The 60,948-nt window shown below is 45.8% G+C and overlaps 1 long non-coding RNA gene across 5 annotated transcripts; it reads right to left on the reverse strand.

The window, feature by feature from the left end:
- Nucleotides 1-45,502: 45,502 nt before the first annotated feature.
- LOC138117489 (uncharacterized) lies at nucleotides 45,503-59,369 on the reverse strand. Of its 5 annotated transcripts, none has more exons than XR_011154662.1 (4): nucleotides 59,202-59,369; nucleotides 48,786-48,839; nucleotides 47,773-47,848; nucleotides 45,503-46,359 (listed from the first exon to the last, which is right to left on the reverse strand). It is a non-coding gene; the product is annotated as an uncharacterized lncRNA (long non-coding RNA). The 5 variants fall into 5 exon arrangements; XR_011154663.1 differs by having other exon boundaries at nucleotides 59,151-59,369; XR_011154664.1 differs by lacking the exon at nucleotides 48,786-48,839.
- Nucleotides 59,370-60,948: the final 1,579 nt, after the last annotated feature.

Consider the following 60,948-nt stretch of genomic DNA (forward strand, 5'->3'; position numbering starts at 1 on the left):
TAATGGAATTATTTAAAGCACATTATGTAGCTTTCTGTCTTGGAAGCTTTTCACTAGATCTCAGAGATAAGAAAGTCAGCAGTGCCTCACCCATCTCTTTGAGTGCGCAACCAAGCATTTAATGGTCTGTCATTTCAAATTCATTGCAAAATAGCAATTTTAATCCAACCAGTAAACCACCCCTTGATAATGTGGTCTGGATCCCTTTGTAAAAGGGGAATATTTGGGCTTTACTTCAAGCAAGGCAGCTTTGGGGATATTTTGCTTTCAAAAGGACACATTCCCTAAGAGCTTTTGGAGCCAGCAGTTCAATGATTTTGTTCCTCAGGGGATGGGAAGGTGGATTCTGCACACGCAGCAAGGTGTTGAGGCTCCTCACAGGCACTGAGGGCTCTAAGGGTGAATCTGTTTGAGGCTTGTGAGATGCAGAATGAGCAACTGCAGGTGGGATAACACAGAACAACTCCAAATCCCACCAGCTCCAACTGGATGTTCATCCTCATTGGTCGTGATATCTAAAAGAAAGAAAATTTGAGTGAATAATTTGTCTTCCTGTTGTTCCAGAGGAAATAGCTACAGTCTGGAGCCCTGTAATAGAAGCCTTGGGATAAGAGGATTGGTTGTCTGTACATTGCTGGAGCTGGAAATGCAGTTCTAAGCCCTAAGTAATGAGATAGTCGAAATCCTATTAGAAACCCTATGGTTAAACATTAAACAGGGATCCCATGGTGCCACTGAACAGACAGCTGCTACAAAGCCACCGAGGCAATTTTAGTGGTAAAGCCATCTCCGAGGTCACTGGCAACTGAAACAATCAGGGGCAAAATTGGGAGCTAAACCCACTTAACTCTGAAAGGAAAAGCAGGTGGGGCTGCTCTCAGGGCATCAGACACAGGGTGGTGGACGTTCACCAGAGAGAGGAAAGGAAAAGTTCCTTTAATGTTGCTTTTGTGCCCTTTGTATGGCAGTCAGGGCTGCCCTTGAGCTGCACGTTCCCCCTGTTGGTGAACCAGGTCCAGCCCAGCCACTCTCCTCCTCTGGAGAAGGGAATTCCCATCTGTGCATTCCAGGAACCTCCTGGATTTCTCCTACCCTGCTGCGTGTTCCTCCCAGAGATGCTGGGCTGAAATCCCCCACAAGGACCACGGTTTGAGGTGATACTGCTCCTACAGAGCCTCCCTGGGCAGATGGCCTGGAGCAAACCCCACTGAAATGTCACCTGTCCCTGCCCTCAGTCCTGATCCTTGGTGGCTCCTCATCCCTCCCAGGTGAGCTCTGTGACACAGAGGTGCCACCTGCTCCTTGTGTCCCCTGCCTGTCCTTCCCACAGAGCCCCCATCCTTCCATCCCAACACTGCAGCCATGGGAGCCACAGAAAATATAGAAATACAGAAGATACAGTTTTACTCTGAAATGTCTTGGAACATGGACATGGTTTTCCTTTTCTGCTCTCCTTCACATGAGAGAAAACTCTGCTGTTAGTGGTAGACTGGAAGTGCTTTCCCAAAGCCAACAACTCTCTCCAGATTTGTTTCCTTTCCCAAATGTAGCCTCTTGTTGTCAGTACTGTGCTGTGGCTCTTCAGCAAAATGTACACTCCGATTTTATATGAATAAACCTAATAATCCAATTCCCTTAGATTGTCACAGGTAATGAATAACTTGCTGCCTACCTGAGGTTAATATTAAAATTATTTGATGCTGTATGGCATGAGCAGGAGGAGGTGACAGAAGTAGAGTTGATTTCGTCCCTCATGATTTATTTTGGAATTTGTTTACAGGCAGGGTTAAAATTTAATAGAACACTTGCCTGGATCTCTGGTGAAGGTAGAGAAAAGAGTGTGCAAGGATTTGATGTCTGAGTGTGAGAGGGGCCTGAGCTTGAGCATAAAAAAGGCGCAGGAAGAGCAAAGAGATCTCAACAGAGATCCCTGCCTTGGCTGAGTACAAACCCAGGAAAAAGAAATGTAGATCTTTCCAAAGTATGGACGGCAACTTGACAGAAACTGGGAAGTGCCCTCAGTTTGGGGCTTTTTTTAATGTTCAGTCACAAATTCTCTGCTCATTCTCTGATCAAAGCTGGTGACTGGATTGTGCTCAAAGATATGGAACTCCAAATTCAGCTGGAGATGGCAAAAATTGCCACTTGACCCTTACAATTCCATCTTTCTCAGCCCCATCCTGTTATAGGACCTCAGGCTTTATGTGATGCCTCTGCCGAGTCCGTTTTTATTCTCCTTTCTGACCCTTTTCCAACCAGTTTTGGTTTTTGCCAAATAAAAGTTGTTCTCACCATGTTTTACCAACACTTATGTGTTATTTTGGAACACTGATAATTTCTCCTAAATAGAGTTGTTATTCAGAATAGGAAAGTCTGAGCCTGCTGAAGAAGAGAGTTTGACAAAACCAGGTATCTTTTCTTGAGTGGTGTTGGGATGAAAGAGGTTGAAATGTCATTTTCTTACAGAAATATCCTATTCTTATTTATTGTAGCAGAAGAGGCCTAAACATATGAATAAGGTAAGGCATGCTGGGAGACCTAATATCTTTTATTAGGCCAGATGATCCATCTGGAAAGGAGTCAAAGACTGTTTCTGTTTCAGACCCAAGGCGGGAGCTGCATGCTCCAAACCCTGTTGTTTACCAATAAGAGCAGCTGGTACAATAAAAATTACTGCCGTTTCCTCCTCCTCACCTGCCTTGATGTTTTATTTCACAGGTTTCAACGTGCTCCTTTGAATTCTTTATTATTTTTTGTTGGAACTAGAAGAGAGAACAGGCATTTTAAAGAGCCAGATACAGGATACGATTCAAAAAACTGGAGGATTTTGTTCCATTTAGAAGCAGAGCTGAAGTGTTGAAATCTCACAGTCCTTCAGAGCAGAGAATACAAGTCCTGCTCTTTTCACCTCAAAACCTGATTTCTCAGTGGGACAATCCCTAATATTGCCTTTGCTGCATCTTTACCAATAATTAGGTCCACGCTGATGGTCCAAGCTGGAGGGAGCACTCTTTGTGAGAAGAGCTGAGTCCAAGAACAGGGAGATGGGATAACCCTCATTCTCCTGGAAAGAAAGATCCAGGAGGATCAGAGCAGCCCCAGATGAGCAGAAGGACAGCGAGGTGGGCACTCAGGCCCTGCAGGCTGTTTTCTCCCAAGGTTTTCCCTCCCTTGGTCAAAGTGACCCATCCATGACTTTCCCCATAAAAAGCCAGTCTGGCCCTTTGGAGAGCAGGAAGATGGAGGAAAACTGGGGCAAGTTTCAGAAAAGCAGAGCTCTCAGGGCTGTTTGTTTAGCTCAGCAGTGCTTTCCTCAGCTCTCTTCACAGGAGTGGGACACGTTGTGTAACAGGGGTGCTGGGCTGGGAACGGAGCGGGCTGCAGGGAGATGAGAGGATGCTTTTGCCCTGGTAGGGGGTGTTCATGCAGTGCTGGCATGACAGAAACCCTGTTTGCTTCGAGGCAGGGTGCTGCTTGTGTAGTGAGCCGAGGGCCTGGCCGTGGGGAGCACAGGGTTGGAGCAGCCCCAGCTGCCAGGGGACTTTGTTGTTGTTCCCATTGCCGGCGCTGAGGCATGGAGAGAAGCAGCCTAACCTTTTGTTCCAGCTGCATTTTTTACATTTCGTGGTGGTTTGTGGTATGCTGAAGCAACTCCTGACATCTGGAGTCCCAGCAGTGCCTGGCCCTGGAGCACAGTTTCCATTACAAGCCAGACCCCCCTCTTTGCCTTTTTATTTGCACAATAACACAGCACCCTGGTTCTGTGTCCCTCTGTGCAGGGGCTGCGTCCCAGAAAACCACAGACACTTCATGTTCCACCTGGTTCCCTGCTCCTTTCCTGTATCCTGCCATTTGCAGTATGGATTGACTGTTAATCAGCTATTTTTTGTCCTTTCAAGAATTTAATTTAGAAATTACTCTAATGCATATGGCTGGACAGAAAGCCTCAAGGAAGGGATTTCTATTTTGCCTCCTTTGGTTTGGCTCTATCCCATTCCTTAGGCTTGATCCAGGTAATTTTGTTACCCTGCGCTGCCTAGCTTGGGAAACTGAGGCACTGAGGAGTTTAGGAGACGTGGCAAACTCTGCACCAGAGTTCCTGTCTCTTAGTTGGGGTTCACATTCTGATCCTTAAATCCATTTCTCCTTTCCCAGGGACACAGGTAACAGTAGGGTTCTGCTTTGGCAGGAATGGCAGAATCAGCATATCCTTACAGGAGTTCTCCAGCAAATCTAATATTAATTCCTCCTTGTTATGTTTTTAAACTGTGAGTAAAGCAGTTTTGTCAAGTGAGAAGATGTGAAGTTTTTGATTTGTGGGGTTGTGTCGTCCTCTTTGCTGAAATGGTGGGAGGCAGACAAGGATTTGGCTGTGAAGGGACTGAACTCTTCCTGCCCTGGAGGAGTTCCCCTGATATTCAGAGATCTAGAAAAAAGACCCTGAAAGATAGTTGGCAAAAGCCTGAAGAATATATTTCAAAGCAAACTGTGGATTATCAACAACCTAAGCTTCACCACGAGAAAAATAAGACAGGTGCACCAAAACCTGCCTTTACAAAATGCTTTAACTCCATCGACAACATAAGAAATTTCCAAAGTTCACCTCTCTAAGGAGAATAATTTGCAAAGCACTCTTAGTCCACTGAAGGGTGTCAAATATGAAAAGGAAGGACTCCAGCTGTCCAGAGATTTAAACAAGTGTGATCTTAGTTATGAGCTTCTCACGGAACAACAAGCACCCAGTCTTACATTTAATCTTGTAAGTGATGCTCAAATGGGTGAAATGTTCAAAAGCTTATTGTGAGGTTCTGATCTATTGGAAAAAAACAGTGGCATTATCCCAATTGCCATCCCCAATTCCCCTGGAAGCACCAAGTTTCTGTTCCCTTGGCACTGGCACAGAAGGGTGCCTGATGTGTCCATCCCTGGCAGAGAGCAGAAAGTCAGATTTGAATGATAACCCCACAGGCTGACTGCCCTCAGTGTGAACAGCACGAGCTGCTTGTGGGACTGGGGAATCCACAGGGGCTTTCCAACCCAGGGCGAACGACACCCTCTAATTCCAGGGCAGAAATGCAGAGGTTGGGCAGTGGGATTGCCCCAGATGGGAATGGGAGAGAGGCAGGCAGAGCAAGGCAAGGTCAAATGTGCTCTGAGCACACAGCCCCTGTTCCCAGCCAGGAGCACTGGAGATACAGAGCCCTTCAAAGCATAAACCACTCCATATGTTCCCCCATAAATGCAGCTGATGAAATCTCACTGCTTCTTTCTTTTCCTCCCTTTTTTTCCTCCCCCTACAGCTGCATTTTGTGAATAGTCCCGAATTCTGTTTTGTCACTTGCACCGTGCTCTCCCAATTAGAATCACAGGATCATTTAGGGTGGAAAAGACTCTTAAGATCCTCATGTCCAAATGTTAACCTGGCACTGCCAAGTCCCCGAACCCCTGTCCCCAAGTGCCACATCTACATATCTCTTAAATCCCTCCAGGGATGGTGACTCAAATACTGCCCTGGGCAGCCTCTGCCAGTGCTTGACAACCCTTTCAGTGCAGAAATTATTCCAAATATCCAATTTAAGTTTCCCCTAGGGCCACATGAGGCAGTTTTTTCTTATTCCATCCCTTGCTCCCTGTTCCCAGAGCCCGACCCCCCCGGCTGCCCCCTCCTGTCAGGGACTTGTGCAGAGCCACAAGGTCCCCCCTGAGCCTCCTTTGCTCCAGCCTGAGCCCCTTTCCCAGCTCCCTCAGCCATTCCTGGGGCTCCAGCCCCTTCCCAGCTCCGTTCCCTTCCCTGGACACGCTCCAGCCCCTCAGTGCCCTTCTTGTCCTGAGGGGCCCAGAACTGACCCCAGGATTTGGGGTGGTGCCTCCCCAGTGCCCAGCACAGGGACTGCTATCAAATATTACCCCTGGTAACTCTGAGATTTACTCACTCTGAACACACTTGAGTGATTAAAAAGACCCCAAAACATTTTCCTGTGTGTCAGGCAGCTCAAGGACTGTGACTTCAACAGTTTGACAACAGACTAATTGAGAATTTTCTTTTTTTAAACCCAGCAGACCAAGAAATAGTGAGAATCAACTCAATGAAATCTAAAAGTCCACAGGAGATTGTCATCACAGGCCCTCTGGTCCTGTGAATCTAATAGCATTTTCTGACCAGAGCATAAGTTAATCCAGCAGGATTCCCACATTTGAGTGGTGGAAGAAAAGATGTGAAAAGATGTTCTGGCCTCAGTGTCTGACACACTGCACTCTTCCATGGCTATTCCATAAAAAACAGGGAGATTAAAAGAATGCTTATGTTATTTAACTAAATTTTCAAAATAAGTAATAACTTCTGGGGTTTTCTGTATCTCATTTTTGTTGGTAGAGGAAGAGCTAAACCCAGAAATTACATTCTGTTCCATTGCATTTCTTTTATATTGGGCTTTAGGCTTTTGCCATTCTTTTTCTCTTTGGAAAAATCACCATATTCTCTCTCCCTAGTGCAATTCAGGTGAGCAAAGAGCAGCTCATAATTCTCTGGCAAATAAATAGCTGCCTTTTTTTCCCATGTGCTAAGATTTTATGTACAGAACTTCACTCCCAAATTGGCAGGAAAATGAAACCACAAATGCAGTTGAGAACACTCTTTGCCAACAGAGTGGATATATCATATTCTCAGTCCATTTTGGTTGGTTATGATCTGCTCCTATCACAGATTTTCCAGACAGATGTAGCCACTCGCTTGTGTGTGCAGAAACAAACAGAAAAACCCAAATAAAACAGAAAAACCCAAATAAAACAAAAAAATCCACCTCAGGGCTGGAGTGTTAGCCCTGACTTTACTAACTGAAACAACTTCAAAATGAAAATTTTCCCCTAATTGCACCATTGTAATTATTCTGAAATTGCATCTCCTGGTGATTCGAGGCGGGATCTTGTCTGGGTTTGGGGGCTGACGAGTCACACGCACATTTTTTCTCAAGTAATGACAGATGGCAAGCAAATGAGGGGTAAAGGAACCTGCTCCACAACACGAGGGCAAATGCAGCATTTAAATTCCCATCTGGAGAGCCTTCACAGACCAGTGCTCTGCCGGGATTTGGCCGTGGGTTTGTGTCCCCGAGCCCGCGGTGTCACTTTGGGTCCCTGGGCTCTCCTTGGCTGCTCGGCTTGGGGGGCACAGAAGGCACCAATTACAGCCCCTCCCAGGGGCTCACGGCCTGGGGCTTGGGCACATCATTTTTTTTGTTGCAGAAAGCTGGAAAACAGCACTTTTCCTGAAAGCAGCCCTCGTTCTGTCGCCGCATTTGGATTTGGGTGCTCCCTGGGATTCCGTGGTTTGCTGTTCCCTTCTCCTGCACCGTAAGGGATTTAGGTGTAAGTTAAAATAATTCAAATCCTGGTTGGATTGCTCACAAATCTGTTATCCATATTCGGATTTCAGTGCTCCCTGGGATTCCATGACCTGCTGTTCCCTTCACCAAAAGGAATTTAGGTGCACGTTAAAAATCGTTCAAATCCTGGTTAGATTTCTCACAAATCCATTATCCCCTCTGCTAATCCAATCATCATCTCTATTGGCACTGCACTTTGCTCCAAAGTGCCTCCTGGAAATCCTGGATGGTCCCACATCACCTGCTGAGCAGTTCTGAGATGTGCCAGTGGTAAAGTGGTTAAAAAACCAAAAAAATAACCTCTCTCACACAGTTTTTATAGGAAATGCCAAGTTTTTCTAGACACAGTTTCTCACAGTATTATCCTCTGACAACCCCTCATTAGCACTACCAATATTCAGGGCTTTGTTTCCATAGATTTCCCACTTTAAAATGCTATTTTATATATAAAAACTTATAATTATTACATGAAGTCCATTCCTTTTTGGTCATGCTGTATGGTCAGGCTTCTTCCTCCTGTTTTTTCATAACAATGGTGGCATTCCCTAACATTTATACTGATTTAATCACTGACTGTTTGGGAAAAAACTCCCAGCACCCTGTGTTTTACATGTGGCAGGACTCTCATGTGCACCGAGCACAGCCCAGCTAAGCCTGGCTCAGCCAGATGTTGCTGCACTGAAATAACAAACAATAAGCACAGCAGACCAAATTCCATTTAGCATCACCCACCAGCGAGACTCCCAAATCCACTGGCACCTAGCTTGAAAAAAAAGTGATTAAATACCTGATTTGCTTTAATTAGGTTGGGCTTGGCATCCTCTTTACATTTGGGGTTTACTGGGGGAGATGTTTGCACAGGGGTTGCTTTTTATACTGTTATATTTTGTGCAGAAGAGTGAAAATTACTAAATGATCACCCCAAATAGGTCTGTTAGGAACTTTGTGTCTGCATTAAATCATAAACACAGGAAATTCTCTGAGGTTAATTCTTTTAGCTTTTGAAATGGATTTTAGTGATTTCATAGCTGAGACTTTACTACTCGTATCACATGGTCAGTCAGCATTATATCTGTAAATATAAAAATTGTACTCTTAACTCAGGTTTTGGGCATAGCTGTGCCTTTATTGAGGTATTTGACATGTTTTCATGAAAGATTTTGTGACTTCCAGGCTCTCCTTGGTGTTCCTGCTGCAGTTACCCATGGGATTGTTTTCCCTGGAGTGAGTTGGTGAGGAAAGGTAAGAACACACCTCTGAGAGGTTTAGGATTGTCCCTAAAAGAGCCAATTTACACTCATCTCAAATTAATTCCAGGACTAGCGAAGAACATCAACTCCTCCTGGTTCTGCTGGCTGTTTTTCACCAGTTTAAGGCTGTTTAAAATGATCCCATTTATATTTTTGTCTTATTTTCCTTTCCTTTCCCCCCCAGCTGCTGTTTCCCACACAGCCCCAGTGAGGGACACAGCTGTATTGTCTTTGTGAGGACACAATTCCCTGTGGCCAAATCTTTCCCACATTGCCTGCTAAGGCAGCCCTATCTTTAGTCCTCCAAATCTCATTTGCTGATGAATAAATAAACAGAATATGCCACAAACAGGGATCACTTTCTGGAGGCAGCTGGTGGAAAACAACCTGCTGAACAATTCTCTTTGTCATTTTTCCGGGGAGCTCCTCTGAGGGCAGGCTCAGAACCAGTTCATTGCTGGGTTCCACACTGGGCTGAAGCAGTCCAGCACTGGATAATTCCTTCCCCAGCTTTCAGAGCCCTTGTTTGCTCCCCTGAGGGACAGCTGGGATTTTTATATCCATTTCAAGAGCATAATTTGTGAATATCAAAGCACTGCTAACGACTGTGGTTTAGACTCTCCCCCAGTTCAATTCACTGACTTCAAGGAAACTGTGTCAAGTTAGAGCAGAGGAGCTCTGTGTTCCCTTCAATCAGAAACTTTCTGAGAAACTCTTGCTTGAAGATGAGTGTGTCTCTCTGTGTGGAGACAGCAAAAAAAAACCCTATTCACAAATTTATTTAGACACTGGATGTCCTGGGCTTGAATTCTTCTCTTGTCCCTGGGACCTGAATTTCCAGTCTTGCTCTCTGTCCCATTAAAAGGGGAAGATTTTCCTCCTAAAAATGAACTGAATGGTGAAAACAGGGCATTGACAGTCATTTGTCACTCATCTATATCCTCAGTTTCCTTTCCAGTATTACCACAGGAGATGGTGTGAAACTCTTTTAGGTAATCTCAGCCTGAAAATTTGGAATAACCTTCCAAACAGCCTCTTAAAACATATTCTACCCTTAAATCTAAGTAATGGTCCCTGTTGCTGTGCTCTGAGGAGCAGAGGCAGTGCCAGCTGCTGACAGAGTGCCACGTTCAGGCCTTCCCATGGGCCTCAGAAGGACCTAAAAAGTTAAATGAGGCACATTTGCATTTAAATCACAAGCTCATCCCGCCACAGGAATAAATCTTATGTGAATTTAAGATCAGAGATGTGATGGTTCATTCCTTTGTAGCTGCCAGTGAAGCTTCCTTTGCTGCGTGAGTGCAGAGCCTGCCAGCCGGGGTGACCTCCAAAATATGGAAACGAAGGTGCTGAGTTAACCCTTGCACAGAGAGGGAATGTTTCCATCCACTGCTTCTCCACAGGGCTGCTCCTGGCCCTAAAGCTGTGCCTGCAGTGGGGTGGGGGACACGGGAACAGGACAGGTTTGGCACTAAGTGTTAAATCATCAAGGTGCAGGAGGTGCCAGGCCAGGCAGGAGCGTTCCCGTGGTCACCCCAGGCCTTGCAGTGCCACCCCAGCTCTAAGGAGTCTCCAGGGACAGAGAACAGAGAAGGAAGCACAAATCCTCCTCTTTTTAAAGCTGTGCCTTTGGAACTTGCACCAGCAAGGCCTTTCAAAGTCTAAGTAAGGACTGTGACCCAAAGATATCCTTTTTGGTAGCTCTTCAATCTGCTTGCTGCTGTTTTCCTTGGTTGCCCCTTGCTGGCATTCTGGGGATGCATTTTGCTGCCCCAGCTGGTCTCCACACCCACTGGGATTTTATTGCTGTGCCATCCTTCTCCTTTGTCTTTTTTCCAAGATCTTCCAGGTCTTAGTCTATGACTTATCCTTGCGTGGAAGCCAAGCCATATTTTTTACCATTGTCACACTTTTTTTCAATTGTTGACTTCAGTAATACATGAAATTCAGTAATACATCACCAAATCAGCTTCAATTTTCAGTCACTTGCCTCGAGTTAGAGATGTGCAAATAGTGAGAATCAGGCACAAAACCTAAGCAGACCTTAAACAGTGAGGGCAAGAGTGTGAGAGCCCAGAGAGCTGCCTGTTAACAATGTTCCACAGGTTTTCATCAAACAACAGCCAGGATTAATCCAGCCTGAGGATTTGATCCCTGTATGGGCCACTCACTGAAGAGTTGGACTTGATCCTTGTGGGTCCCTTCCAGCTCAGAATATTCTGTGATTCTCTGTTATGATAAAAAAACCCAACAAATGCCACATTAAAGACTTTCCATGTCCTCTTATTTTTTTTTTCCCCAGCATGTAGGAGCAATAACTTTAAAATCAGCCGTATCAGCATCTCAGCTCATTATTTGTTTAAGAACAGAAAAGAATTCATCCTGGAAATTAAAAACCTCCAGACAATGAGGTTATGAATTAACACGGAAAACAGGCCTGGCTCACCAGGTCCTTCAGGCCTCTGATAACAAAGCCTGTGCTTGGTGAACAGGGTAAGATCAGACCTGGGCATTGACTCCTGCTCCAGGAGATGCCAGGGATCCCAGCAATGAGCTGCTGCATGATCTGCACTGGGGTTTGCTGGCTCCTGGAGCAATTGCAGCTCTATTTTCTGCTTTTGCTTCCAGCTCCAGCAGAATGAAGCTCTTCCTGCCTTTCCTGCACGGGGTGGCAACGATAAGCCAGGCAGTGCTCCTTGAAGCTCCCCTGACTGCAGGAAGGTTTCAGTCCAGCTGCATTTAATCCATTAAAAAGATAACACAGCCATTTCTCTAAAGGAGTTTGAGGCACGAGCAGAATGTGAAATGTTGGGGATGATTTCTCATAAGCAAAGGACGGGTTTGGATGGTGTTGGTGAGAGTCAGTGTGTCAGGGACTGAAGGGAGCAGGGGTTATCTGAGTGCACGTGGTGTCCACGAGAGACCACCCAGCACAAAATGCTTTTCCTTGGTAAGATCCTCACTGGAGGCTGGAGTCCTACTGATCCCCTTCCCTTTGTTTCATTCTCCTCACAGACACAGCTGGGCCTTGGAGCCTCACACTTTGTAAAAGCCACGCGCAGGGAAGGTTTTAAAAAGCAGCAAAATGTGTAAAAATCTGCAAGGGGCTCATTTCCAGTGATATCAGCACTCAGGAGTGGAAAAGCCGTAAGGGCAGCTGGGTGTGTGCTCCTGGAGCCCCTCACACCTGCCCAGAGGGGCAGGACAGCCACGTGTGTGCCCATGCTGGGTGCAGGGAGGGTGGCACACAGTGCCTGGCATCAGCTGGGCAAACCAGGCAGAGAGGGAAGGGGAAAAGTCTTCTGAGAGCAGCAGAGCAGAGCAGAGCAGAGCAGAGAGGTGTCTTGAGGCTGCTCCAGCCTGGCACACACAGCCCATCCCTGCCCTGCTCTCTGTACCCTGGGTTCTGCCACCCCCAGAAAAGACAATCCCCTATAATTTCATTCAGACCCATTTTGTGCAGACCACTGTCCCCTTTCAGCTGGGGGGCACAATTAACAAAAGCCCCTCCAAAGTGAGCCAGGCTGCAGGGAAATAAGCCAGGCTTTGCATTAAGGCTCCTCTAGCTGGGGTCTGACTTAAGCACTTCAGGGAGAACAACTTCTTTCATTTATTTTATTTTGCATTCTTCATCAGGGTTAAATAATTTTCTCTTTTATTTTTTTTTTCTCCCTTCCCCTTCCCTGCCCCCAAATTGACTCATCCATCACTAGAATCAATATGAATGCAAAGATTTTTGGTGGATTTGTTGTCATGGAAACCTCTTCTCCTCTCTGATATTCCCTTACAGGCTTTCCAGACCTTTTCTCGCCTTTAAATTATCATTCTGCCCTACATTCCGAACACACTGGGTTTTAATTCCATGTTGTGAACTCCATCTGGAAACAAACTGTGCACAAGCACAGCAAAACCAATGGCCAAGAGAGAAACCATTCCCTGCTGGAAGAGTGAACACCAAGAATGGTCCCAAAATGGCTGTGGAGGAAAGGGATGCTGCAATCCCCCTGTCAGGAATTCTGTGAGGCAGGATTTCTGTTTAAATTGTCTCTCCAGAGCTGCTTTGGGGCCCAGAGAAAGGCTCATTTTGTGATTAAGGCAGCAAGGCATGAAATGAGGCTCCGGCCCAGTTAGAATTACTCACACAAATAAAGTTTGCAGGGTTTCATCTTGTGAGTCCCTCTCCCTATTCCTGCTTGGCACAAATCACCAGCCAAGGAACCTGGATTTTCTCCTGCTGTGGGTGATCCATGCACATCCTGGCAGCTGTGCTGGGAGCCTGGGATGCTGCAGGAGGCACCAGGATCAGGTAGAAATCTTCATATAAATATCAAATATCGGGGGGTTCAGCCTGTCATTCCTCCTGCACTCACAGCCCACTGTCGTGTTCCAAGCTAACTGCACATTCCATCAGGAGAAAATACAAAACTCTTACATTTTTATGCTAATTTAGAAGTTATGTTGGAGGAAGTTTCCCTAGGAAGCCCAAGAAGTTTAGGGGCACGTGGTTCCTATTTAAAGCAAGCACAATCTGTGCTTTTAAAGTGGATACATATAAAAAACTTAATAAGAAACCACCACCTAAGCAACGTAATTGAAGAGGGAATGAAGAAACAGAACCCCCAAAATGTACATTTTTTATGCATTCCCAAGTTTATTATGGAGAGCTCAGGGCTGGCAGGAAGCCTCAGTGTGGCAGGAGTTGGGGAGGGAATTTGATTTTCGGTTTCCCTTTGCTCTGCTCTCCTCTCCAGGCAGTTGCTCTCACTCAGCAGAATTTGCTGTTGGTTGCCATCCATTTGCATCACCAACATTTTAGTAAAAAGCATTTAGAGTCTTCCAAAAGGGGGCTCTATAAAGGTGCTGCATAAAGCACTGTGAATGTGAAGAGGTCCTGTCTGCTCACAGAGCCTGCAAGGAATTTCTGATTTATTACCTGCCCTACTCAGCAAAGTCTGCTTTGGGTTAAACTGGGTTTTTTTAACTTCTGGGCAGGTCGTTTTGTCTGGGAGGTTTTGGGGTTTATTTGAGCACCCTTTACAAATCCAACTAAAGCTTCTAACTGAAATCTTTTGAAAAGGAGAAGTCCCGATGAAACTTTACGACTTTGACAGAATTCAGTTCCTCTGACGCCTGGAAGAAAGAATAATCTACTTTTGCCAGTTTGATGCCAAGTTTACAATCAAGAAATAAAGTAAGGAGGCCTTAGGTTCAAATTCTGCCTTTCTGTTGGAGGCATTACACTTTCCACATCCACCTGTTGGGGGTTTGCATATTCTTGTTCAGTGCTTCTAAACTCATTTTTGGGTCAGGTCAGGTGCTAAAAGAAAAGGGGTTTGGTTCTTTCACTCTGTAGTGAATGTCAAGAGTGGAAAAAAGTCACCACACTTGTACTTTTACCTGCATTTGTCTGATAATTGAAAGCATAGATCATCCTGAAAAGAAAATAAATTTGAAAAAAAAAAGATCTCCTAGGAAGGAAAAAAAAAAAAAATAAAAGCAGCAAATGCAAAAAGATAATTCTCCAAATAGAAGACAAAGTCTGTTCCAGTTATTTTTGTAAGGGGTTGATTGCAATTTGCATCCTGCTCAACCAGCATCTGCCATCAGCAGTGCTCAGTATCTTTTCTCTCTTTTTTTTTTTTTTTTTTTTTGGTATTTTGCCTGTGAATGTGGCTTGATGACATTTCCTTCCCAAATCCTTGCACAGTGCTCACCCCCCTTCCCCTCAGACCTGCACATCTCTCACCACAAGGCACAGGTGATTTGCAGCTTTCGCTGCTCCCACGTCCCATTTATGGCCAGGGGGGTCCTGTGGAGCCCTCAGGGTGTGCTGGCATTGAAATTTATTGGAAAATTGGATTCCCCAGGGAGCACATTTGGGATGTGGGAGCTGTATGGTGCGGAACAGCATCTTGCACTGAAAGCAAGACAACAGGTGGGGGGTGAGAGGGGAAACGAAATCCCTGTGAATGCCACGCTTTCCTTTTCCACCTTGCATTCCAGAGGCACACCTGGAGCCAGCAGAGAACAAAGCACTGCCGGAGGGAGGACAGGCTGCCAAAAATGCCTCTAAAGCCTCTTGCTGGAGGGGACCCTGCTCCGTGGGGCTGCAGGAAGTCCCCACACGGCTCACAGGGGTCTGGTGGGACTGAAAGCCACGTTTGCATTTTCCATTCCCTGGTGACAGGCGGCATCCATCCCAGAGTGCCTCAAACCGCCGGGAACTGCCTCTGTGCAGGGCAAACAGGGACAGAAAAGCAGCAGATCTGCTGTTCCTCTGTGTGCAGTTTGTTTTTTTAACTCTTCTTTCTTTCACGCAGTAATTAGATACAGATGTTGGTTTTGTTTATCCCTTTTGCCTTTGAGTCTTGCTCAGTGCATTTTGATGACTGACAGAGGGAAATTCATCTTTAAGCAGCCAGAGGAAACCTGCAATTCCTTTCCTCCACAGCTTGGGGGTTCAACCTGCACCTTCCCTTGCTCAAAGGCCAAAGAGTTCTAGTTAAATAGCACTGAGAACCTCCACGGATTTATCTTGAGGATGATATTCCTGGGAATGTCCAGTGCCTGGATATTGCTGGGAGAGAAGAAACCCACCCAGGCTATGGAAGGCAGCAGGTGTTGGATCAGGGAGAGAGAGGAGCAGCTCCCAGCCACTTCTAACACTGGCTGCTGAATTAGAGAGATGGGGATGGATTTAGGGAAATGCTGCTTGCAAGTGGTTATCCAGAGAGCCCACGTGTGGAGAGGCTGCAGGGAAAGGCAGCGAGCACAGCCCTGATAACCAGGACACGGCGCAGAACTGACCACAACCTTTTACTGCCAGCTGATAACTTCACTGCTTGTATTTATTTGAGATGAAAATGTGAACAAACCTGAAATCCTCCCCATTTAAAGGCACTCTGCTGGTGGACAAGAGCTGCTTTATTCGGAAGAGAGAGAAAAAGAGACAAAAGGAGGAGTAAAAGAGTAAAGGAGATAAAAGAGGGGGCAATAATCAGTATTAGAAAGAATGAGCGGTGCTGTGACAGCAGGGATTTTACTCATGTAAGCAGCATAATATGTCAAAAAAACAAAAGATAGCAGAGTTCTCCCTGCAGTTCAGCTAACTACAGGCATGTGCAGCTGTAAATTTGATTTAGCTGTGGCAAGCGAACTGCTCACGTTCAGGTAGCTGGGGTTTGGAATGCTAAATAGCAAAGCAAAGAGGTTATGGGCGGGAGGAACCAAAAGAACAGCACAAATTGCAGCTTTTTGGGAAAGAAAGGACTTGAAGGTGTGAATTTTCTGTTAGCACTGATGGGACTCTCACGCCTCGTTCTGTACACACTGAGCCAGTCCAGCTGGAGAAAGGAATAGTGATTGTAACTGGGTGCTCCCCATGAAGTTAAAAAAGCGAGAAAAAAAAGCTGAAGTAAAAGCGAAGCAGAAAAAGGCAAACAGAATGTTTTCACATTTCCCTCATGACACAGAAGCAATGTTCATCCAAAGGCACAGAAGACAAAGATTCCCAACATAAACACAGCAAATCCATTGTCCCAACGAGCCAGATCTGTGGAGAAACATCCCACAAAACAACCCGAGAAGCTGCTCCAAGAGGCCTTCTAGGAGGATTCATTTTCAACCGCATTTTGGTTCAATTATGTACCCAAAGTATCTCCCACTTGTCAGCTCTTGTTTCAACTCAGCTGCAAACAGGATGGGTAAAGAAATAATTGTGGCAGAGCCGGCGCTGTGCCCTGAGCTTTGTTTGTGCCAGCACAGACATGGGGAGAGCTGCAGTGGCCACTGCTCAGTGCAGCTGAACAGCTCTGCCTCGCTGCTCCGGCCACAGCCAGGCTCAGAAACGCCCTGGGTGCGTCTCACAGGTTTCTCATTCGAGCCCCTGGGTCAGACACGGCCGTGTGGAGGGGTAGGGTGGGCCTGTTTGGCATGGGGGGGTTTGAGTGATACCACTCTCCCAGCACATCTGATGGTTCCACTTTGCGGAGAGGAACCCTGTATGAAAACCTTATACCCGAAATTCACTTGGAAGTGTGACCTTCCGTGTTTCCCGTACAGAGAAGCTGTTTCATTTTCTCTGAATTATGGCACATTTTACTTACAGCCCATCATTTTCCTGTGGAAATAGAGAAACATGTAAGTGGACACAGACTGACCGAGTTCAGGAAAACCGTGCCATTTGATGCACTTGCAACTAGAAGACTTCAATGGTCAAAACCTAAAAGAAATTTTGTTAGCAAGGTGCTTCCTATAGCATAAAGATCTAAGAGTATACACATATTTTTAGGGAATTTCAGTTTCTTCACTTTCCTGCGAGGGCCTCTCCCAGGCAGCCCCTGCACCCTGCTCAGCTGAGGCACAAGCACCGAGGGAGTGAATCCGGGGTGAATGTGCCAGTCAGTGTTCCCTGCAGTGCCAGTCCCGATTAGATGTGACTTTAACTAGTGTTAGCAGCTTAATATGCTTTAGGTTAATGAGCCATTCAGGGAGATCCAGCGTTCTGCTTTGTTGGTTTGATGAATTAATCACCATTCCTTAAAGCTCCTCGTTTGCTTTGCCTGGCTCCCAGGAGAGGCTCTGGAGGGCTGTGGGCATGGGGCTGCACTCATCTGGGGCTTCCAAGTGCAGTGCAGCCATAGGTGGGGGCATGTGGATTGCTGAGACACAGCAGCTCACAGCCATCCAACACCAGAAAACAAATCTGCTCACTGAGTCAGCTCTCTCTATAGAAAACTTTAGAAATTGCTCCATAAGCCCCCATGAGCAATTTCAGATTTGGTACAACACTCTTTCAAGTGGCTCTTTTCCTTTATTTCCCCTTCATCTCTCCTTTATTAACTCCATCCTTTTTTTTTTCAATTTAACTTCTTTTTTTTTTTTTTTTTTCCCCCCAGTGGAAACAAGCAAACAAGCAATTCAAATACTCAAATACTTCAGATATTTGTTTGTTCTGAGAAATCAAATGCTGGAAAGCTGTTGGGTATGGCAGAGCCCAGAAATCCCCCCCAGATTAATGTCACCCTTGCACAGTGAAAGTATAAAACCCTCTGAGGGGATCAGACTTCTGGAGAAGGTTCCAATGAGCAAATTTGGATGCTGAACCAACCCATGGAAAGACAGAGCTACAAAGGGCAGGATTTTGGGTTAACTGGCCCACGTTCCATGAGAGGAGGTGCCATGGAAATTGCACAGGCAGGCAAAACACCGGAGGTGGAAGGTTATTATTGGCATGCCTCTGGTTTTAGTGGTCTATTCCATGTCCAAATGATGGATCTGGAACCAAGGCATGGGCAATTACCCTAGGTGGGGGGAGGAATCTGCTGCCAAAAAGCCAAATTCCCATGGGGAGAGCAACCCCCACCTTTCCAGGGCTTCTGACAGATGCTCACGTTGCTCTTTGCACCCCATCCCTGCCTGCAAGCCCCACAAAATGGGGGATTTTTGAGTCTCTCCGTGCATTTATGTGCCCACACACACAGGGCTGTGTTTTACACACACACCCAGACAATTTCATGCCCACACACCCGGGGGTAGCCAGGGGCTGTCCCTGCTGCCACTGCCACGGCACTGGAAGGTCTCAGTGAGCACTGAGCCAGAAGGGGCTGTTGCTGCTCCTGGCACAAGAATGAGACAGATCTTGAGGGCTCAAGGCACAGCCACCACTCCTGTGAGTGTCAGAGAGTGCAAAAAATCGCTGCAAATCGGGCGAGATGGGGAAGGATTCCTCTTGCCTTTTGTTTTCTCAGCATTCCTCGTGTTTGGCATGCAGGTGTAAGGATGGAAAGATGTGTGCCTTGCTTGGTTTTCTATCTTCTCTCTTTATTTACTGAGCCCATAGCTCAGGACATCACCCTGAGCACACTTTCTGCACAAAGGAATGCCCTACACGTGCCCAAGGGAGGCGTTCTGTTATCCCGAATTTCTGCCTGTCTCTGGACCCTTTGGACTGGACTTCCCTTATCAATTCCTTGCAAAACCACCATTATTGAAGGCACTCTGCATTAATATGGCCTGCACAAACTCCCTGCTGGGAGGATGCAGGGATTCAGAAGAAAAACTGCTCTCCTTTTTCCTACACTTTACATATTTGATTATGTCACCAAGTTTTGAAGTGGAGGCAAACCCTGGATCCTCACTCTGCCTTGGACCCAATTCTTTGAAGAATTCTCTGGGAACAAATCCATATTTCTGTGTGTAGGGGTGGATGCCACCCTGTTATACCTGTAAGGATGAGTTCACCTCAATCCAAGAAGGGATATTAGTCCATCCTCCCCTCCAGCCTCTGACTTCTGCTTCCCATCACCAACCCACCCCAAATCCCACAGCTTCTCTATCAGAGGAAGCCACAACACTGCAATCCCTGGTTGTTCTGGGGAAGGGAATGCTCTCCAGGAGGGTGTGGAGCATCCCAGGTGTCTCAGGCACAGCTTACCTGAGCAGACACAGCTGCAGTGCAGGGCCCTGGAGCCACTCACACCAAGGCTGGTGAAGAAATCACTCATTCCAGTCCCATCACACATCAAATCAGGGGCCATTTGAGTTATTTAGAAAATAAACTGTCAGAATATGATTGGAATGCAGTTGTGGTGAGTTTTGTTTAGAGCACTGAGAGCTTTTAATATTTTTTTTCCGGTGGCTGAGAGACAAATTTATTTATCAGGCAGAATTTTCCAGTCAGGAAACGTGCATCTATACATGCAGATACACATGGGCCTGCCCACGTTTACATGGATTTATCCACAGACATTCATGCAAACACTTGCCAGCAGCATCAAAAATGGATTTGAGTATGCAAAATTCCGAGCATCCGCTACAATTACTGAGTGTCTGCGACTTCCTTTGCCTTCGAGAGGGGAATAAAGACATTCAGCAGCTGCATGGAGGATGCAGCCCACTGCCACCACTGCACAGAGCTCTGAGAAATGCTCAGATCTCACAGTTTCTGCTTAGAGTGGTGAGAAAATCAATTCCAGACCGAAAGGGCTGGAGGCAAAGGGATAAGATGAGATGTGACTGACAGAGAGACAGCATCCAGTAATGCTCAGCCAAGTGAAAAGGCAGAAGAACACAGGAATAGTAAAATCTCCCTGTTTTTGTTTTAATTGGGAGGGGACTTAACAGGCAGTTTTGGTGCTCTAGGCAGCCCCTGCCAGGCAGAGCCTGGAAATGTTCACTCTGCTCTGTTCTGAAGCAGAACATGCAAAACACACACAGGGCTCTTTCCCTCCAACACTGAGCCACGGGAAAATGAGACTGTGATGTCCTGTGACATTAGGATGAGATGGGGTTGTCAAATCAAGTCAGAGTGAAGTGGCAGGGAAATATTCCTCTGCTCTCTGCTGCTGAGGTGGTTTTTTAAGCCAGTGTCCCGTGCCTTTGCTCCTCCTGCAGTCCACCCTGATGTTTGTGTTCTTTAACGCTACAAATGCAAACCTCTGAAGGTGTGGAAGGCAAGGCTTTGCCCCTCAATCCACTTCATGCTCTGGAAAGGAATTCAAGTCCCAGAAAGGAGCGGGACCCCAAGATATTGGCATTATAATCTCAACTGTTCAGCTTGGCTTCCTTCCCCACAGCTTCAGCCCCCCACCCACGGAACACCTTGTGAGCAGCCTCTCCTGAGGGCTATGAGAGATTGCAGGGTTTAATGAACACCAAAATATCTGGCTGAAATAACCCCACAGTTATAAACTACTGCTACAGCAAGAGTCAAATTGAAGCATCTGAAAACTGTGTGGCATGGAATGGGAAATCCCATTTTTGGTAGCTTTTTTCCTTCTCCTTCCAGCAGTTCAAAGAGACTGAGGGGAAGGAGCAAGGGAGAGGCACCCAAGGAGTACTAGAAAATACCAGTCTGAGGAAGAAAACAAATATTGACCCACCCTCCAAGGCAGAAAATGTGTCTTTTGGAGGTGTTGTACCACAGTAATCCCACACACCCTGACCAAAGTACAGTCAATTTGTTTATTTATTTATTTGGGGGGCTGATCACATTTGTTTGTGGTGATTTCAGAGAGGAAAGGCAACTTCTGAAAGGAGAGGGAGTCTATTTGCTCCCATCAAACATATTTATTGATTGACAAATATAGAAATTGAAAATCAAGATTTAATTTATCCAGAGGAGCACTCCTCCCTGTCCCACGGCAAAGGAATTGTCTCCTCAGCAGCACCTGCCCTTTCTGAGGGTTTCCTGCCCTGTGTGATCCCTGGGGCATCTCCACTCCCATGCAGATGGGAGAACCACAGCAAGGCAGGGAAGATTTAGGAAAGCTTCAGCATTACAAATGCAAGATGGGGAGAGCTGGAAGCAGAGCCAGAACAGCTCAGAAGGCAGGCAGCAGGAGAGAGAGCTTGGAATGCAAATCCTGCTGACTTTTCCAGTGGAAGCAGTGCCCCTTTACACAAAGATAGCGAAGGAAATGCTTCCTAGGAGTGGATTTCTACAGAAATCTTCATGTGTGAGATTAATTCCGTGTACTGGGGCCATCACACCACCCATGTCTTCCAAACCATAATGTCTGACTGGCATCACCAGGAGATTTTCTGGTCGTGTCTGTCCACAGCAAGGCAGGACTGCAGAGCTCATTTGTCCCCACAGGGCTCTGGTGGCCCTTGCTTTGGCACACACTGGTCCTGCTGGGCTTCTTGAGCAAAGCTTTGCCCTGGACTCGCGTGCATGGCAGTCCTGGAAGGATGGCAGAGGCTGGAAATGCCAGGGCAAGCTCTTGGTTAATAGCCTGAAACATCAGGGCATTTAGAGGAAATCCAGAAAACATTTTCTAGATCAATAAACAAAGATAGGAGAAGCTGAAATGTGGAAGGAAAGGAGTCAATTTAGGTATAACAAGATGCTTTTAGAAAGCTTGAAGTGGCTTTTTTTCCAGTTGAGCAATGATTAGTGAGGCTCTGAGTCAGTCTCTGGCCATTCCTGAGTTGTCCCTGTCTGGTTTTCTGCTGCCACCCCAGCTGGACTGGGGAGATGTCCCCATGTGCTCTGAGCTGTTCTAATCCAAGAGGACTGTACGAGTGGAGCTGTGCAAATCTGAGTCCTGCTCCAAAGGTCTGTCCTTCCAGGAGTGAGGAGAGAGCCATTGTTGGGGTGCAGATGGGTGAGATGTTAATGGAGCAGTGGGTGAATCCCAGTGGAGTGCAGCAGGGGTTGAGCTGAGCAGTTCCCTTGACAAAAGAGCTGTAAAAACGTGGAGTGCTCTGAACTGAAGCAAAAGTTGAAATAAGAGTTTTTGTTCAGCGATGAGAGCATCATTAAATAACCATATTTTCTGACACAGGCTGGCTGGGAAGAATGGAGTCCTGCTCTCTGCTCTGCACTGACAGGACTTCACAGGCACAAAGACAAAGGGAGGGGGGAACAAAGTGCAAGTGTGTCTCTGAACGACAGAGTGGGGCAGCAGAATATTTTAGAATATGATCCGCTTTTTAAAGCAGCTCTCACTTCATTAAGTGTGGAAAGAAGTGAAAAGCACAGCATTTGAGAGAGGCAGAGAGTTAAAAACTGGAAAAACTGCAGGACCTGACTGACAAGCTTTCTTCTTACAGCTGCTGTACTGCTTGGACATCAAACTCCACGACTTCCATCAATCCAAGAGAAAATTGGGGAACTCCATGGGCACTGTCACTTTGGCAGCTCCCACACTGCCCCAGTGAAAGCGGAAATGAGCAGTGCTCTGGGTACAATAGGCAGGGAAAAGTTTTATCTCTGAGGGCTTTTAGGCACTCAGAGCAACTCAGAGAGTTGCTTTTTTACTGGCAACTTTGGTGATGTGGACAAGCTGCTCCTCACATCTGGGACCTGAGGGCACCCTGGGACTGCTGCTGCTGCTTTATCTGCTTCATTCTGGCTGGGTAGAACAGATATTGTCAAAGATTTAAAGTGCTCAAAACAACCTGGGTAGGCTCTGCCTTGGTTTCCTTTTCAGAGGTAGAGAGCTGTTAATGAATTAAGTGATCTTCCCAGCCCAAAACCATCCCAGGTCTTTCAGTACCCAGAAAAAAACCTCCCTGCAGCTTTATAAAGCTTATTTTAAAGGGAGATTATAATAAAATTATAAAATTATTTGGGTTGAAAGGACCTTAAATCTCATCCCATCCCACCCCCTGCCATGGGCAGGGACACCTTCCATTATCCCAGGGTGCTCAAAGCCCCGTCCAGCCTGGCCTTGGACAATTCCAGGGATCCAGGGGCAGCCACAGCTTTTCTGGGCACCCTGTGCCAGGGCCTCCCCACCCTCATGTAAAGTATTTCTCCCTAATATTTCATCTAAATCTGCTCTTTTTTGCCATGAAATACCAGAGTTCTGCAAGAGCCATGGAATAGGGTTTGGCCTGAGGAAAGGAACGGATGTGGAGTTAGAAACCCGGGATGGAAAACGAGGCAGGACTTGTAAGGAGAAGGGCACAGCTCTAAGCTCTGCTCCGAGGTGATGGCATCACCTTTTGTCACATGGCACAAGTGGCTGGCACCTGTCCCTTTGAGCCCTGTGACTGCAGCACCACCAGTGCCACCAGTGCCTCCCTCCCACCCCAGGAGACACAGCCCCTGCCCTGCTGTCGGATTCCACGGGCCACCAAGCACACCCAGAGCTGCCCCCTGAGCGCAGTGACACGGACACAGCAGCGTTTAACTGGGATTTCTGTGGAGCAAAGCTCAGTGGCCTCCCGGGGGAGAGGGGACAGACACCGGGAGCCAGGGGAGGGCAGGAAGGTCACCCTTCCCAGGGGGACACCCTTCCTGGGGGCTGGATCCTTTCCATCCTCCAGGGAAAGCGCCTGTGGTGCTTTGGGGCACACACAGCTGGAGCCTGAGCAAGGACAAATGTCTGCAAGAGAAAACAAACACGGAATAAAGCTGGATAAAAACACCATGACACCACACGGAGCTAATCACCCTCTGCAGCTGCTGGGGCTTGGAAGGCAACCAAGGGAAAAGCTCTTCAGAGGTTTTACTTTTGGCGTTCTCCTGCTCTAACACTAACCTGCTTCTGAAAGGAGGCCCCCACTTTCTGTCAATCACCAGGAAAAAAATAGGCCCGTGAGTGTTGTGTGCAAAGCAGGTAGCTCATTTCCATGCAGAATCAATATAATTGCAAATCGAACCATTGCTGCATTTAATCGTGTGTGTACGTGCAGAAACGTGTGTGGGCTTGGCAAAATCTATCCAGGGCTCAGCCTGACCTCTGGAATTTATCGAGACACCTTTTGTCTCCATGAACAGCAGCCTGTGTCAGACCTAAACACAGACACACCCCACTGCACACCCCAAATATCCCCACGTGCCACCCAGAGTCGCCCCAAAGATCCCTCTAACCCAGAGGGTATTTAATGCAGATGTGCCAAACTGTACAGATTTTAGGTATCTTGCTTTTAGGTATCTTGAGCTGAAGGTTTTATGAACCCACACTGATCAAATGTCAGCAGCTTTCCTCTGCAAATCCTCACAATCCATTTGTGGGTCCATACTGCCCGGCTTGCTCAGCTTCCCACAGCAGCAAAGGCTATTGGAGAGTTATGAATTGTGAGTTTTCACCCCTTTTTTGCCCCATTTGCCACTTTCCAGCCTTGTGACAGTCACTCAGCACCATCAAAAGCCTCTGAAGCCATCCTGGCTGTACATATTTAACTGATCACTGCTCTGAGAATCCTCCAGTGGGAGATAACTCCTTAAACAAAATGACTCCCTATGAGCCCTGTGAGAAAGGCTTTGGGAACCTCAGGAAATGCCTCTGTAGTGAACAAAGCTTCAGCTTTTTTGTGGTTTTATATTTAACCATGAGCAGTGGCAGGAATGAATCACCAGCAAGCAGCAAGTGCGGCTCCATCAAACGGAGAAAGCAGCTCTGTCCACCAGCCCTTGGAATGAGTTTGGGAACAAGCTGCTGCTCAGCTTCTGTCCTGGAAAATGTTCATCCTGCTCCTAAAGTGGCTCTTCAAACACGTGGTGCAAAGGTAGAGCCAAGGAGAAAACTCCACTGCAGCCCTGATCCCACAGGAGGGAGCAGAGCTCGTGCCAGAGGATCTAGCCCTAACACACAGGGATGCAGACTGGGGCAGCTCACAGAAAATCTGTGGGGTTTTTATGGTTAAATCATTTTGTTTTCTTGGGTTTTTCTTTTTTTTTTTCTTTGTGGTGAATTGTGCTCAGAAAATTCTTTAGGGTGCAATGAACTGAGCACTGCAGCACTCCTCCTGAACCTTCCTAAAACAATTTCTTAATCTTCCATAGGGAATGTTTCCCCTTTCTACCCCTCTTCCCCCTCTTTTCAGGGGGAAAATGATGTAATTGGTGTAATTAAGACCTATTATTGGTGAAATTATAATTTCAACCCCCCAAATCAATTAACAGCAATAAGGAAAATCACCTATGACTTTGCAGGTTTGGGTCTGTGGTTACTTCGTGCCTGGAAGCTGAGGATGGAGAGCCATGCAAGAGGGAATTGGTGCAAAACAAGCCCTGATTTTGCTCTGTGCTTGCCCCCAGCCGATCTGAAGAGTTTTTTAGGAAATAGTCATCATGCAATTGCAGAAGTCACATTTATTCCAGTTTTCTCACTGGAGTTACGGTCACTTTGCAAATAATTTTACGGAGTTCTTACACTCCATTCCGAAGGAGGGGAGTGATGGCCAAGACTGGAATCACACATTGCTGAGCAGATTTTACTGGACAGAGAGTGGTGGAAGCTGTGGCACCACATGGTCAGTGTGGGAATGCTGCTGAAAGAGGAACAGAAACAGCTTGCTGCAGCAACAACTCCTCACGACTTAAACTTGGCATTTCACTAACTGTGCTCTTGTGGGGTTCACAGACATTAGTTCTAAACCTGTAGAGCCATTTGCTCCAGGTGTAGGCTTTCCTCAGGAGTTCATTCCTGGGCTCGTTGCCACCCCCACACAAGTTTTGCATGGATGTGCCCACATTCCTGCCTAGATTTATAACTAGAAATCCTCAAAGAATCTTTATAGCACTTTTTTTTCTACTGGTCATGGATCTGTTGCTGTGTGACAAGCTCAGAGTAAGGCTGGACAGACTTGAGATGTGGGCAAACTTTGGTTTTTGGGGCTCAGACTGTGGGTTTGACTGAGACACCACACTGGGAAATGAATAAGAGCAAAGTTCCTCCAGTCCACTCTGGCAGCACTGCCTCAATCACATTCCCAGAAAATCCTCTGGAAGGTAACCACTGGATCTGGTGGATTCTAGTAGTAACCTTTCTTAAAATTCCATGGAGGAGAGCAAAGACTTCCCTGCCAGCTGAGAACTCACTTGGTATTTAACACCCAAAAATGACAGAAAGTCTATTTACTACGGAAAAAAGGAGAGGGAGTCTATTTGCTCCCATCAAGCATATTTATTGATTGACAAATACATAAATTGAAAATCAAGATTAAATTTAGCCAGAGGAGCACCAAGTGCACATTTTCAATGCATGAGAAATGCCAGTGTAAATCAAACTTAGAACTGAGCCCTGCTATTACGTGAAAATAACTGTCCAATATCTCTCTGATCTACAGGCAAGAAAGAAATAAATGTTCCTTTGAGGCATCAGGACAGCCCTGATTATTTTTTTGTAAAGAGTGTATCTTGTTGCTGTGCAAGAAACACGTTCAATAAAACAAAGAAATATAATCATTCAGTGCTCATTTATTTATTTATTTTGGTCTTACAGGAAGTCTTTTGCAAGAAATGATGGCAGGCTGTGGTTTCTTAGGTTGCCTGCATAGCTTCTTGAGTTAAACACTTCTTAGTGTGGAGAACTGTCCAGAAAACGTCAGAAAATGCCTCTGAATACAAATCATTTCATAAATATGCAAGTGGTGCCTCAATGTGACACTTGGCTTGTCTGAGGAACACTGATAGACTCAAATAAAAAATAAGAATTAAACTCCATCAAGGATGAGGACAATTTAATTTAATACTTTTTGTGGTGAAGGCAAAACTATGAATTCGGTGAGTTTATAGTGTTTCAACTCATAGTCAAAATAGAATGTCCATATCTTGGCATAAACATGGTCAAGGGCAAATAGTTGGGGGGAAAAAGTCAAGATCAAGGCAAGGAGCAGATCTAAATGGTGCTGCCACAGTCAGAGGAAGCAGGAAGTTATCACAGCAGGTAAGGGGGCAACCAGTGTCAATTGGGACTCTCAGTTTGGTCTGATTAGTTTAGAAATAGTGAGGAAAATGGGTTTGTTCTCCTGAAGCTGAATGGGTGAATCCTCCCAGGACAAAGTGCACATGGAGGAGTCAGTGGTTATCCCCATGGATCACAGCCTGAGTGAGAGGAAAAACCACTTCAGGAAAAGGAGGAAAAACAAATTGCGCTACACTTTTAATTATTTTCCAGAAATTATTGGACTGAAATCACATTTAGCAACCAAATCTCCCTTGAGCTCAACTGCCCTCCCTTGTATCCACTTTGTTGTCCAATACACTCCAACAGGAAGCAATTTTCAAGGTTTCACATCCACAAAACCGCTTTGAAAACATCAAAGCTGACATTTTCCTAGTCAAGTCTTGCTGGACTCTGAGCCAGATTCTTAACTTGGTCTTGGTGGATTATTTCTGTGCTCAAAGACATTTTTATCCTTCTCAGTCTACTGCCAGCTATATAACTCCCTAATTCTCTTCACTTCATCTTGGCAGTCACTACAGGAGCACAGAAAGGTGCAGACCTGTTTGAAGAATTGACAGGGAATCAGTGAGATGTCTTCCCCTGCTCCAGAAGACAACTGAAACCTGCTCTGCAGGGAAGAACACACAGAAGATACTTATTTAAATCAGATTATATAGCTTAAAATGGGATATTTTACCCCTAAATGAGTGTCCACAGAAGGCCCCAGCCTTGTGCAATCACTGTGGAGCTCAAAGAGAGGAACAGCCACACTGAGCAAGTTGATTTTCCTTTTCTGTGGCTACTATGAAATAAAAACCACCTCAACCACCACTGACAAACATCCTCTTATTCTCTCACTGAGGTTTTGTAGATCTGCAGCGAGCTGGGGGCTAAATGACTTGGGATTCTGTTTCCTGGCTTTTTCTGCAGGAACTCTGGTGTCACTTTTTCACTTAATCTGGACTGGTCCCAGTGCCTGCAAAAGGCCCAGCAGAGCCCCAGTGGGGTGATTTCAGCTGGTGTCGGGTCATTTCACCAGGCTCACACACAAACTATGAACAAACAGCGTCTCCAAAGGCATCCTGAGACCTGAGCCTGCTGCTGATGGCAAAGGGTGATGGATAATTTCCCTCCTCATTGATTTCCATGTCTGTGCTTGGCAAAGAGAAAGCAAGAATTCAACACCCTGCTCAAACCTCTGTGCTGAGAACATCAATTTAAACCCCTGGGAACAACAGCAAAGCCTTTTTGCACTCGATATTTCCAGCTGGAATTCCGGATCAAGGGAATGAAGGATCTTTTGCCTGGTGTTGTGTGAGGGTGGTTTGGTGCTACATTGAGCACAGAGTGATGTTTCTCTCTCACCCCTTTGTTTGGTGTTATTACAAGTGGGTTTTGGTGTCTGTGACACTGAATTACCTTGTACAAGCTTTAGATCCACCAGGCAGAAGACACAGCAGGGAACAGTGGTGGTTCCCTTCTCTGAAACACAAGGTCCCTTAAATTTTTGGGAGAAATTGAGCAGCAAACAGCTGGAACTGGGATTTACAGCAAGGGGTTATCAATCAAACATAACCAAATAATTCAGTGCAAGCAGGACATGAACCTGCACACGGGGTTTGTTTGGGTGGGAGAGACTCTGAGTGTTCAGGTGGTGCAATAAAATCAGTGACACACCTGGGCCAGGAGGATGTTAAATAGGGATGTGCAGATTTCCTGGCACCTTCCTGTGGCACTGCTGCTTCAGCTCTTCTCTCGTGCCTGAGGGAATCTGCGAGGGAATGAATCCCCCCCACACTCAGGTAATTTCCTGTACAACGCCTCAACCCCAGGCCAGGTGAGTGTGTAACACCCAGCAGGACATCTGAGGTGAAATCTGGAAGTACAGGGTGTGAAAGGACAGGAATATATTTCCTTTCTGACCTCAGTGTACCTCAACATTTCCCTCGAACCCCATGAAGTCATTTGGCAGTGTCACATCCCATTATGCAGCTTGGTCACTCTGGGACACATTCAGTGGCATTTCCTCTCCTTTTTTATCTGTTTAGAATCCCAGCACAAGCAGGGTATTGAAAATTAATGCACAGGCAAATATTTTCATTCTCGCCAGGTAAAAAAATTACACAAGGACCTTAAAAAGCAAAATTAAACTGGAATTTTTCCCAGTTGATAAGGCAGAGTTTTCCTTTTGCATTCATTTAAATCTGAGTGGGAAAAGACTTCATATACACTGCTCTCTGCCCAGGTGACAGAAAGCTTCCACAGATAAAAGCTTTCACTGCAGATGTATCTGAATTTCTTTTTCCTTCAGTACCCTTTCTGTTGATTTAATCAAGTTGTCCTGTACCCTACTTTTGACCCTGCAAATACTGTCTAGAGAGGAAATATGCATTTCCTCTCTAAATCATATGGAAGTGAAGAGAATTTTTAAAAATTATTTCTTTTTTGTCAGGGGCCATAAAAACTTTGGGAAGCCATGGAGTTACCTATTAAAAATACGAATTAGCTGATATGAATATTCAGCTTCTTCCATCCTTTATAGAGACCAAGCCATCCTTCTTTGTGGAAGTTACTGCCGAAAGTATGAGAGAAGTCAGCCCTCAGGGCTGGTGGCAATGTGGAAATAACTAGCCCAGCCCAAACTCTATCTTTGGAGCCATGAGCCAAAGGAACGTGTGTTGGTTCCTTGATTTATTTTCAGGAGGAGACACACAACAAAGACACGGTGCAGAATGGGTAAAACATCCTGATTCCACCCAGGAGCAAACCTTCCCCTCGAGTGGAGCAGCACAGGAAAATGTCCAAGGGGAGAAGAAATTGATTCTGGAGGGATAAATCCTGCAGCCCAGAGACAGCCAAGAGGAGGTTCCTTTGCATCTCATCTATTTCAGAGCCAGCCAGCCCAGCAGATTTTGCTCCCTGACCTGCAGCAGCCTCTCACCAGGCAGAACTCTGGCTAAATGGGCTTTTTGGCAGCAGAAAACCAACCCTGCTCTTTGCAAAGCCAGACCCCAAGCTTAGAAGGGCTCCCGAGGGTTTGGATCAGCCGAGATGCTCACGCAGTGACACAATCCTTTTTGGCACAGCCACAAAGAGAAGATACATCCCCAGAAGTGCATTCCAGGGTGGCTTCACCAGCTCACATGCTGCCAGAGGCAGTCCAGATTTATGGTCAAGGGATTTTAGGGCTGGGGGAGTGCGGGCAACAAAATGGTGCTGCTGGAATGAGCCACGGGGAATTTCAGTGCTCAAATGCACCCCAGACTTTAGTGAAGGACTTTTCTTTGCTTATCTCAGGACCACACTTCCAAGTTTTGTCTGGTCTTTCCCTTACAAAGTCATCTCTTTGAAATTATTCCTCTGATCCCACCGTGGCAGAACAGGTCTGATGCTTTTTCCATTCACTTTGGGGGAGTATCTTGGATTTCCAGCAGAGCAGACCTGGCAGATGGCATCGAATGTGGTATTGTGCAACAAACAGAGCACTGCAGAGATTTGTGCCACCCAAAACCTATTCAGGATATTTTAGGATCACATTTCCCAGTAAACTGGAAGGGAATGACAAGAATGAACACTGGCAACACAAATCATACACCACAACCAAAAAATATCTCCACAAAAGGCACAGAATCAGATCAAACACTCCATGAGGAGTTTTTCTGAACTGAGGGACACTTTTTTCTTTGGTCCCTGCCTCAGATTGTGCACTAAGATAAAAACCATTCTTTACAAAACATCTTTCACTGTCTTTACATAGAAGACTTCATTGCACTGCCCCAGCAATTTATTTCTCACATGGAATTCCTGTATAAATGAAAGTACATACAGGTTATGGAAACGTTGGTGAGAGAGTGAGAGCTCTGAGGTTTTTGGGCTTTCTTTTAAACCACAGTGTTGTTTATTGAAGAAAAATGAATTTTGGTTCAGATCAATTTAGGTAATAGAGAAAGAACAAAAAAAAAAATTCAAGTATTGCTGAACTCACTTTGGAAGCACAACCTGGTCAAAAAGTCCCAACCCCTGAGACTGTATTTTTATTTTTATTCCTTTGGAGAACTTCCATTACAGTGTAGATTTTGTGGATGTGCACATGCTCAAGGAAGGGCAGAGACAGCACAGGAAACATGCATTTTTTCACTTTAAAACCTTTAAAAACTGCAAGCACCAGCTGGGTAATGCTTAGAAAAACCTTTTATTTCCTTAAATCCAAAGCAATAAAGAAATAGTCCATAAAGGTGGCCAAAGATGATAGCTTAGTAATTTCTTAGGGTTATTTTTAGGATGTAAAATTGAGGTGTTTTACAGAAAAACTCCAAAAGAGAGTTTCATTTCATTTGCAGTCCTGCTGGGCTGTTATCTGAGGAGAAACAATACCTCAGACATGTAGCTTAGCTCCTCTAATAAAACTAAAAATTCAAGACCTGAAGGCCACCACAGCAGAAAGGTTTTAATTTCATTATTAGATACAAATCCAAGTGCACTGGTAATTCCTTTGGATACAGCTGTTTCAGGGTGAACCAAGCATGACAAGAGAATGGCCTCCTAACAGGTTTTAATTAAGAAGGCAGAGCATGAAAGAGAAGAATGGAGAGGGAATTTTGCTGAGTTCTCTTGAAAAGGAGGGGTAGAAGCTACATAACTGCCCTGAAACTATGAAAGCAAAAGGAGCCACTCTTCTGGTGCAGCCCAAGCTGGAATTCCGAAGCAGAAAGCCCTGGAAGAGTGTGGGGGACAGCACCAGCAGGAAAACAGCATTTTGAGTGTCCACCCCAGAGCAGCTGGACAGCCACAACCCATCAAAGCCTCTGCAAAATAAGAATTCTCTGCTCGCTGTCGTGGTCATCAGCAGCAAAATGCCAAATTATCTTCCAAAGATTACATGAAAAGCAGCAAAGGAACGTCAGGTAGGCACTGCTGGATCTGAAAATGGCTCTGGGAAGCCCAGTGTCCACTCTTTGTGTTTAAGAGAAAATTTACCTCCAGAAAAGTTGTCCCAGTTTCCCCTTCAGGAACTCAGGCTGGCTTTTCACACGTGTATCTCAAAGAGGTTAATGTCTCAGGGCATGGTGGTCTTGGGAAAAACAAACAAAGCATTTTTAAGAGAACTCTTTTACTTCCAAAATCAAGAGCTCCTCTCCCTGCAGTTACCACCTCCTGCTCTGTGCAGCTCCTCCAGCCCAAAGCACAGGATCACAGAATTCCCAGTTTAACAACCTGGGTGCACCCCCAGCTCCTTGTAAATCCATGAATGTCGGATTCAGCTGTGGAATTCCAGTGGTTCTGGATCTGCTCTCACTGACACCACACAGATAATTCACCTCCAGGCTGCTAAAGGCCCTACATTTATTTGTTTTCCCCCACACAGGCTGTTTGGAGCATAATTTAACACAACAACCGTTTCAACCTGCTGTATATTAACTCCTAAACAATCAATTTGGTGAATTCTGCCCCTCTTCTGAGGGGTGATGGATCCCATTTAGAACACACAGTGATAGCCTTCATCTGCCACGGGTAAAAAGCTTTTGCAATGAGGATTAATTAGCACGTTGAACACACATCTGGGGATGAGCAAGGGAGCTGCAAAAATCACAAAGAAATTTCTCTGTGACAGTGTCCTCTTATTTTTTCACAAAATCTCACAGCAGTGAATTCACTGAGAGTTTAAGCAGGGCCTTCACCTCCACTGCCCATTAATTTCTTAGGGGAATGTCTCATTTTAGTTATTATCTAAGCAGACAAAGGGAGCTGACCTCGTTTGGTGTCTGCTGCAATTTGCCCCATCAAAGAAAAAACTTCTGTTGATGGTACCTAAACCAGAGCAATTCAAACCTCAGGAACCACTCAGCTTCTGCTGAAAGCTGGATGTAAAACTGATAGGAAGAACAAATGTATTTGTTTATTCACATCTGGCAACCAGTCACGAGCTCAGAGATCTTCTTCAGACTCAAAGTTTTGTCAGGATGGAGAAAAGTCCTCCTGTTTGTAGATGGATATCCCCATAAACAAAAGAATCCCACAACAGGATCCTCTGTCCTCTAGAAAGACCCGGCTCAGAGACAGCCCAGGCTCTAACAGGTGTTGGTAGAAGTCAATTGCATCACTTAGCAGGGAAAATCTCTTTCATTTTAGCTCAAAATAGTATTTTTAATTGGATATGCAACAGAAAGACTTTTTTTTTTTCATATTTGGATCTCCCCCCCCGAACCTAGCTCTTAATTTCAAGCTTGATGAAAATAGTACCAAAAAAAGAACCAGACACTGTTGTGAGTCAGATTTTTTGGTTTGGAGAAAAGTAAATTTTTTCTATTGATCTCAGATCTTTACCATAGTTTTGATTCTGTGAAATTAGAGCAGAATGCTGCAGCTTGACACGAGAATAAGCCTGGACTGAGGAACCCTTGCCTCTTTTCCTGACATTTAATATTTTAGCCAGTTTAGACTGTTGTATGATGAAGGGAGAGGGGATGCAGTTGTGTTTTCTGCACCAGAGGGTTTTCTCCCCTATTTGCAAGTTCTACTGCAGGATATATTTAGCTACAGCAGCACTAGAAATGAGAATCACTCCTACTTTTGGAATTTACTTAATTTCCCTCCCACACTGATGTGAGGAGGAATTACAAAGCTTGATCTGTGGCTGAGGGCACATCCAGAGATGACACAGCTGATGGCAAGTGACACTGCTGAGGACAGAGCAATGTGTAAACCCACACGATTTCTGCTTCACCTCAGAAATATTTTATAAAGTAAAACAAACTTTCAAGAGCAGAAACAACATTAAGAAATAGAGTTTAAGGGGTTTGTTTGCTTTACAAAGGTCTTCCAAGCTACCACCTCCTCAAATGTGTGCCACAGATATGGATGTTTAATATTTATTTAGCACATGCAGTATTTTCTTTTTGCCAGTCTGGAAAACTTGGGCTGTGATTGTGGGATGGAAACTCTTCAGATAAGCCCTGCCAGCAGATAAGAAGTCAGATCAGTGGCATCCACACAGCACTGAGGGGGAAAAACATTTGAAATCACTCACAGTGCTTATTTATCCACAGAAATTATTCCCATTTAATCTTGGAGTGGGAATAACAACAAAGAAGAGATTTCATCCCAGCTCTGAGTACGGCATGGAAAATGATTGTGCTCCCAGAGAATGGCGAGCTGGAACAGAAAACCCTGTGGGGTTGTTGATGTGCTGAAATGCACATAAGGCCCATTGTCCTTTCTCTCCAACTTTAGCTCTGAATTATTCCTCTGATATTTTGCTGCACTCCCCAAAACCCCTCAAAAGCAGGAACATTGCTGGAATATGCCAGACAAGAATAGAATCACGAGCAACGCTCAGTGAGGGGGGTGAGGGTGGGCAGGAACAGAAAAATCCCATTGTCTAATTCTTAAATCTATTCACCAGGCTGGGGAAGGTGTCAGAAGACTCAGAAAAATTCATCCCAACAGCAGTGCTGCAATTAGGGAGCTGCTCCAAGGCCTGGGGAGAGACAACAAAATGGGAATCACAGCTGAGAGTGGCGGGAAAGTCCATTTAGGGTCCTCAATTCTTTCCCCCAGTGGGGCTTCTCACCTGCAGAGTGGCCAGAAAGGATCAGGAGAGGCCTCAGGAAAGGGAATATTCCGAGAATTTGGATGGATTCCAACCTGTTCCAAGGAGAAAGGCAGCGGATGCAGAGCTTTGTGTCGGTTTTCATGGAAGGAGGAACAGTTCCATGAAGTTTCTTCTGCCCTCCCACAGGGGGTGAATTTTTCCAAGCAAAGAGATAAAAATGATGGGATTCAGCAGCAGCAATCATTGATCCCCTTGATTAATTCCCAAAGCTTCCCAGGCCTCGTGGTGTGGCGTGAGTTTTGCATTTCTGAGATGATTCTGAAAGCCCATCTGCTGGAGCCAAGTGATTGCATGGGAATCTCAGCTTCCACCAAAGACCTGAAATTAATTGCAATTTAAAAGCTGTGAAAGCAAGATCTTTAAAAATTTTGTCCCCAAGAAGCCCAGTAGTATTTTTAAAATGATGAACATTTAATTTTTCAGATGCACATTTTGGGAGTTCACAATTTTGAAATTCAAATGATGCCCTCTTGCTGGATCACCCCATCTGACACGACCCATTTTTTTTTTTTCTACCTAAATTTTAATTTCAGCTGTAGAACAGAAATTAAGTGAATTTATTTTCATTTTGCAAAGAGTTTCATGCTTGTAAGTGTATCCATGATAATTTAAGAAGTGTTAAAGCTAATTGTAAGTCAAAGACCCTTTAATACGTTATGGTCTCTTATGCAATATGACACAGAGTGGCTGCATAGAATGCATAAAATTATTTTTTTCACTTTCTCAACATCCAGATACAGAAATCTGTCCTGCTGGTATTTCTCAGATACAGAACCTGAATTCAGATTCACACACAATTTTGGCAGAAATAAAAAGAAGCAGCCAGGAGAGAGCAGATAGTGACTCAAGAGAACATTCCTTGAATATTAACCGTAATTTCCAATAACGTCTTTACAGTCTTCCAAAATTTTGTTTGCTGTTCCTTAGAGCAAATATTTACAGAAATAATAGAAGGATCTGCTGGGAACAGCACGAAATATTCCCAGCGTGGTACTGCAGGAGCAGTAGGAACTTCCTCAAAGCATTTTTGTGTGTACCTCCAGTGAGAGACAGGGTGTTTACACTGCAAACAGCCTCGTGGAGGATTTCAGGGAAAATTCATCATCTCAAGGCAATGCAGGAGGAATTCTCAGCTGAGCCTCCAACAAGGAAGGAAATATCTCTATTTGTGTGTGTTTGGGAGAGGATCCTGCGCTGCACCAATGGACAATCTGGGGATGTCAATTCGAGATGTCTTGGAATACTCACAAATAAAAGATGGAGGATTTCCATGTTCCTGACATCCATGGAAATGAGCCCCATATGGAGCAGAAAAAGGAAAAATCGCAGAGGACTCAACTGCCTCCCAGAAGAGCAGGAATTGTGCAGGACTGATGATGATGGGAAGCCTTCCTGCGCCATTTTATGGGTGAACTGTTGTATTTTGGGGCTGCAGGCTTTGGGGCTCCTGCTGTGGCCCATGGGGACAGGTCTTAAAGCATAAACTTAAGGAAGGTCCAAGACTTAAGCACAAAAAAGGCCTCCTAAGTTCGAGGACACTTCTCTTTGGTGATGCTGCCAACATCACTCCACACTTAAAGCCCTTTCAAAGACACTGCAGTTACCAAATTTAGCCTTTTTTTTTGGCTGTTTCCATTCCTACCTTCTGGTAATTTATTGGCTTGAATTCTTTTTTCCTGAAGACAGGGATTTCTGTGGGGTTGAGAGTTTCTAACTTCATTAGGAGTTGCAGCTGCTGCTGCTGTGGTTCTGGTTAGTTACCTTGAGCTGCTTGGCAAAAGACAATTATCATTCCAGCTTGCCCAGCACGAGCAGGACGTGGCTCCTTGTGCCAGAACTGAATTAGGAAACAAAGTGGAGCATGAAATAAAGGGAAGTGAGATGAGCTGATCACACCTTCCTGGCCTCAAGTATTTTAAATAGAGGCCATCACCCTGAAAGGCAGGATATGGGAGGACAAAAGATACAAATACCACCAATGAATGTTAATGCCAATGAAGTGAAATGATCCTGTAGGGAAGGAGGAAATTTTATGTATCCAAAAGCCAAGTCCCTCCTACAACAGATCTCCAATTAATTCTCTTACAATCTCTGCAACTTTAATTTTCTTTTCTTCAAAGGCCCGATTCCAGCACAATTTTCCTTCATCAGCTGTAATTTCTGATCATTTCTATTCCATTAGTGGTCAACACTCCCCTCCAAATGCCTCCTGCATTTGCTTTCAGCCTCTCTGGCCCCATATTGACCAAGATGCCTTGACCAACATCATTTTCTCTTTGATTTATGCTGATCTTCTCCACATTGAGAAATCATAATGATTTCTCCAGCTCATTCCTTTCACTCCAGTCACTCAATCCCAACTCAAAGGAGCCAATTTAGTTTTTATCTGACTGTTTAATTCCTGTCTTAGCATCCAAATGATACCAAGCTGGTGGAATTGTACAATTTGAAGCTGGCCTGTGGTTTTCTGATGCCACAAAAAAAGAACCCAAACATCCTGGGCTCAAAACTCCACTTGTTGCATATAATTTGGGAGCAGACCCATTTCATTTTCTCCAGCAGGTCCCACAGCTCAGTCACAGCTGTCTCACCCTGCCTTTCTTTTGCTGACTTGCATAGAAAATGTTCCTGCATCTCTGTTTAAAAAATGTGATTTTTGTATTGGGGTTCCGTGGCACAAAATGCACAAAATGCCTGATTTTGCTTTTTTTTCCCCTCCACTTTCCATCCTGATACAAAGCAGGCGCTGAGAAAACTCAGTAACTTTTGCTTGCCCTGCCTCACTTCATTTTCCTTTAATATCTGCAAACCTTATCAGTGACCAATAACTCACTGCAAGAGGCTGTGGCCACAGACAATCCAGCAGCTCAATTTTCTGTGGATATTATGAATCATTTTTTTTTTTTTAAATGACATTAGAAATCTCTTTCAGGTTGCAAAGTCAAGCACCAAACAAAGAGGAAGTGCTGGAATTAAACTTGCCTGCAAAAACCTTAATTTGGCCCTTTTATGCACAAGTATTATGATATAGACTTTAATTACATGAACACAGCCTATTTTTTCCACATCTAAATGCATAGATGTGCAAATTCTCAAGCAGTTGACTTGATTACAAGTGTGCATAATATAAAAGTTCAATAGTCTATTGATATTTAGTCAGATTGCAGAAATTCCACATATTCATGGCAGCAGCTGACTAAATTGGGAGACCATGCCAAGAGCTGAACAAATGAAATCAGATTACTGCAAATGACAAGGAACAAATAGCCAGCAAAAAAAATAAAATAGTAGGGCCAGAGGAAAAAAAAAAAACCCAGCATGGTGAATGCTAGACAACTGAATTAGGTTCAGCTGAAACAAAGCAGGAAGTCTAAAGCAGCCCACAAATAATATTTAGTCTTTCCTCTGGTGCCAGGAAAACAGACTGATCAGCACAGCACCACTTGATTTTGGGTGAGTCCAGAGACTAAACCACGAAAATGGGGTCAAAGTAGAGGTTTGAAATACACACAAAATATTAGAGCCGACATCTTGGCCTGTAGGTCTTCTTCTGGCTGCAGAAAAAAAATAGAAAAAGGTTAATTTGAAGGTTAGAACTAACCTTGTTCTGGTTTTTTTCCCCCAGAGCCCAAAGCAGAGCTCATGGCCAACATGTCACCTCTAATATCCTTTACCATCTCAACTGTGGGTTTTATATTAACCTTTTCTCTTAAATTTGGCAGTCAGGATGCAAGTGCTCTGAAGGTTTTGCTGCAGTGTAAAGAAGCTTGGCTTGATCTGCTTTTAATCACTGGCCAAGCAAGCACACAGCCTGGCAAACATTGGTGGTAGCGTTGCCACTCTTTGCACCTCACAGAGAATCAGCCAGGGCAGAGCTGAGCTGACACCTCTGCAAGCAGAAGCCAAGCAAGGAAAGGCTTTATTATTCACAGATTTATTTTTAATGTCTGAGGGTAAAACTTGGTGATTCAGGAACATTTTCATGCTCTTTTCCTACGTGCTGCACAGATTATGCTCAGTAATCAATGCCTGGTCCTCCCTCAGCTTGCTGGAGAAAAGTTCAAGACCAGACCTCAGCACCTGGCCCAGTAAATTCCATACATTGCATATATTCTATAGATACTCAGATAAGATTGGATATTCAATCCAGTTTTAAGCAAAACCAGATTTTCCTTTTAATACATCCCTTATTTATTTTTATTTTGGCAGCTCAGATTCCTCAGTGGATTCTGTCCAGCTTGGCCTGGGGTGCACAGCCAGTCCTGGTCACATCCCTTTCAATAAATGGGGATACTCAGAGCTAATTCCAACTTAAAAGCTACCACTTGGTCTGAAGAACAGGTTTGCTCACAGGAAAAATCTAGTGAGGTTGTCAGTATTCTGTTTCAGGTTCTTTCTATGCTGATGTCTTTGGTGAGGTGAGGCTATGGAGGAGCTGCTTTTTCATTTCACACACAGAACTCCCCACATCCCACCTCATTCACGCCCTGATACCCAGAGCAGGGCATCCCATTCCAAAAGCCACCAAGCCTTTTCCTAGGATTTTCCAGGGCATTTTACAGCCCACCCCACTGGCATGGGGATTGCTGGAGCCAGCAGCACTCACCTCTCCTGGCAAGGTGCTGTGCTAGGGGTGAAAATACAAAATACACTGCGTGGGTGCATTGATGTTGGAGTGTCTGCCTGCCTCTTCTTGAAGCAAAATGTGGGATATTTGGCTTTTATTTCAAATTACTGAACCGAGCCTTCTGCTAATTGTCCTGTTACATGAGAGAGCCAAGGAGAATTTCACGTTGCAGATACTTCTCAGGGCTCACAGGCTGGAGTGTCCAAATATAGTCCACGGGGAGGAAAAGCTCCAGGGAAAAGCTGTCAAAAGCAGTGTCACTGCCCTGGTATGGCAGAGCCAGGCACAGGGAATGCTCAGGGCACTGCTGGGCTCCATGTGCTCTAAGGGGATTTTATTGGGGGCAATTAAAGCCAGGAAGAAAAAGGATGAAGGTCAGGAAACAGCCATCGAACCTTGCTACCTAACCACGTTCCTGTTTCGTGCAGAAATATCTCCTGGCTCTGCTCACGAAGCTCACGTTTCTCTGGTTTGAAATGGGGGGTCTTGGGAAGAGCAGCACAAATCAGGGCACACCAACAGATGGGTTCTTTCTTTGTAGGTGACAGAGCAAGAGCAGAAATCATCAGCTGAGCTGTGCCAGAGAGGAGTCGGGCTGGAGACACGAACACAGAGCCAGGTCTGCTCCATTAGCAGTGTGACACATGGCCTGAACCACAGCTTTACAGCCCCTGGAAGATCCTTATTTATTCTTCTCTGAAGCAAATTTAGTGAAGGCTTCGAGGTTACAGGAGATGGGATGGCTGCAGGCTGCTGTAACAAAGCTTAGGGCTGCAGCCCTGACATGTTCCCAGCTACTGAATCCTCCCTCCTCCCAAAGATGGCCAGAATTCCACGGGCAGCTCTGACTCAGTCTGGAGCAATCCCACGTTCTCCTGCAGCACATGGCTGGTGGCAGCCTCCTTAAAGACCCCCAGGAGCAGGCTGGCCATGGAACTGTGCCACAGCCCCCTGGCAAAGCCATTCCAGGCTCTCTCCAGCCCTCACTCCAAAGCACCACACACACAGAGCAAAAGCAGCTCCAGGTGCTCCTGGTGCTTTCCTTCAAAAGCAAGAAATGGAGCCAGAAATCGCTTTTGATTCATTCTTGGGCTGGTGGTGCCTGTTCTGTTTGAGAGGGGACCTCTGTGCCCAGCCCTGCAGGGATTCCGGGTCCGTGATTGCCAGGTAGGGAATCACCTGGAGGATTCCTTATTGCAGCAGGGGAAGAGCTGTCTCTGCAGTGGAGGAGATTGCAGCTCCTACTCACTGGAGCAATGATTTCCAATCTCATTTCAAAGATCTGGAGTTAAGAGGATGAAGAAAATATCTTAAATATCCCCATGTGCTCTTTCTTTTCACCTAAAACTCAAATCCCCTGTGCTGCCTGTGGGTCCCTTACCACACCACAGGTACACAAAGGCTGGCACACAACCTTTTCTCTGTATTGCAGCAGGAATTTTATTACTGTTCCAAGGCAAGTCTTCCCAGAGCTTTCCTAACTAGCTGAGAATGACATTTTTATGGGATTAACAGTCGCAATAAAACACACCCCAGGCTCTAAAACTCAGCTAAGAGTACAGCGTGAACAAGAAGTGACAGAAGAAAATAGGAGATGTTAAAAAGATGAAGAGAAGCTTCAAGTTCAGCCTCCCATAGCTCCATTAAACACTGAGAGCAGTGTGACACTCCCTGTGAGACCGGCCTCCTGTCCCACAAAACACCTCCAAACCTGTTTGGCAGTGGTTTTTTAACACATCACCTCGGATTTCCATCCCAATCCTGTCCCAGCACAAGGGCCTCAGAGCCAACATCAAGGGTTGCCTAGCGACAGAGCTGAGCCCAGTGGGATCATCCTGCTCCTGATTTCTGCATTGAGATTTTGGTTCCCAAGGATGCTTTGGGATTATAGAGGACATTGATAACCCTGCTTTCTTAATTAATGCTTTTGCTGCTGTGAAAGTCACTGCTTTCCAGAATATCTGTTTGTCAGCTCTCTTAGGGCATTTGGGAGCAGCACACGGCACTGGGTCCAGCAAAAGTACCACAGGTTTCAAGCAAACAGCATTCCTGATCCTCTTAAATCCACACAAAAGTCACTATTTGCAGTGAAACTACAGCTGGGTGTGACTTCTGAGGTCACAGAACAGAAGCATTTCAGGTTGAGGAGATCACTCCAACGCCACCCAAACGCCATGAATATCACTTTAACCAACGAGTATGAGGCCCAGGAATTGTGTCTGACACACAAATGGATTACCTTAAATCCAGACCAAAGGCAAAGGCAGCAATAATTTTTGTCTTTAAGAAAGCAGAATAATACTCTTGGACTAAGTGGCAAATACCTGTTCCATCGTGCCCCAGCCCGAAGGCATTACCAGCTCAAAGATACAAATAAAAAGCCATCAGTGACAGAGCAGGGGACTTTATTCCCTTTTGTCTCTGCTGAACAGTGAAGTCATCGTTCTTGATACAATAAATATTTTTCTTCTATTAATATTAAAATGCAAAATGTGGGTCAGAGAATCCTGGGGCTCCTCAATCCCATGGCCAGCACAGTAAGAATCAATGAGACACAGAAGTTACAGTGACTAAATCAAGAAGGTGTGCAGGACACCCTAGAACTGGGCCTTAATTTGTGTTTGGGGAAAGTTTTAGGACATCCCTACTCCTGCACATCCCGTGGCTGCCCAGGTAAGAGGCAGATTTATTTCAGGAGTCGGAGGATTCTTTTTCCAGAAGGTTGGAATCTGCTGATGTGCAGCTCACACCAAGCAGGACCTCTAAGCCCCCAGTTTGTGAAGCCTCTGTGCCTGAGCAGGTGCTTGGACACAAGGACAGAGAGGGGCTGGGAGCTGAGGAGAGAGGCAGTGACAGGATGGCTCCTTCCAGCACGGTGGGCCAGAGGTCAGCCCCGTTCATGTTATTTGTGCTCCTGTCATGTGCAGTTCCTGGGTGAACACCACACTCCTGACCCAAGACTAAAGCCCAGACTAAAGGCTAAGCCTTGCCCAGATGCTCCTGTATAAGCTGGAGTCAGATTGCAGAATTTCAAGGGTATTCCATACCAAAACCCCCCAAAGATCCAGCCCAGACTGGCTTTGCAGTAGCTGTGATGGGAACACTGTTGGATGGGAAGCAGGATTCCACTCATTCCACAGGGGAATGGATTAGTTCCCGCTGAAAATAGCTGGCCACCCATGACCTTAAACCTGAATTTCAGCCATCACGATCTGCAGAGCTCTCCACACACAGATTTCAGCTGCCTCTCCTCAGATTTAACTTTTCCTCTCTGGCTCTGCTGTGGCTGCCAGGAAACTGCAATGGGACCTCACCTGGCCTTGGGGACGGCTTCAACCTTCATCCCAAAGAAACCAGCTGGCACCATTCCCTCTATTTTCACAGCAGAGGCAGCTCTTTTTGACAAGTGAATCCCAAACAGAACGAGCAGTTTGACAATTATCATTTTGAACAAATATTTCCAGCTCCGCGCAAAACACCGTGGCACAAAAAAAAGCAAACTTTCAATAAACAGAAAATAGATGATTGTTCTCAAATGACAGCTTTCGTGCTGTTTATCCCAAAGGATCCTCAGAGCTTATGGAGTATGAAATAAATTTGCCACTGGTTAAAAATGTAAATTCTTTAAATACATAAAACCCTAATGAAAAGGCTTGTAACATTTCCCTTTTCCTGATTCCCACTTTTCTCTTTTTATCTCCCTAGAAGAAGACGTTGATTATAATTACAGTGGGGACTAAAATGTAGGCTTGATTTTGTGTGTTAAAAAAAATCTGGGAAGTAAAAGGAGCTCTTGGTGTGATTGGGTGTGTGCATGAGCTTCCACACATGCATGCGTGGCTGAATTGTGGCATGGCATTAAAAAATGCGTAAAAGAACTGATGCACCCAGGACATTCCACATTTAAATGCACATAATTTGTGGAGAGCACACAGAAGAGAAGCTCTGCCGATGGAGATGAGAGGGAAAAGCTGCTCTGAGCTTCCAGCCCCTCTTTAGTGCTTGCAAAATGCACAGGGATGCAAAAGGCAGGGGCTGACGCTGCTTTCCTTGGGCAGAGCGAGATGGAGGCAGCAGAGCCCAGCCTGGGGCTGCTTCTGGGGGAGCAGGAGCTTGGGGTCATCACTCCGGGGTCAGCTCTTGTCCTGGGCACACAGAAGCAGGGCTCAGACCTGCAGCAGGACGCTGGGTTTGCTGGCCAGGGACTCATTTTGGATGCCTTTTCTTCTGCTTAACTTGGATTTCCAGTTTAGCATTCTGCTCTCTGAGGTGAGGAGCTAGAAGTGACGTTAATAGAGAAACTCGACTATTTTGGCTCTGAAAAAAAGGCACTTTGGGTCCCTCTCATGCTAACCCTCTCCACCCAAACACAAACAAGACCAAGTCACTACTTTAGCCCCCGGAGCACCAGGTGGAGGCAGGTGTGGAATCTGGGTTAGGTTTCCAAGCACAGGGTGAGGCTGCAGGCTGGTGCCACTGCCCACAGCAAACCCAGAGTGATTTCAGCCCAGCAGGACTGGCCCAGAGGGAGCTGCAGCAGAACTGGGCTGGGATCAGGACATCCCAGCGGATCACACACACACAGACCCAGCAGAGCCATGGCACAGGCACAGCTGCTGGATTTAAGCAGAAATCTGGCACAATCAGGACATGTCCAACACGTCAGTGTGATCCCTGCTCCTGTGTTACACCAGTGCCGTGGTGATGGGACAGACTTTGCTCCATATCCTGATTCCTCCTCATCCACCCCAACAGATCAGGATGAGCTTGAGAGGTGCAGCCACTCAAGTGCCACTGTGTCAATTCCTGGGCCAGAGGAGAGGATCTGAGCCTTCATCCCATCACTCCTGGTCACTCATGTACAGCTGTGTGAACAAAAGTTCACATCTCACCCTTCCTTAAGAAAAGGAACCTGCCAAGCCTTCCTCCTCACACCTGCTCAGGCCCCGTTCTCTTGGACAGCATCTCAGCAAAGCAAAGAGAAGAGCTTTTAGTCTGGTTTTGATTTTTCTTTTTCAGTTCAATTATCTACTATCAAATAATTTATTCAGTGTTCTCACCAAAGCATGGTTTATGCCATGTGTTTGGGTTTCACTTTTCATGCTCAGGATCCAGAAGCCATTCCTCTGGAGCTGTCTGGAGTAAAAAGAAAAGGCAGTTTTAAGGTAAAGAATAAACTGCAGAAGATTGGCCTTGGACTCTTCCAGGGATCCAGGGGCAGCCACAGCTTCTCTGGGCAGCTGTGCCAGGGTCTCCCCACCCTCACAGGGTGGAATTTCTTTCTAATATTTAATCTAAACCTACTCTCTGTCAGTTTGAAGTCATTCCCCCTCGGCCTGTCACTGCAGGGACTGAAGCCCTGGTGAGTGCTCTGCCCATGAAATGCTGTGTGACAGCCCAGAGCTGTGTGGCACGGGTGCCATGCAGGGGCCTGAGGACATCTGGGTGTCAGATGGAGCACTCCAAGCAGGGGATGGACTGTGCCCAGACCACTGGAGTCGTTTCTGGGAAAAACTCTGTGTCCTGGGCCTTCTCTTGAGTGGCAGTGCCCAGGTGGCTCACGGGGAGTGCAGGGGATGTGTCACCCTGAACCCTCAGGGACAACACCCAGCCCCTGTTCCTGCCCCCACCCTCTTGTGACTGCTCCCAATTCACCCAAATCAAGGCTGATGGGGAGAGACAATTAATTAGCCTTTTAATTCCATAATTAAGTGCTTTCTACTCTCTTTATCAATAGGTGTCTATTGTGGAATTTCCTATGTTTTGCTTGGCCCTGAAATGAGATAAATTCCTGTGCAGCTCCAGCAGGGCCAGCCCTCCAGAGGTGCTCACAGCTGGGCTGAATGCACAACCAGCAGCTGAACAGAAATATTGAGTACATTTTAAATGAGCATCTGTCCAGACCATAATACTGCAAACAGTATTATCTTCTGGAGTGAGGCAGCTGAAGAAAGGTCAGGGTGCAGAGATCCCTTTATCACAGAAGAGCTCAAGTTTTGCTCTGGAGTTTGCAACCCAGATCCTCCTCTGCTTTTTTATTTTTTAGTGAAAAGAACACCAACACAAAAACCTTCACAACAGTGGGTTGTTTGTTTTTTAGTGAAATGCCTTGCAAATGTTTTCTTTTTTTCTGAAAAAGTACTATTTTTGCTATCAAACAAACAAAGGGAAAAAATGTACCATCACCTTCCTTCAGTTATGGCAGAGACAGAAGTACAAAAGGAACTCTGATGCTCAAGTGGGGTTTAATTCAGACTCAAAGTGTGCTTTATATAAAATTTAGACCTTCTTCACATTTTATAAGTACTTTGTGAGTGAACTTAGACTTTCTTTGTTGTCTAAATTTGCTCTGAGTGTGAAGCTCACACTGACTCTGGGACTAATTCAGGCAACCAAATAAAGCCTCAGTCAGGTCTCACCCCAGGGCCGTGCCAGGGATACCAAACTGCTTGGAAACTCAACCCCACAGTCACATTTCAGTGCTAGGTATGGCATTTATCATATCACTGACCAATGATGTCAAATTCATTCACTGTTCCATTGCATTAACGACAAAGGAGTTGGGAAAAGTGTAAAATAGTAAAAAGTGTCAAATATTCAAGAACCTCACGTGAGTATTCGTTGCCCACTTCACGTTTTGATGTGTCCCTTTTTTATTAGGATTGCACGTGTTGAAAACCTGTCTGGTTTTTTTCTCTAAGTGATTTATTTATGTGAAGAATAAGAAGGAAAGGTTCTTCAGAAGAACAGGTATTCCCATTCTCCTACTAGTAGTGTTCCATGGTTTGAAACCAGTGGGAAATTGTCATAAAAGAGCTATTACGAAGATTACAGCAATTCTAGGGCTGTGATTTCCAAAGAGCTCCTTTCAGCTTTGACTTCTTTGAGGCCACAAAAGCATTCCAGAGTCTCCCTTGACTGGAATTTTCAACACCTTCCTTCCATGTCAGTTTTCTTATGTCAAACATGACAGTGCAGCTTTTCCCTCTGTGAGAAAAGAGATTTCATTCCTATAAACACAGCATCTTTGATAGGTTGGCTCTTCTCTCCTTGGCCACATATTTTCAGAACCCTGATAAGAACTCGGTGTCTTAAGCCCTCTGTTCCCCTCCCTTATCCACCTGAACTTTACCAAGTGCAAGGATGGCTGAGAGCACGATGAGAAATGAGTGTCAAAACTTCCAAGATGCATTTCCTTAGGAACCCCAGACAAAGAGAAAGCTGTTCTCAGATATTTTCAGATAAACCCCTGGCTGGAGAATTTGGGAGGGTGAGACTTTCCAGGCTTGCCTCTGAGCTCAGCTGGGAGCAGGGGATGTGGAGTTTCTCAGGCTCCTTCTCCTCTTCCCACATGTCATTGTTCCTGTGCCAAAATAAGAGAACCAGAGATCTATTTTTAGAGCAGGTTGTTCCAGCTAAATCCATCCATCACCCCCTGAAGTTATTGTATGTGGGTGAACCTTCTCTTTTCATTCCAAACCAGGCTAAATTTTACAAATGCAATTCACAATTCAGGCAGGGACCAGCAGATCTCACTGTTCAGAGAGGGATTTGGACAGGCTGGATCCGTGAACTGAGGAGCTTTGTGTGGGTCCTGCCCTTGGGTCTGCTGCAGACTGGGGCGTGAAAAGATGGAAAAGGCCCTGGGGGTGCTGGGGACAGTGGCTGGACACGAGCCCAGGGGTGCCCAGGGGGGAAAGAGGCCAATGGCCCCTGGGCTGTGCCAGCCATGGTGAGGCCACAGGAGCAGGGCAGGGATTGTCCCCTGTGCTGGCACTGCTGAGGCACCACCCCAAATCCTGGGGCACTTCTGGGCCCCTCAGGACAAGAAGGGCACTGAAGGGCTGGAGCGTGTCCAGGGCAGGGAACGGAGCTGGGAAGGGGCTGGAGCCCCAGGAATGGCGGAGGGAGCTGGGAAAGGGGCTCAGCCTGGAGCAAAGGAGGCTCAGATGGGACCTTGTGGTTCTGCACAAGTCCCTGAAAAGGGGATGTAGTAAAGTGGAAGTTGATCTCCTCTCTTAAGGAACAAGGGGCAGGACAAGAAATAGCCTCAGGTTACACCAGTGAAGGTTTAAATTGGATATAAGAAATTTTTTTTCACTGAAAGTGCGGTCAGACGTTGGCAGGGGCTGCCCAGGGCAGTGGTGGAATCACTCAAAGGATTTGAACGTGGCACTTGTGGCCATGGTTTAGTGGTGCTGGATTAATGATTGGATTCAGTCTTAAAGCCTTTTCCACCCTTACCCCATTCCATGATTCCATTCCCCAGCACACCCCTGCCAGCTGCACACAGGATCCTGCACGGGTTCTGAATCACCTGATTTGCCCTTCCAGTTTCCATTGTGGAATTGCAGAAAAGAGGCAGAGGGAACTTTGCACCCTGCTGCTGCTGCTTGGAAGTCTCTGCACGCTGGATTTGTCCAAGTTATTTCTGTTAAAAGCAGCTATAAATAGCCTGCATAATGCCTCAAGAGTGGGGCGGAATTATTGGGAGTTTTGCCTGATTAGAAAAAATAAGAAGTAAAAATCTCTGAGAAAGGAGCTCAGGATTTTACACAGCAATAAAGAGCAGAAAGTGAAGTGATATATATCTATTTGTGGGCTTAAAATTAAGAATACACTCAAGTGTTTTGCTCAGCTGGAGATAACTTTGTGAAATAATGTTGGTCCTTATTTGCCCAATACAAAAATGGCCACAAAATGTCTTATCTCACACCACGTGTGAGTTTCATCAGAACTTTCAATTGCTATCAAATAGTTTATTCAGTGTTCTCACCAAAGCATGGTTTATGCCATGTGTTTGGGTTTCACTTTTCATGCCCAGGTTCCAGAAGCCATTCCTCTGGAGCTGTCTGGAGTAAAAAGAAAAGGCAGTTTTAAGGTAGAGAGAATAAACTGCAGAAGATTGGCCTTGGACTCTTCCAGGGATCCAGGGGCAGCCACAGCTTCTCTGGGCAGCTGTGCCAGGGTCTCCCCACCCTCACAGGGTGGAATTTCTTCCTAATATTTAATCTAAACCTACTCTCTGTCAGCTTGAAGCCACTCCCCCTTGGCCTGCCACTCCAGGCTCCTGTAAATATTATAAAAATGCCCTAAGCAATGTTGTATATTTTTCCTGGAGCCATCATTTTGCTCAAGTTGGTTGTGCCCACCCTTCCCAATGTTTTCTCAGGGATTCATTTGAAGATGTATTTGTCCATCTCCTCACTCTCAGGTAGGTAACCTGAGGTATCCTTTGGAAATCCAAGTTGCAGAGGAGACAAGAATGCTCACATGGTTCTTAGGCTGCCACATTCACTGATGGGTTATTTGGTGAACAGAAATTTAGGGCTGGACTCCTGTCTCTGAAAACCTCTCGGAGTTTCTTCTTCGCCAGCACAGAGTTAAAGCTCCTCACCTCCCTCCTTTTTCAGCTGTGTCTGGTTCAGTCACCTGACTGGTGCTGCAGAGTGATTTCAGTCTGTGATGAAAGGATTAGATGAATCTCCCCCTCCTTTCCACAAAACCCCAGTGTTTAATTCTCTTTTGCTGCAAAGCCAGTGCAACGGGAGAAGCTTTTATCACCTGGGCTGGAGAGCTGCTGCTCTGCTTGGAAGCTAAATTATGCTGGATTTTGGGAAGGTGGTTACCTACTGGAATAGCTTCCAAAGACAGCCTTGCATTCCTGCACCAGAAACCCAGGAATCTTCCTCAGCTGAAAAGCCATCTGCTAAAACCCAGGTTTCCATTAACTCCTGTAAATGGGCATCCTCAGGAAGAGCTGCCCTGATGCCCTCTGGAGACACTGACCTGAACCTGTGCCTTCAGTGGCTGTTTGATGAGATTACCAACCACAGAGGTGTCCTGCAAAGACAGAGATTCCAGCTCCATCACTGATGCAGGAAGATGCCACATCATCAGGGATGATACAGGGGTTTTAATATGGCCAAACCCATTACAATTTATAATTAATCTGAGCCAAGCAAGAGCATCAATGACATAAAAGATTGTGATCTCTCAGTTTGCTCAGTTTTCTGGGGTGACCATTTTTTAACCAGGCCCAGTGAACTTTTTTCTGTATAAGTTTGAACAGTTTAATCACCCATCAACACAGCAAGTAAGAATTCTCCTATTTTGTCTGACTCAAGGCCAGATTTGAGGAGCTGAGGGACAAGTGAGCAGTGAGTTCACCTTCCCAGCCTTCATAACTGCCTAAGAAATGCCTACAGAGAACAAACTCCACAACCACCACCATCCCCTGAACCCAAAACTCGTAATATTGATAAATATTTAAAATATCTTATTTCCAGAGCAGTGGGGTTTGGTTTCCCCACTCTGAAGGCCTCCAGAAAGGCTGTCCAAGGACACAGGCAGCAGTTTCCCCCCGACAGACAATCCCACTGCTCCCAGCCCTCCGGGAGCTCAGCATCTGTTCCCAAGCAACTGGGAAGGCAATTTGGGAGCAGGCACCACGCTCAGCACTCTCTCCTTGCAAACCTGTCACAGCCCCAGCCACTCAGTGCAAGCAATCCTCTCCACAAAGGCACGAGGTTAATGTAAGAAGATTATACATTTCCAGAAATAAAACTGCTTCACCACTTCTCTAATCTATAGTTAGGGGATGTTCAGGGTATAATTTTCCCTCACAAGCACTGGATACTTAATGCAACAACTGATGAGCCCAGAGCTGTTTCTAGGTCAGAGACACAGCCTGGGGAAAGCATTCCAGTGAATTCATCCCTTGGTCAGCAGTTGTTGCTTCCACAGTTCAGGTTGGCCCCTGGGCTGCAGGAAGGCTTTGTCCTACTTGAGAAACTCCCAGTAATCCCAAAAGTTATTCCTAAACACACATGATGTGGATCTCCATGTTAGATGCCGATGGATTTAATTTAAGAATTAGCTGGCTCTGCGTCAGTCTTTGAAGATGTTAGTCAATTTAATGTGTGAAATACCTGGTTTGTGGTGGGCAGAGGCCACGGGATTTTTATGGGAAGCTACTGGAATATTTACTATGAGAAGGGAAGAAACCCCTCAAGTATTGCCAGTGAAAACTGCATGTAACAGCTGGAATTTAAGCCCCAACACAAATAAAGTGATATTAAAGAACTGATGGCACTCTGGTCAATACCTTGGCTCAGACAAGTGAAAAATCAAAATACTTTGGGTCATGAAACAAGTGAGCTTTCACTGCTCCAACACCCTTTTACCTGAGCAAAGCTTACGTGTCATCTGAAAGGAGACTGGCTAAGAATCTTTTGCTATCTATTTACTATTAATCTACTATTTATTACTATTTATGATTCATTTTCAATGGTTGGGTGTGCTCAGACATGCAGACATTTAACCAGGTCAGCACTCAGGCAGTGAGAAGAGCCTAAAGGAACTACTGCCAGCAGTAAAAATTCAAATTACAGGGCAGTAGGGGCTTCAGACAGCAAGCAGAAATAAACTGAGCATCTCAATTTTACCACAATGCACAGTCAGTCAAGGTTTTGGAGGCTTTCACTTAAGAAGTGCTAGAAGAGGACAAGAGGTGGCTGCAATCTGCTTGCTCCTCTCAGGAGAAGCTGCTGTAATTTGAAGTGTTCAACAGGATTCCAACAATACCAAGTGCTCTCCCAAAACCAATATTTTTGCTCTGCAAGAGCTCCGTGTGCTGGCTCTTATTGCCAGCCTCTCACTGATAACAGCTGCAGGAAATCTTTATCTAAACCCACAGATAACTGGATACTTGTAATGCAGAAGTGAAAAAAAGCCAAGGCCTCATCTTGCCCGGATTTCAGTTTAGACCGAAATCCCCTCACGTTTACTGAGCTGTGTCTCCCATCAGTGACAGCACAGTTAGATGTGAGCAAACCACAAGAGAAGAAACCAGCCCAAACCTTCCACCTGTGTCTAGGCTTCGAGTGATATTCGGAAAGGTTTTAAAAGGATGATGTATTTTTCCGTAGGTGAACACGTCAAGGACCTAAAAATAAGATAACTCTGCTCCTAATGCCGGTAATGTTCTGCTTTTAACAGGAATTGGGACATCCAAACACAACAGGGCTGTCCTGGGGCAGGTTTGAACTAACTCAGAAGCTTTCCAGAATTTTTTCTTTATGTGAAAATGGTGTAACACCAGATTACCCAGAGGTTATAGATGCTTTGATCCCTGGGAACATCCCAGAGAGGCTGGATGAGGCTCTGGGCAGCCTGGTCTGGTGGGAGATGTCCTTGCCCATGGCAGAAATAGCCTTTAGAGCCCCTTCCCACCCAAACCACAGTCCCTTGTGCACAGCAGGCTCTGGGGCTGTGGATCTGCCTGGACTTCTGACATAATAAAGCAAATTTGATAATGAAAAATCTCAATCTGCATGAGCTTAAATAGGCACAAGAATTCCATAAACTTTTGACCACATCAGGCTGAGGGCAAAATTTGCAGCTCCACCTGCTTCCAGGAGAGCTCTTACAAACCCTCCACAACCCACTGCAGATACAAAATTAAACTCAGCCCAGAAGAACCATCTCCCCACTTTAAGAGCTCTGCTAAATGAAGCAGGAAGATTTCCATGAAATCTCTTAAGCAGATTTTCCTGGAGCCACCAGAAACTTTTCACGGGAAGCCTTTTCTAGACCACTCACCCTGCAGATTTCCTTTTGGATGTGTTCATCCGGATTTCTGAGGGTTATGAAACTCCCCAGGTGCAGGAGGACAGGTGGTGCCTGCAGGGCCACCAAATTCATCCCTTGGAGCAGAAAGGAGCCTCACCTGGCTGGAAAACTTGCTCCAATCCTGGTTTTGTTTGGGATCCCAGCTCAGGGGGTGTTTATATGAACTGCAAACCAGTTTAGGTGGAGCTGGGGGGATTTCAGGTTTTGTGTGACATTCACAGATCAGGACTGAGGAGGCCAAGCTTCAGGCAAAGCCTCTCGTGTTCCTTCTGCACCAACAATCACCCACAGCATGTCCCATAGCAAACAACTCCAAACCCTGTAAGGTTTTGGCACGGCAAGAATGCCAAAATAATGCAAGGAGTTGATCCTTTCCTAAAAGGACTTCCAGAAAGGGCTTTCTTTGCTGCTTCAGGCAGGTAAATGATGTTTAGGGCCACTGGAGCCAGCTGTGGTTTGTAAAACTTGCAGTAAAATGCACCAACAATCAGCCAGTGTAATCAAGCTCCTAATCAGGAAAGCAACCAAAATAGCTTGAAATGCACCACAACTACCTGGTACAAATCAATCCTTATTTTTGTTGCTGTTTTACTCCAACCTTGAGGAAGTGCAGTAAAAGAAAGACAGAACCAGACAGGGAGTTGCCAAAGCAAGGCCAGGTTTTAATGTATTTATGGCTAAACGAGGCCAGAATTGCTTAGGGAATGAAGCAAGACACCTCTGTGGTGTTAAAACAACCAATAATCCAATGCAAAAGGGAGAAAAAAGCATTCACTGTGTCACTGCTGCCTCACAGAACTTCTATTTCCCACCCCCCCAGCAGTTAAGCATTTGAAAGGGTATCAGAGAACCCCAAAAAAGCATCCCTAGTGTTGGAGTCCTTTCAGAGGAGTTTGCAGCAGCCTTCCATCCCTCCAGGTTCAATTTTGGCCCTCCCCAGCTGGGGCAGAAGGTGGTACCACATCAAAGCCACATCAGAGCACGCTTCCTCTCTGGCTGGCAGCACTGCAGACCTGTGGGGCTGGCTCTGCTCTCTGCAGCCTTTTCCCACCACATCCCCTCCCAAACCCCAAACCTGGATTTGAAACGGAGCTGAGCACATCCAGCCCTTCTAAAAGGGTGTAAATGGGGTTCTGGCTGTGGCCACACCAACCCCCAGAGCCTCTTTAAGGGGCACAACCTCAAAAATGAGAAATAAAATCTCAGGGGGAATATTTTCAGAAAAACAGGCACATCCTCTCTTTGCTGACAGGCTGAGTGACATGAACAGAAAGGGATAGGATTTGGGGTTTTTCCCTGGAAAGGAGGTCTGTGAGTCTCACATTTTGTATTAACAAGCCTTTGGACACATCCAAGGGCTGCATTTCCCTGCCCATTTAAATGAGTTGATAAAGAGGCACATGGGGGAAATGAAGGCCCTTCCCCAACACTTGTTAAAAGGGCTGAGCTCTTTACATGTCACCAGGGAGACATCCATTGATTTCCCAGAGATGAGCTGGGTAATGGAATTCAGAGATTTTTCTCTTGGAGTCACTGAGTCAGCTGCAGGTCATGAATTGCACAAAGGAATCACCCCCTTGCAGCAGGAGCTGTCTGACACCACCCATCTCACCTCATCTTGCATCTCCTCTCCCAAAAGAGCCCCAGACCACAATTTCTAGGATGGTTCCTCTGAGATTCCTACCGGCACCAGAATTCCAGAGGAACTTCCACCAGGAAACAGCTTCCTGCATGCCAAACCACTCTGCAGCAGGGCTCAAGTTAAGAGAGAAACTTGTGTGACTCAGTCAGCTAATTATGTAATTAAAATTTTGTACAGTGCCCTGACATTCCATTCTATTGTAATACATGGGGAAATTATCCAGCTTGCCACAGAACTTACATTTTTAACAGCACTTACTGGATTTTCCAGCTATCTTGTATGTTTTAGGAGTAATTGGTGAGTCTATTTAGATTTGAAGCAGTGGCTGCAGCCTCTGTGCAAATATTTCAGCAGCTTTTCTCACAGTGGGACTAAAAGGGTGTGGAAGAGGGAGGGAGAACCAGTCCAGGCTGAGTGACAGTGGTCAGTGGTTTATAAAGGTTAAGCAGGGTGGGAGAATCACCACAGCTGTGTTCAGCAGAGGTCAAGAGGTCACCCCTGGATAATTTAAAAGGTATTATCCAAGTTATCTTAAAGTATTCCATGAGTGGAGGTGCTCCTCTGGTGCACCTTAGTGCTTCTCCACCCCGCCAAGCATCTGAAAGGATGATTCTCTATCTGTCTTAGGAGCACCCACCCTCAAATTATGACTTTGGCTGATTTGTGGCTCAAGTTCTCTGCGCAGCAACTCAACCCCATCACTTGTTGCTTGTCCTCAGGAGAGTCACTTCTCTACAGAGACATTTCACATTTGAATTTCATAATGACAGTCCCTGAGCTAAATTAGCTTTTGCCTTCTTGTCACTCTTTGAAAATGGAAAGCTGAGGACAGGGTTAGATATTATTGATTTTTTTACTTGATTTGAACATTCAGCTTCCACACTCTGCACTGAAACTCTTAAACATGTAAGGAAATGGGACACAAAAATAGTCAGAGTTGACATTTTCCTTCCCTCTGCACCCAAAACAACCCCTGCAGCAAAGTGAGGCTCTAGAAAGAAATCCTGAAACCTCCAGGATGATACAAAAACCCAGAATGAAACCTGGGAGTCTTTTGACTGATAAAACATTTGAGTTATCTACAGGTTCTATGTGGGAACATCTGAATTACTTCATCCCCTTTTGCTGAGGAGCCCAGAGTTTAAGAGGCCCTGATTTACAACGGAAATGTAAAGATTTGGATTGCCAGAGCACGTTGAGCTTTGTTAGAGTGACATCCAGTGGCATTTTAAGTTTTCTTGTTTGTGGCAGCACAAAGCAGAGAAATCCCTATTTAAGCAGTACCAGCAGTGCAAACATTTCTGCTCAGGATCAGGTCAGTAACCAGGGTAGGAGAAGGAAATGCATCAGTTGAACTCTTCAGGTTAAAGTAGGACATGGAAACTGATAATGTATTTACATAAGTTACCTGCTGGTGTTGAGAAAGCAGAACTGTCCATTTGATTATGGAATTTGTGGAAACTTCGGAAGAGCGGGATCTGGAAAACCCAGCTCACTGGTTTCAAAGTCAGGTTTAAAACATCACCTCACCAAACCCCATTAATGCAATTACCACACACTCTGCTGGGAACTGCAGAGTTAAACCTGGGAAAGCCTTCTCTCTTCTGGCACAGCTTTTTAACCCAGCTGTGCTGACAGAAAAGTCTTCAGAACCTCAAAACCAGATCCCTGTGCACATCTTGCTCCAAGCCCTGGCAAAAGAACCCACCTCAACTAATTCTTTAATGATAAAAAGACCAACATGGAGCCAAAAAACACTTCTCCACACAAGAGACACTAAAAGTAGGGAAGGCTCCAACAGAAAGGAGGCATTGGACCAACTTGGACAAGTTTTGCCATTCCAGTACGAGTTATAACCTGTCCTGCTGCTTCTGCATGTTCACGTTCCAGATTAATCCATGGTTTCATTCAGCTTCTACAGACAGGCCAAAGCTCTCAGCCAATTCCAGCAGGAGAGCACACCTCAGGCAGGGTGGCAGAACCAAGCTCTGTCCAGCAAACATTTTTATTTAAAACAAATTTTGCATTGATGTGGAGAATGTGCTCCCACCCGAGCCCAGTTCCTCAGTGTAATCTGGTGCTGCAAAGAGCAGCACAAGAAGGACACAGAGGGAGGATCTGGCTCAGTTCCAAGCCTGGCAGAGGGGAGCCCATGTTCAGGTTTCACATTTTGCAACTTTTCTGATGTTTCTAGCTGAGCTCCCCACTGAGAAGGTGTTAAATCAGATCCCGTCCTTCCTAGGATTATGGGCTGTACTTCCTTCCCATCCTGCTCTCGAAATCCTCCAAAAAGCATCTTCACCAGGCAGCCAGAGAAACCAAAATGAGCCCTGGACTCGGAGCAAGGGGCCAGTGTTGAGGTCAGGATGGCAACTGAGGTGGAACCAACGCAGGGCCCCGGCAGCAGCTGGAGGCTCCATCTGCCCCAGCGGGGGCTGATCCAGCTGCTGGGGCTGCCCAGAGCCAGCAGGGCACTGAGGGGACCATTCCTGAGGCAATTCCTGCTGTGGGGAGGAGAGAAGGGCTCAGCCCCAGGCAGAGGAAATTTGGTGTTTTGAGCAGCAGCTTTTCCAAGGAAGGAGCCGCTGGAGTGGGGAGGCAGAGCTGGGGTCAAACAAGGGGTGAGACAAAGCCTGGACAGTAAGAACACAACAGGCCAGTGGATTTCCCTCTCTGCCTATTTCCTTTCCCACACAGTCCTTGGTAAAACAGGGAGAAAGTTATACAAAAGGTATTGAGGGATGGCAGAACCATCATAGAATCGTTTAGGTTGGAAATGCCCCCTAAGACCGAGCCCAGCCACTAAGCCAGTGCTGGTGGCACATCCAGGTACAAGTGACAGCAGAATTTAGGCTCAGCCTCCATCAATCTGCTGTGCTGCCCAAGAAAAGAACATTTCTGGTCCAACAGATACAGGACACAGTCACCCAGCTGGTGCTTTAGACACTCTTTGTTCTGCAAGTTTAATGGTGCTAAAGATCCGAAAGTGCAACACAGACACAGCTTAACATCCAATGCAAAATTTGCTTGAAAAGACAAAATTGCTGAAGCAATTTCAAACATTTTTCTGAAGCAAATGTTGCTCAGACAGACAAATCTGGTTTTGACATGCTCCCCAAAAATAACCATGTCAGACTCAGGATTTACATCTACATAAAGGTTAATGAACCAGGCAAATTGTACTGCTCAGGAAACAAATGCCAAATATTGCTCTTAGCTTTTTTTTGTGAGTCAGTGGCTGCTCTGGGAATGGGGGCACTGAAATAAATAGTACCACATCCTCAGTGTAGTTGGAACATTCCAAAATGCCATGAAGCTGTCAGTCTGCATGTCAGAATCGACGTGCAAGCTTGTCAGGAGAAAAGCGTGGGGAATTTGGGGCTTTAAATAGTCACCAGCTTTTATGGTTTATTAGTAGTAATGGAAGGAAGGCCACCTCAGGATTGCAAATCAGGCTCTTTTTTCAGAGCTGTGCTGTAGTAATTAACTTTCCATGTGAAATCGTTAAGAGATACCTATTTATTCCTGTCTGACAAAGAAATACTCTAGTCAGAGGTGACAAGACAATTCAGATTATTTGAGGATGTTTGGGGCTCCAATCCAAGACTAGGCTTGGAAGCATTAACAAGGACTGGGAAAAGAAGGGGCTGGAGAAAGCAGAGGGATTTTGACTGATATTGACAGAAGCTCAGCAATGCAGCTCCTTTGCAGGATCACAGAATTCCCAGGGCAAACCCTGAGGGTCCAAGCTAGGCATTTCAAGGAATTCCCATAAATTAGAGCTGAAGGGCCTTGATAGACCACCAAAGGTCCAGCTGCACAACTCCTGAATGAGAAACCTCCCAGTAACTCCCACAGCCTCTCAGCTGAAGCCTCAGTGTGAGCTATTCCTCACTTCCCTCCTTTGAGCCATGGCCTGGCCCATCTCAGGTGCTTTTTTCCTCTCACACAGCTGCTTTCCAAGTCTGTTCACAAAGAATGCATAAAGATAGGGAAGGCTTTGCTTTAAATGCAAGCACACACAGAGTTAAATAAAAATCTGCACCTTGTTCCCATTTTCCTCTGCCTGCTGCTTTTTACCTACCCCTCATCACCTCATGCCTGGAGCCAAAATTATCTACAGGTGTTAATTACACCTGCTTCTAATTAAAGAGGAGGTTTCCTTCAACTGTTAATGCTCTGATTCCCAGATATTCAATGAGCCAGGGCTGAGGATGGGCTGACAGTGGGGATGTTGTAGTTGTGCAGACTGGATGTTCTGAGATGTTCTTCAGAAATATTGGGCAGGGTTCAGACAGAGCAAGAATAAAGTGAGGACCAAAAAAAAGTCAAATTTGAATTTGCCTTTCCAGGTTCACGTAACCAGAACTGAGCAACAAAGCCAGACATGAAATTTATGGCAGTGGCCTTTCCCACAGGATGTCTTGTCATCATTTTCCCTCACATTACACACTATTCCCCATAATTTAGACATCTCTATAAGTCTCAGTGGCAGCTCCAGCACGAAGCTTTATGGAAATTTTACAAAGTTATAATGAAATATCTTCTTGTAAAGACTCGCTGCATTCTTTGCACTGTGATGCAGATCCAAGGAGAACTCTCTTGACTCTCTATCTTCCAGCCCTGGGGACAAACAAATTTTATGCTGGCATGTGCTGCCACCTAATGATATGGGAACCAAGGCTTTGGAAGAAAAACCCTCAGAGTTGCGCCAAAAGAGATGCAGCTGCAGAAGGGATTTGCAAATCTCATCACATGGAACGGGACAGTGCAAATCCACGTAGGAAAAGCTGGTGGTAGTGCTGGCTGAGCAGCGGGTGTGAGGTGGGCTTTGGTGCCAAACCCAGGCTCAGGCTGCTTCCAACCAAAAGGTGTCCCCACAGCACCACGGAAATTCTGTTCAAAGGTTCTTCTGGAGCCCGGGCAGCCCGAGGCTGAGGTTACCCTGCACCTCAACTCTCCCACAGCAGCACAGAAACCTTCCCCAGGGAGCTGCTGCCTCCCTGCACAGCACAGGGCACGCAGCACAAAATGCTGCCTCCAATTTCTGTTCTGAAATGGAAGTTTCAGCTGGGAGAAATCCGATTTTAAAGTCAGATTTCACTCACTGTTTCCTTCTTGATAGGGAGAAATAATGTCTCTCAGATAATTGCATATAAAAGCAGAATTCCGTGTGCAAAGCGTTCCCTGAGTTTGAGGGTTCCTCAGATGGTTCTACCAGCCCATGAAATATCCACACTGATTTAGGAACAAACCCAGAGAAGCAGAACCACATTTCCTGCCCCCAGTGCTGCCTCTTCACCCCATCCTGCCTGCAGATTCCTTCCCAAAACCGAGCTAAAAACACAGCTTCCATAGCATTGCATGATTTCATACAAAACCCCTGAGCTGTACACAAATGCAGGTAACTCAAACTCCTTCAGCTGAATAGATAAAAACTTGTGTTTACCTTGAGGCACCAACCCAAAGGACACCTAACAGGCCAGTGATGCACAAGAGGATTAGTCCAGACAATCTGGTACATTCCCAACAAAAACACACGTGGGTTTGTAAATATCTGCTGAAAAAATTCCTTAAATTGCAACCATTTTAAACCAATTCATTTGAATCATGAAAGTAATTAGGATTTTTAAATTAGCAACAGCACTGTAATAAACAGAGCAGGTTTACAACTGAACCTGAAGGGGTGGGGTGGATAAAAACAGGGGTTTGAGGAGGTTGGTCTTGGCAAGGGTGGGAATAATTGAGGACAAACCTGCAAAAAATTTGCCAATTCAGATCACACAAAGGCCTCTGAGAAAGCCCAGAAACACATAAAAAAACCCCCTGAACTCCAGAAGTAACAACACTAGAAAACCAGTTGAGAAAAAAGCTCTTACCCCTCCTTGCTGTGTGCTCAAGGAGAGGAGACCATGAGCTCCAGCACTCACCCAGAACTGTCCCACGGCACCTCTCTCCACCTTCTTCAGAAAAAAACCACTTTTTTCCTGCCTTCTCTCTCTATCACTTCACTGTCCTTCCCCAGTCATGGTCACCATGTGCTGCCAAGTTCTTTTAATTAATCCAGTTAGCCAATACCCCCCAACAGCAGCCCTTTCCCCTCCTGCTCCAGAGGCAGAGGCTGCACTGGCAGCTGAAGATGTTGAAGAGGAAGCTCAAGTGTATGGGAGGGGAAGGACAAAAGTGGTACCTACAGGAGGTGAGGGGAGGAGGAATCTGTGCCTCAACAAACCAAAAGGTTTCCTGTGAAGTCTCAGGAAAGAGCTTGGCAAACAAGCAGAGACTTTTAAGCAGAACCTGGGCTGCTTTGCTGGAAATAATATCTAAAAATAAGCAGGAAAAACCAAAGGCTGATTTAAGTGTCACATCGTGCTTGCATCCCTGCAAACAGCATACAGAGGTTCCTTGTTCCTGTTTATCTTAATGGCCTATTCTGCTCCTATTTCTCTTTTCTGTCCTGGTCCTGCTTTTTTTGGCTTGTGATTTTTGCCTGCATTTCAACAAAGCTGATTTCACTGGGAGAAAAAAAACCCTAAACACCAAAGCCAGGCAAACTGATAAAGCCCAAAATAATTCCCGGCCAGGTTCCTGTTGGAGTTTAAACATTTGTCCTTCAAAGGTGATTTGGGGGCAGGCTGGGAGGAGAGCTGAGTGTCTCCAGACAGGCACAGCTCAGCTCCTGCTGCTCCAGCCAGGCTGTGCTGACCCACGGCGGGCTGTGAGCACAAGCACAGCCCTGACCCCCCTGTCACGAGTGAATAACCCACAGAAAGCCTGTTCTGGCTGCCTGCAAAGGCACAAGGGGCCATGGCTTGGCTGTGCCCCATTCCCTGCTCCGCAGGGATCCATCCCTGTGTGTGGGGGTGCCAGGGCTGTGCCACCAGTGCTGAGCAGAGCACAGCCAAGTCCCACGTCACTGCTGCTGCCAAACTTAGCCCTGGCCCTGGAGGTGTCTGCCCGAATAGCTGCTGTTTGCTCTTTTGAGCATGGCATGCCTTCATGCCGACAGCTTCCAGCCCTTTGGGAAGAGGGGAGGGATGATTCATCTGCGAGGCTGGGGTGAGGAAGGGGGTGCTGTCAGCCCGGCCTCTCCGTGCTCCTCAGAAGATGCTTTACAACAATATTGAGGAAAAGCTGCTGTGCCTCTTCCAGAGCGCCGTGGGAAGTGCTGGGAATGGAGAGGGGGCTGAGGGGCTGGATTTACAGAAAGAACACCCCAGTACTTTGTCATTAGCCACTGCTAGCAGGGGATTCTTGATTATCTTTATGGAGTGACACAAGGATTCCGCAATTTTAAAAGCCATGGAGCTCATCACAGTGTGGAAGGAGCCTCTCCATCCGCTGCCAGCAACATCCTGGGAGAAACAGGGCTCTGGCTGTGGCTTCTGGCACAGAGTAAAACAGCACAGAGGCACCCAGGAGTGGCACAGCCAGAGGGGAGTGGAAAGGGTTTGTCAAAATCCATAGCACGTTTTCCCTATTAGAGCCAGGCTTGGGCAGTCAAGATGAGAAAGAGCCTTTAAGAACTTCATTTCCTCAGTTGCAGGCTGCTGTGTAATGGGATGCCTCAGGGTGCAAGAGCAGAATTTTTCATAAGTCTATGGGGTATTAAAGCGAGAATTTCTCCCTGTACACGAGCCAGAGACAGAAGAAAGGATCAGAGAAAAATTTGGGTTG

Source organism: Aphelocoma coerulescens, chromosome 12 (assembly GCF_041296385.1).
Source record: "Aphelocoma coerulescens isolate FSJ_1873_10779 chromosome 12, UR_Acoe_1.0, whole genome shotgun sequence".
Classification (NCBI taxonomy): Eukaryota; Metazoa; Chordata; class Aves; order Passeriformes; family Corvidae; genus Aphelocoma; species Aphelocoma coerulescens.